The following is a 64,396-nucleotide window of genomic DNA, read 5'->3' on the forward strand; positions in this document are numbered from 1 at the left end:
TCAGAGCATGGCAGGACCCTGGCTGGTGTGGGACACTGCAGGCGTGGAGCCTGGAGGAGAAGCAGAGAAGGGTCTGGAGCCCAGCCCCAGCCCTGGCCACTGCCTCAGGCCCCTAGGCTTACCGCTGCAGTTACAGGAGAGGCAGGGGCAGCTGGCGGGCCACACTCCATTGCCGGGACAAGACAGGGGTGCTAAAGAGGTAAGACCCTCACGCTTATTGCAAGGACAAGCAGCTGCCACCTTGCAGCTCTGCCTCTCAGGCGGACACGACCTGGGCCGGCCCTGCCGTGCCCTGCCCTGTCTTGTCCTGCCCTGGTACAGCCTGGCCTGGCCCCACCCTTGACTGCCCTTAGCTTCCTTCATGCCTGTAACAGGTCCTGCCCTGCCCTGTGCAGCCTGGCCTGGCCCCACCCTTATCTGCCCTTGGCTTCCCTCACTCCTGTCCCAGGCCCTGCTGCACACAAGTTCCCAGAGCCAAGCTTGGCCCTTCTCAGCTCACAGATCCGCAACAGGCCACCAGTTTAGGAAAGGCAGGGCATAGAGTACATGGGGGCAGGGCCTGACCTCCCAAGGTTCCCAGCCCACAACCCACAGCCTGTCTCCAAGGACGAGGGGCTGAGGGTGCAGAACCCTGACCCCCAAGCCAGGCTGTTCCCTTCTCTGCCTGTCCCTGGGGACCCCTCTTTGGGGACTCCCCGAGACCACCCTCTTGCCAGTTGCCCTTCTGAGGGTCAGCCGGTGACATCGCTGGTAAATCTGGGGACTCCGAAGACAGCATTCCTGCCCAGGAGGCATCAGAGGTGAACCGAGAGCCACCCCTCAGACCACGGTCCCTGCTGCCAGCTGTGCCTGAGGATGGTGCCCAGCACACAGCTGTGTGGGTCCTGGTGCCTGCTGGACACCTGCTCAGGGCCAGCCACACTGGGAGGTGCCGGGATGGGTCGGCTTCCGCATCGCTCACATTGCGCTCTCTGCCTGTAGGTGGAGCTCTAAACTCCTCTCAGGGTTAGGCTGCAGCTCTGCCGTCCCAAATACAAGCAGGGCATCTGCTGGAAAAACCGTTGCTCCCAGGGCTCCTGGCGCATCAGGCAGGTCCTGGGGGCTCGAGAACCCACCAAGGGATCAGCCAGAGCCTGCTACAGGACACTCCCACAGGCACCTGGGGACCAAGGTCAAGGGGGCAGCCCAGTTCCTGATGCTGCACACCACCTGGCATACACTCCCGGAACCGAACCAGGACCGGAGCCACAGCAAGGGGCCAGACACCCATCTTAGCCACAGGGAGGGCTCAGCCAGGGTCACAGTGCACAGCAAGGAGACTGCTCAGGCTGGGCTTGGTGGGGGGTCGGGCTTTGACTCAACATCAGCTCCACTCAGGGTCACCAGCAGAAAAGTCTGAGCTGTGTTCCAGAAAGTTCTAGAAAGCTCTCCAGGGCTGTGTATGGGGGAGGCCCCATGTCTTCTTAGGCCATGGACTGATGTCTGGGTGGTCTGGCTGCAGGGTTCACTGCGTCCTTCTTCCGCACACATTAAAAAGAAAAGACCCATATTTAGCCGTACCTTAGTCTCGTAATTTGGGCTTTCATCACGGTTTTTTGTAGTCCATGCTGTTTGTCCTGTGTTTGAGCTCAGCTCAGTGGGACCCACAGAGCCACCCACCCTGGAGCTGGTAGCCAGAGGACAGAGTGGCAGGAGGCTGTCCCCACGGAGCAGGACAGAGTGGCAGGAGGCTGTCCCCACGGAGCAGAAACAGGGAGTGGGGCCAGGCGAGGCCTTCCCAGCAGGCCTGAGTGTGGCATCATACAGCACCAGGGCTGCAGTCCTGATCCTGGGGCGGGCCCCTCTCCCTGGCTGGACCCGCTCCCTACTTCTCAGGGCTGCTGCAGTGACAAGACACCCAGGAGCCACCCAGCACAGACCTGGGCCCCAAGCGTGCATGAGCGCCAGAGGCCCAGGCTCAGAGCAGGATCCATGGACTCCAGGGACTCAAGGCCCCAGAGGTCTAGGGGCCTGAGAGAGGTTGAGGCAGAGCAGGGCCTAAGAGAGTGGGCTGCCAAAAGGAGAAGTGGGCCTGTGAGCTCAGGCTCCTGGTTAAGGGCCTGGTGCAGCCCCAGCCGTCACAGCCACTTGGTCAATAACCAGTGGATGGAAGATTTCTCTCTCTCTCTGTAACTCCGTCTCTCCAACAAATCAATCTTTTTCTTAAATGTCAGATTCTGCACCATTTTGGATTTCTCACTCTCGGGTTGCAGGTGCCCCCCCAAAGTCCAAAACCTAGGGAGGGTTTAGGCTAGCAGGTAAGAGGCTCCCAGGCCAGATCGGAGCAGGCAGCTGCGGCTACTGGGGGTCAGTAGACACAGCCCATGGGGCCGGGTCCCTGCCTCCCAGTCAAAAGACCCAGACTGAACTCCTGGCTCCCAGCTTAGGCCTGGATAAGCCCCAGTCATTGTGGGAATTTAGGGAGTGTTAGGCGTGACAGAATATATGTCCAACAGGCCCCAGGGACAGGTGGGCTCACTGGGAAGGAGACAAGCCTGGACAGCATCGTGGAAGAAGAGGTACCTAAGCTGTCAGTGGATGAGGGTGGGCGAGGTGTGCCTGGCAGGGGAGCAGTGGGTTTGGTTTCAGCGAGCAAGCAAGCGGTCGGTTCTCATGGCTGGCAGACAGCAGGTAGCTGGGATCCCTCCATGCGCCCATGGGTAAAGATGACTCAGTGAGGCTCCGCTGGGTGGGCAACTGACAGGTGCCCAGGCGGGGTGGCCCTGCAGTGGCCGCTGACCCTCCACAGGCACCAGAGGCTCCGGGAGCCCTAGGTGTGTGGTGCTGAGCTCCACGCCTGCACTAGATGGCTTTCCTCAGCCTCCGCCCATCACGGCCACAGGTAGCCTGCCAGCTCCAATGGACAGTAATGCTCACGCATGAGCTGGCCTAAGCGAGGAGAAGAGAAGATGGGATGGGAGGATTCCCTCTGCCCTGGCTCTCCCTGTCTCACCTCTGCTTTCTTCTCTGCTGCTGGTTCTTTCCCAAGCCACACCAGGCCGCTCCAGGCTCCCCCATGAGTTGCCTGCCGAGGCCCCAGGGGTGAGATGGGTGGTGGTTGGAGAAGGCTGGGGGTGCTGTTATTGGGCAAGGGGGTGCTGGACAGTGGACCTCATACAGATGCCCTCTCTCCCCTGCCCCCCTTCCCCAGCCCCCCTTCCCCAGCCCACACTGCAGGGAGTGCGGTTCCCTACATAACCGTCCTTCTTCTCTCTCTCTTCCTCCTGTCCCAGGGACCACTGGGTCTGGACGGCAAGCCTGTAAGTAACGAAGGGCAGTTCTAGATGAGCCTGGGGAGCCAGGGGAGGGGCCGCTGGGAACCCCGCCTGGCATGGAGAGATGTGGTGGCCGTCAGACCGTGAGGTCTCAACACCTGAGTCCCTGCACACCCTCACCCCATGGGCGAGATGCCCAGGAAAGCACCAGCACAGATCCACAAGTAACTGGGTGTGGCTGGAGGGTGGCAAGCTGGCACCTGGGCTGGAAGGGGCTGACACCCTGAGACAGAGGGTGCTCATGCAAATGGGGTCTCTGCTCATCGACGGCCTTGTTGATTTCTTGTGGTCATCTGGACACGATGGGTGTTGGGCAACAAACCCCTGTGCCATGGGAGGGGTGACTTGACTAATACATGTGCCCTTCCCTCCGAGACAATCTCAGGGGACCCCCAAGACCCCCCCTTGCCCTCGCAGTAAGCACCAGGCTGTGGAGCTCGGCTGCCCTCCCACACGCCCCCCGCCCTCTGAGCCGTGCCACATCCAGCCTTGCGCACCTCACTCACTCACTCACTCACTCATGCCTCTGCTTTCTCTCCTTCCTTCTCAGGGACTTCCAGGCCCCAAAGGGGAAAAGGTGAGTGCCGGGGAAAACAGAGGATGCCAGGAACGTAGCACCAGGTGCTGACGGGAGGGCTCTGTTTCCCCATCTGTCAAGTGGGGTTCCTAGTGCTGCACCTGCTAAATCAGCTACCAGGCTCATGCCAGAATTCCATGGGCACCAACACACACCGAGATCTGAGGCAAGATATACCTAGAAAAACAGATCATCCAGTAGTGAGTCATGACAAGGAGGTGCTAGAAGAACATGGGGACCACAACGGTGACTGCTACTGCCCAGCACCCCTCGTTACAGACCCTCACAAGAAAGGCCACCCTGGTATCAGTCTCTGAAACTCAGGGCGGCCCCTGGAGGGCTGTGGCCCTCAAGTGTCTTACAAGACACAAAGAGACCTATGTGCTCCGCGGTGGGGTCAAGGGGAGAGGGGACCAGGGTAGCCACTGGGTGGCAGGACCAACTGCAGGCTCCCAGGATGTGGCTGGGCCACCCTGGAATTTGGAAAGGGGGACATGAGAACCACAGGAGGAGACTCTGTGATGGAACCACGTAAAGGTCAGTGCAGGTCAGGGCTGCGGGCCATCATCAGTGCCCAGGGAGCTATAGGACACTGCAGGGCTTCGTCTGCATTTCAGCTGCACCACCGACTAGGCGGCCTCGGCCTAGTCAGGGTCCCCATCCATACATCAAAGCCAATCTCTGAGTCCAGGAAAGATGGCAGGAATTCACAGCCAAGACACCCTCCGTTGATGACGAGGCCACAGCTGCCTGCTGGTTCCGGGTTTCACACAAATCATTTGAGCCAGGGCCCTTGAGCAGGACAAATGGGCATCCTGGTGTCTGGCAAAATGCAAGAGCCACAGCTTCAGAAACGATTTGAAATAAGATCATCGTCATCACCCCTTACTGTTAGAAGGTTCAGAAGTGCAAGCGTTCAGGGAGCAGCTGTTTGTTCACAGGCACCGTCTCCCCGGGCTGGCCATGGACAAGGGAACCTCCATTGCAGGCCCGGATCTGTGGGAGATGTGACCTTGGATGGTGGGTCACTCGGTGTCCCATTTCTCAGAAACGAAACTAAAGTGCAGCTTGCCCGTTATTTCTGCTAGTGTGAGGTTGGGCCATGTATGGAAGGCGCTGGGTGCATAGGTGAAAGGCAGCAGGCAGCTCAATGCTTACCGCCTTCGTGTGTTTTGTTCCCAGGGAGTGCCAGGAGACTTCGGCCCTCGGGTAAGGACTGGGCATTGTCCCCTTGCTAACCCATGGTATGTGTTCCATGCAAGTCTGAGAAATACATCCCCCAGGTCTTGTGGATCCCGGCTAGCAGGGGGCCAAGGCAGGGGCTCTGGGGTCACACAGCAGCTGCAGGAGCACCCATCTCACCGCGGTTGCGAGCAGGAACTGGGTGCAGGCTGAGTTCCCCGGGGACAGAGGTGGAGGGCAGGGCCACACAGAGCTAGGAAGACTTCCGGGTCTGCTGAGAAAGGTCCTCCTGGGTCAGCCTGCTGTCAGGGCATGGAGGCAGGGTCTATGGGAGCTGCTCATCCTTGGGATACCTGCTCCTGGAGAGACTGGAATCCTCCAGCCTGTGGGTTCCCTGGGATCTGCAATGATCGCTCACAGTCCCCAGCTGACAGGGACTCCCACATGCTTGCAAGCCAAGACTCCAGGGCCAGAAACCCCGGTGACAAGACCCTCCTGTGCTCAGCAGGGCAGCGCCTACATGCGGCTCCCCGCGTTGGCTGGGGCTTCTTGCAGCATAGCTGCTTCCACCAGCAGCAGGGCAAGGGGCAGGAAGTGGGACTGTCTGAGGAGGGGCAAAGGAGACCCCAGCTCTTGACGGGAGCAGGGGGGCAGCAAGGTCAGAGGGGGAAGTTTAAGGCCATCTTGAGAGTCAGCTACCTTTCCAGGGTGGGCTCAGTGGCTCCGGAAATATTCCTGGGGTTTTAAGTCCCCCACCTGCCCCGCTAACCACTCCATTGTCTACTGACCAGATGGTTTTCCCATGGCTCAGTCCAGGCTTTGTACGCGGCGACCACCACGTGTACAATCTCCGTGTCCTCAAGGTAGATGGCACAAGCGTGCAGCCCAAGCCTGCTGGTGTGTCGTGTGCCATGCTCACTGTCCCCACCCCTGCATCACCAGGGTCAGACCTCAGCCACCCAGGCCCTGGAGGGGTGGGGGTGGGCACCTCCCCTGGTCTCTGCTCCCGTGCAAGTCGCTTCATCTGCCTGGAGCAGAGACCAGGTTGGTGCTCCCCAGTTGCAGCCCCAGAGCTGTGAGAGGAGCGCTGAGGGCGAGGAGGGGTCCCCGAGCGTGCCTGGGCCAACACAGAGGGAAACAGGCGTGGCTACCCTTTCAGCAGCACAGCGAGGGACCATGCCATGCTGTCCCCCCATCTTTCCTTCCACCAGGACCCTGGCCGTGCCAACCCCATCAGGGGATCCAGAGGGTGGACATGGAGAGCCTCCATTAGTATTTGTAATTGGGAAAACAGGATGGTTTTGCCAGAGACACAAGTTATTTTAAAGCAGGAGGGAGTCTGTGGCCACCAGAGGAGGTTCAGCCTCACCAAGTCCCACACCCCTTCCCCCCAACCTCCACATCTGGAAAATGGGACAGTAACAGCCCCTGTCAGCTTGTCAGAGGCCCAAGTAAGAGCCTCTCCTGGGAATCCTCTCCAGTGCTGGGCCCACAGCGTTTAGTCGCAAGTAGGTGGGCAGCTGCTGGCATTGTGACCAGGCATACCCACTTCCTGAGCCCTGTGCTCATGCTGGGTGGGTCCCTCTGGGGCAGCCAGGAGGGGCCAGTCACATGGTGCCCTGCCCTTCTCCCAGGTGGGGCCCCTGAGGTCTGACCTGGCACTAACACCACTCCAAGGCTTGGGGATTTGACGTTGTACAGGAAGGGCTGTGACCCTGCCCTCCCATTTTATAGCTCTGTTGAGAGATGGTTGTAGTCTCCCCTGCCGTTTCCCTAGGCAACGCCCCGAGGGGACCTGTATCCAGTGGTGATGCTGTGCCTCGTTGTGGCACAGTCCCACAAAGGAGACCAACCTGACTCGGTATCGGGTACCCCTGGCTTCCCGCACCCTCTTGTGACTGTTCTGTGCAGTGGCGTGTACACCAGGGTGAGCACCTCTCAGAGCCCCCCGAGGAAGGCTGCGATGGCCTCCTGCCCACCTGCCGCCTGCTGAGCCCAGCGCCCGGGCGATCACCACCCTGCTCTCCATCTCTCTAACTTTGTCACTCACGGTTGTGTGACATTGTGTGCCTGGGTGTGACCTCTCAGGGTGCCTGCCCACCCTTGCATGTGTCCGTGTCTTGTCCTCTGTTCCTTGCTGGGGAGTGATTGGTTAGCCCATCCCAGCTAACCATTCGCCTCTGGGTGGTTTCTAGTTGGAAGTGCTGACTAACGCGGCAGCAGTGAACACGCAGGCTCAGGCTACTGTGGGGACCAACACACCTCTGCATTGGGTGCCCGGGGTGTCCCTCCCTGGAAGGGAGCAGGAGCTGAGCACCTGGGAAGGTCTCCCAGGGGACACCCCAGGCTCCCTTCTAGAAACAAGAGCGCCAGAGTGCGCCATCTCTCATGCCAACACTGGATCAGCTCCAGGGCCCTATCAGCTCTCAAGGCTGCCCGCAGCAAACAGGGACTCAGCAGCCACAGAACCCTGCCCTCCAAGAGCTGCCCGTGTCAGGGGCAGGGAGCTCTCTGCGGGCTGGGAGCCTTTGCCCTAACCTCAGGGTCATGCCAGCCCCTTCTCTTTCAGGGAGACCAAGGACAAGCTGGAGCTGCTGGGCCTCCGGGTCCCCCTGGACCTCCCGGGGCCCGGGGCCCTCCTGGCGACACTGGGAGAGACGGTCCCCAGGGAGAACAAGGTCCAGCGGTAAGAAAAGGCGTGGCACTGGACAGCCGCCCCCCAAGACCAGCTGCTGTGCTCACCCAAACCCTGACCCCAGAGCCAGTCCCCAACCTCAGCCCCAAGTCACATCCTGTCCTTGACACCAAACCCAAACCCAACCCTAACGTTAACACTAACCCTGACCAGACCCTTGCCCCAGCCAAACCTGAGCTCGAACATAACCAGGCCCCTAAGCCTATCCAAACCTTGGTCCTGAGATCACATTGCAAATCCAGACTTAACAGACCCTAACCGTGATCCCTGCAGGCTTGGACCCCCCACTCAAAAGCCAACTTTAACCCCAAGTAGACTCTCAGACCCCAACCCTGAGTTAGGTTACAGTCTCCGTCCCAAGCCTGACCCTGAGACTCCTCGGTGGGCTCTTGCTTTGCGGCTGATGAGTGGCCCCAGCCTTTCCCTACCCTCCCTAGCCTCAGTCATCCTAACCCAAACCCAGTAGCCAGACCCCCGTCCCCAGCCCTGCCTGGCCCAAGCCACAGTGTGGGACCCCCCCCCAACATTCAGGACACTGACTCCAGGGCCCCTCTGGGGGGCAGGTGGTGGTCCAGCCCCTCCCTGGCCATTGGTGGGTGTGTAGCTCTCCAAGCCTCAGCTGTCTGACCTGCACAGGAGGGGCTGGGGAAGGTACGGGAGCTCGTGTCCATGGGCCCTCACATCCTCATCACTGCCTTCTGTGCCCCATCTGGGTCCCAAAGGAGAGCCTGGCCAGAACGGTGACACTGTCAGTACCCAGGGCACCTCCCACACACACCCCCAGACCTGGCTGCCAGCGGGGAATGGCTGGGCTGCGGCTCCCCCCCCACCCGGAGGAATGCCACACACCCCCCAAAGCCAGGAGCCTGCAGCCCACTGGGCAACTCCACAGCCACTAGAGCTGGGCAGCCAGCTGCTTCTCTAGGCTTGGAGTTAACCTTTACAGCCAAACTGACAAGTCAGACAGGCCCAGTGCCAAGTTCAGCGCTTTCTCTTCTCTTGTTCCAGGGCCCCAAGGGACCCCCAGGGCCTAAGGTGAGTGCCCCTCATTCCCTACCCCTTCCCCAGGCCTGGGCAGTAGAGTCAGGCTCAGATCCCACAAGCTAGTGGCAACATCTCCTGGCTCCTTCCCTCCTGGAGCAGCCCCAGGGCCTTCCCACAGGAGCTGGGGGCGGGGGGAGGGGGGGTTGAAGGAGAGCCTGGGGAGGGAGCAGCACCCAGAGGTGCTCCTGGGAGCAAGGATGCATTGGCTCCTCACCCCTGGCCTGCTCCCGCCACCTCCCACCTCCCTGCTTGCAAGGCCAGTGACGTGCGCAGGGTCACAGCTCAGGAGGGGAGTCCCAGCTGCCTGGCCTACGCCCACAGGCACCTTCTGAGGGGCTCCAGAACCTTTGGCTCATGGCAGCCGGGATTCCCCTTGCCCATGAGGAGCAAATGGCCCCTTTTGTACCCCCAGGGTGATCCCAGGACTCCTGAGAGCAAGATCAGGAAGTGCCCACCTGGCAGAGTCCTGAGGGCAGGGCCAGGGTCCCCAGCTGTGGGATACAGGGAAGGTGTGTTTCTCTTCCCCAGACCCCAGGCCTCACGATGGGTGGCTGCCCTGTCCTAACGCAACGTCATGCCTTCTGGCATTCTCCCACTCCTCAAGCACTAGGAATATGTGCCCACTTCCAGGCCTGGCGCTATGGCTCTCGAAGTGTGGCCCTAAGGCCAGCAGCAACAGCATCACAGGCGCTTACGAGAAATACAGATTCCAGGGCCCACCCAGGACTCTGAAAGCAGGGCCTAAGGACCCCTGACGGGCACTGACATGCACTCAGGCTTGGGCACCAGTCACCAAACTGGTGACAAATCATCCTCACCCTGCCACCCGGCCAGGCCCTTCCCTCTGCCCCATGCCATGCCCAACAACACTGCAGGTCCCCCACCACCACCCCTCCTCGGGGCCCCTGCTGCAGCAAGCCTCTGCCTGACCCCCTCCATCCCGTGTCCTCCTGTAGATGCTTTCCGAATGAATGAGTACACTCGCCTTTACCTGTCCATCCATTCTTGCTGAGGCTTGCCCAAAGCTGGCATTAAGCTGATAGGAGCAGGGGACAGAGGCCACTCTGACTCTGCTGTGTCCAGTACTGACAGGGACCCAGGGTGCTGGGGTGTGCTAAAGCGGAAGGACCACAAACACTTGGAGGCCTCCCGGTGTGTCTGCGATTCACCTGTTCTCTTCTCAGGGGGATGACGGGACGCCAAGTCAGCCTGGGCTCCCCGGACCCCCAGGGCCTAAGGTAGGTATGGGTACCTCTGCCAGAGACCCCTCAACCTCCTCTCTGGGCCTGGTGAAGCCCCTCACCATGGCAGGGTCTGACGTCTGGTACGGTAGGAAGGCGCGGGGCCCACTCACTAACAGCCCTGGCATATCATCCATTGTCCCATAGGGTGACCCCACTGTCTGCCCCGTGCCCTAGTCAGGGACTAAATATCATCTTATCTCTCGCCCTTATCCCCTGCTCCTGGAGACAGCTTGCCAAACCCCTACAGCCTTCCCCCTAATGTCTACCCAAACTCAAGACCAAGCTTGGAAGGTGAACACTGGGCTGGGAGTAGCCTGGAAGCCACAGCCAGCTCCGTCGGTGGGCTCAGCTGTGCTGGGCAGGTCCGCAGCCCCAGCCTGCCCAGGTGCTCACAGCAGATGTTTCCATTACAGGGTGAGCCAGGGAGCGTGGGACCCCGAGGAGAAAGCGGTGTGGACGGTGCTCCGGGACCAAAGGTGACGTTGGAGCACGTAGCTCCAGCACCAGCGAGGCATGGTCAGCCCATCTCCCCGGCAGGAGGGGAGAAATCATGTCCTTGTGAATTTGCCCCTTTGGGTGGGCTCTTCCTCGATGCACAGTTGGAAGCTGGCAAAGGACGGGAGGTGGTGCGTGTGGGTGGGTGACCAGGCCTGGGCTCGGCCCAATCTCTGGCTAACTGGCCCTCCATCCCAGGCCCTGCCACTGGCCAGCCGGTCCTGGAGGACTGTCCTCAGCGCTCCACCCTGAACCCCTCTGGGAATGGAGGGGTACTGGCGGTGAACATGTAACCCTCACTGCACCCATGTGTCTCCACAGGGGGAGCCCGGCCATGGAGGCGCCGCCGGAGCCACAGGGCCCCGGGTAAGCAGCACTTCCGGCCACCACCACCCCGCCCCCGTGGGCCCCAGGGAGACAGAATGCCAGGGGCTGCAACAGTCCCCACAAAGTCCCAAAGGGACCCAGAGAGCTACAGGAAGTGGGAGTCTTCTTGAAGGAGTTTTTCTTTGACATTCCTAATATGTGCTTGGGACAAAATGGTCTGCTACTACTGTATAAAATCAGAGTTCCCGCCCTCCCCAGGGATGTATACACCCTTCTAGACTTTTCTTTGTGTATTCAAGCCTGGGTCAGGTGTTAGGACTCTACCCATGGCGGGCGACCTTGACCTTTTTCCCAGCCCCCCCTCCCCAGCCCAGCTTGTACTGTCACAAGAACGCAGCTACCCCGGCCAGGCCCAGGCCTTTGCAAGCAGCCCCTGTCACTGGGGAAATGACCACGCAGGTTCCTGGGCGTTGGGCTGTGTTCTGGTCATGGATCCTGGATATGAATAGCAGCAGCCAAGGCTCAGGGCGGGAGCTCCGTGTTCATGACCTTCCCCCTGGTCTCCCAGCCAAAGCAGCCTGGCCTGGACGTGCAGGGAGGGACAGCAGCAGCGCGCATGCCTGCAGGCATGGGCACCTGCAGAGGTGGGCCCAGGTGTGGGCCTGTGTCCAGCAGGGAGTGGAGACGAGGACATGTGGCGTGGAGGTCAGCGGGGGAAGCACAGTTGCCTCTCAGAGGAGGGAAGGAGCCCACCCATCCCCTCATGGGATGGCACCCTATCAGACACAGCCCCTGTGCGGTGTGGGGGGCTCACGCACACAGAGGCCCCCTCACAGCCCTCTCCTGTACCTCACCCTTCCTTCTGCCTCAGGGTCCGCCAGGCCTCAAGGGCGAGCAGGGAGATACAGTGGTGATTGACTACGATGGCCGCATCCTGGATTCCCTGAAGGTATCGTAAGCCAGGACAGGGGACGGGAGGCACCCTCAGCAACCCTCTCCTGGAGGAGTCCCCTCCACTTCCTGTGCATCTGTGCACAATGGGCCGGAAGACTTAACACAATAGCAAGTGCACAGCACACCCAATGGGGACGTCAGTGCTGGGACCCGCACGGTGCCGACGCAGCTGCGGTGAACCTGCTCATATGGTCCTGAGCTCCCTGGAGGCCAAGGCAAAAAGGGAGCTCCCCAGCAGGGCAGGAGGCTGGGCATTTCCTGGCATTTAGGCCCACGGGTGCCCCTGGGAGCCTTCCCCTTAAGGAGCTGTGGCTGGAGGGCTGGACCTTCTAACCCTGCTGTGGGAACAGCAAGGCCGGCCCCCGGAGGACTTGCGTGGCCTCTGAGGCCTTGTCTAGTGACTGGCACACCTGGCACCCACCAGCCAAGGAGGTGCCAGCTGCTCACAGCTCCCTGGGGGAGATAAGAGACACATGTCAGTATCCAGACCAGCCTTGGCACCTGAGCTTCAACTACAGTTGTCTCCCGCAGGCCTCGGGGAAGTACAAGCTGGTGGTAACTATGGCCTGCCCCGGCTGCATGGTGTGGCATGGCATGGCACGGAGTGGTGTGGTGTGGGTGGCCCTGAGGGTGGGCACACATGGAGGAGGGTGGTTCAGACAGGCAGGCAGGCAGGGGATGCATCTTAGATGCCAGCTTGGGATGACAGCTCAGTGTGACGGGCAGGCAGGTCCTGAGCAAAGGGAGATCTATGGATCACAGTGAAAGAGGAACAGCACAGGCCAGTGGGCAGGGAGAGCGGCACAGGCCGGGGGTGGCAGGGAGCTCGCCAGAGAGGGCGGCACATGCCCGTGCCTGCACGAGGCTGAGCAGCACAGGAAAAAAAGCCACCTGGAAGGCCAGGCTGGGTGCACCTGTGAGAGGGGCATGAGCTTGGGGGATGTGGAGGGATGGGCCAACAGGCCGGCCTCAGCTGCACCTGTGAGAGCAGGGTCGGCAGGCGGCAGACAACAAAGCCAGAGGGCAGACAGGCCAGGCAGGTGTGGCAGCTGGCCACGGCTGGAGAGGCAGCTATTGGCTGGCCTTGAGCGTCTGCAAGGATTGAAGCTTCAGGAGACAGCAGGGAGCCCGCAGCAGGATCTTGAGCAAGCGTGTTGGGAAGGATGCGTACGTGAGGAAGACTGGATTCCAAAGGGAGGGGTCTCTGGGCTCTCCAGCTGGGGCACAAAACCAGGTGCCCCTCGTGAGGAGCCAGAGCCTCCCCTCCCCCAGGTGATGGGGACCATGAAAGCAACGTGCAGTGTGACCCAACCCAATTGAGTGGGATGTGGTGCTGGGGACACTTAACCCTGCTACAGCCGAGTTCCACAGGGCTTGGCCCCGGGGGACAAGGTCCTGTCCTAAGCACTAACGAGCCAACTTCTGCACACAGGGGCCTCCAGGGCCACAGGGGCCTCCAGGACCCCCAGGGATACCCGGAGCCAAGGTCAGTTACAGACTCCTGCCTCCAGGACACCACCCCCCCACCCTTGCCCCTCCTCCAGGGGACCCTCAGCTTCCCTCTTGCAGTCCTAGCCTTACTCCTGGGGATTCAGAGAAAGGGGTCTCCCTTCCTAACCCAGCAGAGCACCCCTCCTCCCAGGCCCCGCTACTCCCTGGGAGGTCCCCTTCATGCATTTAAGCTGTGACATCACAGCAGCCCCACCCACACCCAGAACCATTCCTGCGGTTGCACCTGCTAGTTTATGCATGCCTGCTTGTCTCAGGGTAAAGTCAGGCGAGGCTCGGGCCTGCCACCATTGCTCCTGGGTTCTGATGCCTAGAGCAAGTTCATGAGTACATTGAGCTTCAGCTTCCACTTCTGTCACATCTGGGGCTTACAGAACACAGCCACAGGCCACATCTCCCAGGAGGGGCACAGGAATCAAGGAGAGGAGACCCAGACCTGTGGCGTGGCCCTGGGAAGCCAGCTGCAAAGCAGTGGGCATGGCAGCCAGGGAAGCCGGGAAAGCCATCCCTCGGGCCATCAGACACAGGAAGGGCACAAGCACTGGTGATCCTCTGTTCCTTTCCAGGGCGAGCTCGGCCTGCCCGGTGCTCCCGGAGTCGATGGAGAGAAGGTCTGTGGGCTTTCCAGCTTGTGGGCAGTGCAGAGCGTGGTATCAGACAGCCTGAGTGTGTGCATGGGTGCCTGGGTGTTTGTGTGTGAGTCTGTGTGTGCCTGTGTATACCTGGGTGTGCCTGGGTGTGTTTGTGTGTGAACCTGTGTGTGCTTGCATATACCTGCGTGTGCCCGAGTGTGTTTGTGTGTGTGTGCCTGGGTGTGAGCCTGGGTGTGTGCCTGTGTTTGTGTGTGAGCCTGTGTGTGCCCATGTATGACCATCACTCTTGGCGTCTCCGGGTGTCTTGTCACTGCTGGTCCCCAGGATGGGCATCATGGGCTTAGTGAGAGAAGGCAGCACTTGGAAGGGTATTTGGGGACTGAGATGTGAGCAAAGGGGTGTCTCCATGAGTGCCCCTGAAGGTCTGTCCCTGGCCCCCCAACCCCAGCCCCTGCACCCTGCATGCAGTGCCTGTGCTGGGCACACACACAGGCACACACCATTCTCATCTCCCTGCATTCTGCTAAAACTTCCAGCTGCCTTGTCTGGAGGTGGGGACCCCCCAGGAGTAGCAGGGGTCTGGCCTGGGGCCCCTCCAGGGTGGGGGAAGGGAGGCCTGCTGAGTCCTACTGACTCCTTATTTTTGTGGTTTTCAGGGTCCCAAAGGACCGAAAGGAGACCCAGGAGAGCCTGGGCCAACTGGACCCAAAGGAGAAGCAGGAGACATGGGTTTGTCCGGCCTTCCGGTACGTGCCTGGGCGGGACCCTGACCAGCTTACCTGCTGTTCTAGGGGTCCCAAGGTGAACATGTGCCCCATGTAGGGCAGCTGCTGGGGGCCATGTGAAGAGAGCAGGCCTGCGTGAGGGAGGGCAAGGTGTGCCCATGCTAGGTCCTGCAGTCCCCGCACCCACTGCAGCCATGGCCATCAGCCACCCCCTTCCTGTCACCCACACCCCAGGGCTCACCGTGACAAGGCGGGGAGTAGGCCGAGGGCAGCGGGCACGCTGCGCTCACATCCAGCTGCCTCCTCTTCCATCTCTGCCTGACTCTGGAGCCCTGGATGGGCAGCTTAGCCTCCCTGCACCTCAGCTTCCTAGCCTTCACACCGCAAGGCTGGCAGTGCACTCCCTAAACACTACTCTGCCCACTACGCCAGGCCCGCACTGACCTGGGGAACGCTTGGCGAACTTACCCTGCCAGCACGGGGCAGAGGCGCAGGGGCGGTGGGTGAGCCCAGCCCCGTGAGGGGTATTTTAGGTGGCCAGTGGAAGGGACTGACAGGCCACTGCATCCTGCAGGGTGCTGACGGCCTCAAGGGAGAGAAGGGAGAGTCAGCTTCTGACAGCCTCCAGGAGAGCCTGGTAAGGGGGTACTGAGGGTGCCCTGACCCCGTGGGGACCCCGAGTATTGAGACAGGCCACTGGCCTGACCCAACCCAGGGCGGAGGAATGAGGAGCCCCAGGATGTGGGTCCCCACTGAGCCCACCCAAGAACCCTCTGGCTGAGCTCCTGCCCAGGCTGTGCCTTCCTGGGAGAAATGGGAGTGCCCTACCCCACCCCATACCATCCCCGCCGACCCAGAGTGAGAGTGGTAAGCTGGGTGCCAGCCGGGGTGGGGGTGGCAGACAGTGTGTGACTGACCTATCTCTGGCCCTCCTAGACCCAGATCATAGCGGAGCCAGGGCCACCCGGCCCCCCGGGCCCTCCAGGCCCCATGGTAAGAGTGCTTGGTTTGCAGCAGCCTGGCGACCAGGGGGTGGAGTGGGGAGGGCAGGAGATTCCTTCAGGAGAGCGGCAAAGGAGGGCAGAGCCAGACTAGGCCAACAGGGCCAGGGAGGGCCTGAGGCCCAGCGGGCACACCCTGGACCCCCAGTGAGAGCCTCAGGCCCTGGCCCTGGCCCCAAGCCCAGCAGGCCACCTGCCTGACTTGCCTTCTGCTTTTTCCTCCAGGGTCTTCAGGGAGTCCAGGGTCCCAAGGTGAGTGGACAGAAGCCACCTTGGTGGCTGCAGACACAACTAAACAGCTTCAGGCAGCCTTCCCCGGGGGGGACAAGGGAGGGCCCCACACTGGTCTACCACGGCTGAGCTTTGCACATCCATTAGTGCGTGCCCCACCCCCATACCGGGCCTCTTTTCTTGAACTTTGTCCCTCTGGCCAAAGTTCCCAGGCCTCCTTTGCTCTTCCTCTGGCCGCCTAGCCCAGCCCTGTGCCGCCCACTCGCCTTCCCAACCCCCTTCCTTCCTTCCTCCAGGCCACAGCACGCAGCTGGCTGTGGTACATAATGTGTGTTCTCGGCTCTTAAAACGACTGGTGTGGCCCGTCCCCATGCCTGGCCCAGCTCCCTGTCACTCCACGCAGCCCATGTCCCCTGAATTGGGGAGGAAAGGGCATAGCTCTTGCTACTCTCCTGGGCAGTCCATGGTGGAGTTCTGGGTCTGATGGGACCAAGCCAGCAGCCCTATGCTCAGGTGCAGCTTCTGGTTCTGACCAAGGCTGTCCCTGAGCCAGTTTAGAAGCAGTAGGAGCAGCTGTGAGGCATCCAATCCAGGGTTGGGGCCTGGAGACCTGACAGCTGTCCAGCTCTGCCCTTCCTTGGCCTTCGCAGCATGGGGCCGGGCTCCTGGGCTATCTGTGCAGTAGATGTGGCCACAGTCCCCTCCCACGGTGGCTGCAGGGCGTGCTGGGTTGAAAGTGCACACACACAGCTCCTCCCGTGACTCTCACCCCTGAGGGCACGGAGCAAGGCCCACCGCAGCTGGAGTGTGCCCCTCCGCTGGGCTCAGTCGGACTGGCTCTGGGGCTGCGGGCTCCCAGGCCGGCTGTCTGTCTGATTCTCCTCCCCCTTTGTTTCCAGGGCTTGGACGGAGCAAAAGGAGAGAAGGGTGCGTTGGGTGAGAGAGGCCCCAGCGGGCTGCCTGTGAGTGTCACCAGCCTTGCTTGACCCTAGCGGTGGTCCCTCCTGTTCTTTCAATGCATTCTGACCTATTTTTTTTTTTCCACCCAGGGGCCAGCTGGCCCACCAGGCCTCATTGGACTGCCAGGAACCAAAGGAGAGAAGGTAAACCCGGGTACACTCCAATACCACCCCCTGTGACCACACGTCCCGGGTATCTCTCAGCCCTGCGCCCCACTGAGCAGGGAACAGACTCTGCGGATGCCCTGCGTTCAGGCCTGCAGGGTGGGCGTGTCTCCTGGTCTCCATGTCCGTGGCCAGCCCACGGGATCCAGCTTCCCAGCAGCTGTGCTACCAGGTCCCGTCCACCATCCCGCTCCATCTCACCCCCTCTGTGTCTCTCCCCAGGGCAGGCCCGGCGAGCCAGGACTAGATGTAAGTGCCTCATTCATTGTTCATTGCGAGTGTATCTCCTGCCTTGGTACATTCATACAGCAGGAGCCTGAGCTGGCTGCCTCCAGGATGGTCCCATTCCCAGGCCTGGATGCTGCCCGAGTCCTCAGTGCCAACCCGAGTGCTAAGCCAGGAGGAGGCACTTTATGGATGAGGGTACATGGGCGGAGGATGGTGGCAATGAATGAACGCTGGGTGAATGGCAGCGCCTAGGTGACTGATACACACATGAATGGGTGGTCAGATGGATGGATAGACAATGGAAGGATGGACGGATGATACATTGCAGCACAGAATGGACAGATGGGCAATGGATGGATAGTGGATGGATGATACATTAGAGCAGGGAGGAACCCTGGTAAGAGACACTTCAGCCATCAGTGTTGTGGGAAGGAGATATTGAAACCAGCTTAAAGTTACCTACGCCTGAACAATCTGACAGCTGAGCACATGGACCCAGAGCACGCCTACATCCACATGACTCAGCCTTTCATCCTCTCCCGTGTCTGCTCTGTATGTGTTCACTGCATTTCTGAGCTCCTTCGAGGGTGAGGCCTGCCCGGCAGCCCACAGGAAGCCAGCATTGGGCTCCCTCTTCTGTCCCAGAGCGCATCTCACCAGCCTGACTCGGGTCCATGCTGACCCTGCACCTGACCTTAGGAGATGCAGTGCCCTGATTGGCCAGGGTTGATCAGCTCTAGGGTTCTGGGTGAAACCACTGGGAATGGTGGGGACTAGGGGGAGGAATGAGGCAGCTGCTGTGAGGGCAACAGGGGGAGATTCAAGACAGAGAATCCACCTTGGGGAACAGCTGGAGCAAAGAGGAGAAAGAAGCCCATCAGGGTTCCTGGCTTCAGGGGCCACTGGTAAAAAGAGCCAGGCAGGAGACAACGCGAAGCCTAGCTCGGGCTCCAGACCCAGGGCGGCAGGTGGGATGGAGCTGAAGACTCCATGCCATCTGAACGTGTCATCTGGCTCACGCACATGCCCACCCGGTTCCCTGGACAGCCCAAGGTCCCTTTTGTCCACCGGGTTTAACTGAAGTTGGGACCCTGCCCAGAGGCTACCCCTCCTTCTTGATCAAAGAGCCCTTTTGCCAGGCTGTCCCTGCCATCACAGCAACACGCCCACCACCTGTCCCACTACTCAGGGGGCAGGGCACAGCAAGTCCACTGTCCTGTCACCAGCATCCGGCCCACAGCCCTGTCCTGATTAGTGCATGCTTAGTTGGGTTGGCTCAGTGCGTGGACAGACAAGCTGATGGACAGGTGGGCGTACAAGAAATTGAGCAGAGAGGTGAATATTTGGCAGAGCAGTCAAGACACCCATGTCCCTTCTCAGTGTACATGGTTCAGGTCCCAGCTGCAGCTCCTGACTCCTGACTCCAGCTTCCCGCTAGTGCAACCCCCGGGAGGCAGTGGTGCTGGCTCAAGTGCTAGGGTCCCTGTCACCTTCACTGCAGAAGACCTAGTGTGGCTGCATTCCCAGCCCGTGCCCAGCAGATGCTTGGCAAGGAACACGCTGTCTGCCACTTAAACAGCATAGTAAGTTAATCAGTACAAAGCCCAAGTCATAAATACCTATGGTTCCCTGGGTCTCTGTGCCCAGCCAAGCCAGGGCCACTGCCATGATAGTGACGGGAGAGAAAGTGCCAGGGCCACTTCAGGCAGGAGTGACAGGAGAGAAAGCCCTTGGCTAAAGGTCTGCCCGAGGCTTTCCCCAGCAGTGTCTGCCCCGGAGGAGGCAGGGTTGGTGCCCTGGTGCCAGCATCCCGGGGTGTCAGCCTGGGTCCTACAGCTGGGGCCCAGCCAGCCTGTCCTGGTACCACGCGCTGAAGGAGAAGGGGCAGAAACTTCCCCCAAGCTTTGGGCTCACAGTGAACCCTGAATCCCTTGCCAGGGCTTTCCTGGACCCCGCGGAGAGAAAGGTGATCGGAGTGAGCGTGGAGAGAAGGTGAGGTGGGAGGGGGAGCGAGGAGGCCAAAGCAGGGGAGGGAGGAGGCCAGGGGAGTGCTGGTTGTCGGGGAGGCTGAGGGCGAAGCTATGGGCGTCATGGCGGCTGGCCTGGCGCTTCTGTGTGCACCTGACCCACACAGCCGTTCTACCTTCTCCCTTCCTGTGCAGGGGGAGCGAGGAATCCCAGGCCGGAAAGGAGTGAAGGGTCAGAAGGGTGAGCCAGGACCACCAGGCCTGGACCAGCCGTGTCCCGTGGTACGTGTCAGAGCACAGTAGAATTCCGCATGCCGGTCTATGGGTGCCAGCCACTGTCAGCCTGGCGCTTCCCTGTCCACAGAGCTCAGGTGCAAGTACAAGAGGCCATACCAGCCCCCAGCCAGGGCACCCACATCAGACCCTGCCATGGTGCCCATGCCAGCCCCTGCCAGGGTGCCCATTCTAGCCCCCAGCCAGGGTACTCATGCCAGCCCCCATGCTGATCCCCAGCAAGGCCACCCACACCAGACCCTGCCAGGGCGCCCGATGCCAACCAGGGTGCCCACACCAGCCCTCTTCCAGGGTACCCAATGCTGACCAGGGTGCCCATGCCAGCCCCATGCCAGGGTGCCTATGCTGATCTCCAGCCAGGGCACCCACACCAGACCCTGGCAGGGTGCTCACACCAGACTGCCAGGGTGCCCGTGTGGCTGCTGTTCAGGTCCCTTCCCCTCCTCCATGAGCGTGGCTTTCTGGAAATAGATGCCCTGCCCAGGGTTGAGCCATGTCAAAGTCATGGCTTCCTTTTCTTGTTTTTAAGATTTATTTATTTATTTATTTTAGTGGAGAGGCAGATTTACAGAGAAAAGGAGAGACAGAGAGAAAGATCTTCCAAAAAGCTTGTTCACTCCCCAGTTGGCCAGGAGCTTCCTCCAGGTCTCCCACACACGGGTGCAGGGTTCCAAGGCTTTGAACCATCCTCCACTGCTTACCCACGCCACAAGCAGGGAGCTGGACAAGAAGTGGAACAGCCAGGCCATGGAATGACATTCATATGGGATGCTGGAACTGGCAGGTGGAGGATTAGGCTGTTGAGCCACAGTGCCAGCCCAAGTCATGGCTTCTTAGTTCCTGGGCAGTCGAGAGGACTCCCACCTGGCCATCCTGGGCGAAAAGTAGACAGGAGCCAGGCTAGAAGTGAACCTTGCTTTGGCCAGGGTGAGTGACATTAGAGTGCCCAGGGAGGGGGACCAGGCCCTGGGGAGGGGCAGCCAGATGGCCACAGGCAATCTGCTATGGAGGCAGGATCCAGGTCAGCAAGGGTCCTGCCCCCACCTTCCGGGCTTGGGACCAGACAGGGCTGCAGTCAGTGGATAAGAGGGAGTGCCCTGCCCTGCTGTCCTCTCCTTCCCGAAGGACCCGGGACATCCCCCATCCCCACACTCTCACTGTGTGCCCTGAGCCCAAACCCCTACACCCGGCTGTCCTCCTCCTGAGGGCCCTGCCTGCCTTCCAAGCCCCCCAGGCCTGGCCCAGCCCTTTTTCCCAGACAGCAGGAAGGGTTTCCATGTCAGGTTCCCTTAGGGAGCTCCGAGAAAGACAGAAAAACAGCACCCATGCCCACATGCCCATGCCCAGTCCTGCAGCCCTCTGCCCCTCAGCCCCTTTCTTCACAGTGGGTTTGGGGGAGTGCCTGAGAAACAGGGGTGTGCACACACACACACACACACACGTGCACAGGGTCACGAGCAGCCAGGGGTGTGCCCACCTGCAGCTCCAGGCCCTGCCCGAGATTTCCCTGCAAGCCACCATGCCTTTGTCTTCAAAACAGGAGCATCCTGGCTGCGGAGGCAAGCGTGGGGTGCCAAGCCCAAGGGCCCCAGCGTGGGGCAATGGGCCCTGCCCTGTGGTAGGCAGCCTGGCCTGCTGTGTGCCCAGCGTGCCCTGCTGCCTATGTCACACCTCTGCCCCTTGTTTGTGCCTCCCCATCCATTCTGCCCTTCCCTCCCGAGCCCTGGGCTGTGTCTTTTGCATGTTCCTGGGGGCCCCGGGGAGTGCTCGGTGTGTCTGAGGTCTGTGCATGGGTGCTTCTGGGGACAGAATGAAGTGCTTGCAGTCCCCCTGGGCCCCCAGGGGCTGTCCGTTTTGTCCCCATGATCTCACCACCCTCCCGGCCCCCTGCTTGCCTCCCACGGTTCGGTGAGCATTGTTGGAGCCTCCAGACAGCCCCAGCACGGTGCCCAGCATCAACCCTGGCAACCTGGGCCTGCCCTGCCTCATCTCAGATCCAGTCTGCAGGGCCGGGGTTAGGGTCGTGGTAGGGGGTTCTGCTGGCTTGTCCATGAAACACTCATAGAGACACTTCCGCTCAAGGCCTGAGTGCTCTACTGGGTTCCCAAGGTGAGGGGTCAGAGCTAATGGCACAGCCACCAGACGCGAAGCCACACAGCTCCTCTGCAGGGCCAGGATGGGCCCTCCTGACCAGCCGGCATCTGGCCGTGACTTCATGGTGGCCCTGGCTTGTGAGCACCACACTGGTGTCCTGGTTCAGTGCAGTAGCAACACATTGAGGACTGGGACAGTGTCGGGCCACTGTGTGCCCCTGAATCTGCTGCCCAAATGGATAGTGAGGTGTCCGGCAGGCTCCCAGCAGCACCTGGGTGGCCCTTCTCATATGTGGGGAGTGCGGAGGGGGGATGTGAGGGTGTTGGGTGCTGACTTCATGTCCAGCTCAGTCACAGCAACCTTCTTCCTTTCCAGGGTCCCGATGGGCTGCCTGTGCCTGGCTGCTGGCATAAGGTACATGCCGGGAAATGTCCCCTCGGGTGGCTTAGAGGTATGGGGAGACAGAATCAGCACCCTGGGCATCTATGGCTCCCAGCACATAGATGCCCCATCACCACCCTGGCTTGTCACTCCCCTTGCATGGCCCAAGCTGGGCCAGTGAACCGAAGGGACTGCACCTGCTCTCTTGGTCTCCTGGGCCTCAGTCAGAGTCCAGCACAGCCAGTGCCAAGCCACCAGATGTCCCTGGGACTTTGTCCAAACTGTCCCACTGAGCGGGGCCTGACAGGACAGGGCTGGGGCCCAGGCAGGATGGCGACCCTTAATCACCTGAAGTCTTTCCCTCCTTTTCCAGTGATTTCCAGAGCCAGTCCAGTTCACAGCTTGTACAGACCTGTGTGGACATTTTGAATTTCTGTAAAAACAAAACAGTAATATATTGTTCTTTCATGGGATGCACCACCTGTGGCCTTGTAACATTCGCAAGCGTCCAAACCAGCCCAGAACCAACAACCAGAGGGGACCAGTGAGCCTGGTGCAAGGGCTGTCCACAGGGACACACACAGGACACTGCTTCCCTGCAAAGGAGACAAAGGTGGCAGTGCCTGGCTCAGCTGAGGCTGGAAAAACACCGGACTAATTAGCAGAGAGCCTCACCACCTTCCAGGACCACAGCCATGCAATGGCCCTCAAGCCATACAGAGTACCAGGAGGCCCAGCACTCAGACGCCCTGCCCTGGCCCCCGGACCTCTATCCCCACGGACGAAATGCCCGTTGCTCTTGTTCCCACCTACCCCGGCTGGGCTCAGGAAGCTAGCTTGCCACAGGGACACAGATTGTCTGGCCTGACACAGCAGCCAAGCTCCAGGACCACTGTGATGCAGAGCCAACTGCTGAAGCCCTGTTGATCCCCAGGCACGATGGACGGAGGGTCCCAGGTTGGGCCTGGCTGCTACTCCCTGCCACATCACCCAGAGCTGGGGCTGACAGCTGGGACGGTAGGGTCCGAGGGGAAGGCCCTCCAGTCAGAGCTGGTCCCAAGCGTCCTGCCCAGCGCTCTGGTCTGCTAGACAGAAACTGTCATCCTGTCAAGTGACACAGAGGAAGCCAGCTTCGGGGCCACCTCCCAGCTAGCCGGGGCAGGGACCTACAACTGCCCCTGGCAGGCGTCCCAGCAGCTAGCTCCTCCCTTTCTGCGTCGACAGATAACGCTGCATTGTAATAAACCACCACTGTGTGACTAGCTGTGCCTGTCCTTGCAGCCTGCCCTGGGTACCGGGTACTGGGCACCGTGGACTGGGCTACTAGTCTGGCCCTTACTGGGCGGGAACAGAAAAGAAGACACTCCCAGAGCCATTAAGAGCAGGGGACGGTTAGAGTGCGGAGTTCAGAAGGCACAGACTCGAGGCCTGGTCCTGCCACTCTAGCCAAGTCCTCTGGCCCTCGGTAGCTTCTGTCACCATGTCCCCATATGCCCCTCTGTTGTGGTGACCAGAGCGTGCTACTTAACCGGTCACCCCAAAACCTGATGTCAGGGCTAATTCTCTCTCACAGCCTTGGGGCCACAGGCTCAGTGGGGGTGCTTCTCATTCAAGCTCTCTCCATCTGGGGACCAATATTGGCTGTCGTTTGGGACCTCAAGTGGCCAGAGAACCTGCCTGGGGTCCCTGCCCAGGACCTGGCTTCCTCACAGCATGAACTCCAGCGGCCAGTGGGCCAAGCCTCTGACTTCGTACGGGACTCGTCCTGATGTGGGGGAGGCAGCCTGATCCCGGCTTCCTGATTTCCATCTGCATTGAAGGAGGACATTCCGGGGGGCCTAGATCTGGCTGTGGTTGTTCAGAAATGCCACGTGCTGCTGCCTCACCTGTAAAGCGGGAGGGCCGCCCTTACGCTCACACTGATTGGCTGAGGTCCGCTGCGGGGATAAGGACAAACCTGGGACCAGGAAGGCATCCAGGAACAGCAAGGTCACGGTCCCGCAAAGCATCCCCACACTTCTCATCCCAGCTGGTCTTGTGGCAGGGACAAAACCCAGCCCATCCCAGGCGGCACTGACATAATACACATAGACACATAGAGCAGACCCTGACATGTGGCATTCTTGCCACACATAGGAGGCCTAGCCACACTGGCTCATGTGGGAAGAATACAAGGGTACCTGGGCCTGGCACGATAGCATAGTGGTTAAAGAATACAAGGATACAACAGGAAGCTCACAAAAGACAGAATTACCAGTGTAAGTTTATTTGGATACAAAAAACTTTTTTCCATTCTATCTGCAAAATGCATATGATGAAATGGGTACTTGGATTTCAAGATCTTTTTGCATCAGAATAAACGTATTCTTCTTAAAGGTTTATCTATTTTTATTAGGAAGGCAGATTTACAGGGAGAAGAACAGACAGAGAAAGGTCTTTCATCTGCCGGTTCACCCTCCAAATGGTCACCACAGCCAGAGCTGAGCTGGTCCGAAGCCAGGAGCCAGGAGCTTCCTCCAGGTCTTCTATGCAGGCATAGGGTTTCAGGGCTTTGGGGTGTCCTCTGCTGATTCCCAAGGCCATAAGCAGAGAGCGAACTTGGAAGTAGAACAGCCAAGACGTGAACTGACACCCATATGGGATGCCAGCACTGCAGGCGGAGGATTAGCCAGTTGAGCCACTGTGCCAGCCCCTAGACTTACACCTTTTATTATTTTCTAATATGTAAATTTTGTTTTGGATGAGTTTACATTGCTGATCAGGGTGGGAAAAGTGAGTGTGATCATTTTTTTTTTTTCCAAATTTTCTATTTCTTCTTCCTGTTTCTGGGCAGGGGCAAGGGGAAGATGAAGGGAGAAGCCACACTCAGCCTCCCGCCCCAAGTACCCAGGGATGGAGAAGGGCCACGCGATGTCATCCCAGGGTCCTGATGTACACACAGCAAGGGATCTGCTCGGGTGGTTTCACTAGTTCTGAAATGCTGTCGATCTCGCCAAGCCACGGATGGGGAAATCCTTCCTCGTGAGCTGACACAGTCCCCCTTACAGTCTCCATGCGCCCTCACTGTTTGCTGTCACCGTTTGGCTGGGGTAGTTGTCCCATCCGCTCTGTTCTCCTTCCTCTGCTATGGTACCAGTTGTCCTCTGCCGGCCCCAATGGGCTGCCACATCCTCTCTGTGTATCAGGGCCTGCAGTATACTGCTACATTTTTTTCCGCTGAGGAGGACCAGTCCTCCAAGGTGGGCCCAAAAACCCAGGCTAAATCACCCTGGCCCTCCAGACCCCATGCCTTGGGCTCACAGACCCAGCACCCACTGCACAGGTGGACCCAAGGACCCAGGCCCCGCCAGAAGCCCCACCCCCAGGGATTATGGAACTGGCACCAACCACGCAGCAGGCCCAAGGAACTTACACCTTTTTTTTTGTTGTTGTTGCTAATTTATTTTTATCACAAAGTCAGATATATAGAGAGGAAGAGAGAGAGAGAGAGAGAAAGATATTCCATCCAATGATTCACTCCCCAAGTAGCCACAACAGCTGGAGCTACGCCAATCTGAAAGCAGGAGCCAGGAGCCTCTTCTGGGTCTCCCACGCGGGTGCAGGGTCCCAAGGCTTTGGGCTGTCCTTGACTGCTTTCCTAGGCCACAAGCAGGGAGCTGGATGGGAAGTGGAACCGCCAGGATTAGAACCGGCGCATTCTAATTATGAGATCCCAGTGCGTTCAAGGTGAGGACTTTAGCCACTAGGCCACCACACCAGGCCCGAACTTATACCTTTTAAATTTTTTTGCTTCAGTTAGTTGAGAAGCAGAAAGAGACCAAGATGGACACACAGAACTCCCACCCTCTGGTTCACTCCCCAAACGGCCACAATGGCCAAGGTTGGACTACATTCAAGCTAGGAGCCAGCAGTTCACTCTCTGTCATAATTAGGGGACAGGGTCCATTGCTGCCTCCTGGGTCTGCATCAGCAGGAAGCTGCGGATAGGAGCCACAGCTGGGGATGAGCCAGGTACTCCCCTGTAGGACACGGGCATCCTAGTTGCTAAGCTAAGCAACTGCCCTCACACGCACGTATGAATTGAGCTCTCTGTAAGTTTTTCGAGGCACCATCATACATCAAGGACCCTCTTCCTCCTCCCTCAGGAGCTGCAGCTAAATGTCAGGCCGCACTGCTGGGCAAATGTCTCAGACAGCAGGCACTGGAGGTAGGGAAAGAGAAAGAGCGGGGCCTTGGTGCCAGGGTGGTCACTGGGTGTCCAGCCCCCTCACCAACCCTGGGAAGGACAGTGTCTGTGTGTTAGGTGTCACCCTGTCCATTCATGTGTGGCGGGTGCTCACGTGGCTGGAGACACACAGCCAGGACAGGCGCTACAGATCAGCCCACTCTCGCTGGACCCTCATCTGCCCGGATGTCGACAGGGCGTGGTGTCCGCTAAGCAGCCCATGATGCTGATGGATGGGCAGTTGGCAAGTGGGGGCTGGGGGGCAAAACCACATGCTCTTCCATCCCCCAGATCCCGGAGAGGCGGGGCTCCCCTTCCTTGATCTTGGGAAGATCAAGCTACTCTCAGCCTGTTGCTGCTCCCGTGTGATGTCACTCCTGGGTTAGGTTCCTGAGGACCATGTGGCCATCATGGGAGAGTAAGGGGCTTGCTCCAGGTTGCAGCTGAGGGTGGGAGAGAAGCACCATCACCCTCTGCCCCCAAGAGCCTCAAGGACAAGGTGTGGGTGGGTTGGGGGAATAGGAGGCCCTTAGTGAAAAGAAGAGAAATTGCTTTAAACCGCCCCTCCAGAAGAGATGTGAAAAGAAAACCCACTGCACATGCCCACGCCATCACAGGACAGCGTGAAAGCTGGGACCACTGGCCCTCCCACGCCTGCGCCTCCTCATCCCATGGCATGCACTGCTCTAAGCTGTCATAGCAATGATGATGGCACTGCTGGCTTCCCATTGGCAGGGGCAGGGATGACAGCCTTGGAAACACACAGGACAGTGGGCGTGGAGGAGTTAGCACAGGAAGGAAGGAAGCAGCTGACTAGCAGCCGCAACAGGGACCAGTTCTGAGGGGTACACCTGCAGCAGCAGCCCCTTCTCAGGGTGCCCGTGGCCATATGCTTGACAAGGGAGCAGCGGCAGGCCAGTCAGAGGCTATGCAGTGCGGTACAGAGCACCAGCCAAAAGGTTCTCCCAGATCTGAGGGGCTCACAGCGCTACCCACTGCCCTGAGTCTACCCTCCACATTACCCCGTATGCCACACTACCCAGTATGCAGAGAAGCACCATGCCCTGGGTCTGAACCGTGGCTCAGCCACTTCCTTCCAAACCCTGACCTCTTGGCTTGGAGTGTTTCTTGGAAGCCCAGGCAGAAGATGGCGGAGCCAGAGGCAGGAAGAAAGCGAGGCTTCCTGGAGTTGTGGTCCCAGATGTATGTCCTCATAGAAAAGCCTGCTGTGGTCTCCAACTGTGTCACCGCCTGCTGCCGGACAGCCCAGGTGCATACACCATGTAAGCCAGGCCTGGCTCGGCCTTGTCTCCCACGTCTTCAAAACAGGCAGGGCACTGAGCCGAGCAAATTTCCTGGAGCCATCCTGGGGACCCCTGATGCTACAGCAGAGGCTCGAAGCCAGGGCAGCAGAGAGGAGACCCCACAGAGGGGGCACGCGGGGCACCCGTCCAGCAGTGAAGCTTGCGCACACGGGCCTCAGAAAAGGGTAGGCCTCTGCTCATTAGGGAATCAAGAAAAATGATGGGCCGGGCACAGTGGCCTAGTGCCTAAAGTCCTCACCTTGAACGCGCCAGCATCCCATATGGGCACCAGTTCTAATCCCAGCAGCCCCGCTTCCCATCCAGCTCCCACCTTGTGGCCTGGGAAAGCAGTGGAGGACGGGCCAAAGCCTTGGGGACCCTGCACCTACGTGGGAGACCTAAAGGAAGCTTCTGGCTCCTGGCTTCAGATCAGCTCAGCTCCGGCCGTTGTGGCCACTTAGGGATTGAACCAGTGGATGGAAGATCCTCCTCTCTGTCTCTCCTCTTCTCTGTATATCTGACTTTGCGATAAAAATAAACCAAATATTTTTGAAAAGTTAACAGGAAATTCATTTTTAAAAAGTGTAAAAGGTTCAATTGTATTTAAAATGAAAGAGGAGAAACTGCACTGGTTTGAGAAAGACAGCAGAGCTGTGTGCGGGCTGGACAGCTGGGCTCGCGCAGAAGGCACTGCGAGCCGGGGCCCGGCTTCCTGATAACGTGCGAGCTATTTCCCCTTCTCTCCCTGTTTCAATCTATGTGTGTGCCTCTCAAATAAATACGTTTTTGTGTGGATGGGTGGTGATAACAGTCACACAGCAAATGCAAATGAACTTACTGCCACAGAATTGTAACTTTAAAACTGGTGAAATGATCAATATACTTTGATGCATGTTTTACTATAATAAAAAGGAAACTCCAAGTGCCTTTTAATAAATGCCCTAACCCACCTCGGGCTGCCTGCATCGAGGTCACAGCCGAGCGGGGACACTATGCTTTCCCATCCAGCTTCCTGCTGAGGCGCACCCCAGGAGGCAGCACAGCCAAGCACTGGGGTCCCTGACGCCCACAGGGGGACCAGGCCCCCCGAGCGCTGGGCTGCTGCTCGAGGCCAGGCCCAGCCTTCACAAGGCATCTAGGGGAAGTGAGTCAGCAAACCAAAGGGATCTGTTTCTGTCACTCTGTCTTCCAAATAAATCAATCTTTTTTAAAAGTTAAAATAATAATAATAATCATGCTCTAAAGTATTTTACAAAGGCTAGGAATCTTGAAGAGGTGGACAAAGGATGCGGGTACACGCAGGCCTCCCCTTCCTCAGCCCGCTCGCACCAGGGCCCCTTACCCTCTTTCTCGGCCTCACCAAGCAGAAAGCCACCGCGGCCACCGCAATGTCCCTGCTCACCCGGCTCCTCGCCTGGGGTCAGCCTGTAGGGGACCAAAGGCCTTGCCCACTCTGGGCCCCAGTTTCCCTGGACCTGGAATGCAGTACTCCGGGCAAACTCCCTGCCCGAACGGTACAGTCTCCCAGTGCTGATGGGTTCACCCTCCACCCCCAGGCTGCACCGGGATGCCCCGGGCTCCCCGGCTCCTTCGGCAAGAGCAGAGCGCCCCGGCCCTGCCATGCAACGGGCAGCAGCCACAGCCTCCCGCCTAAACCCCCCCGCGCTGCTACTCCAAGCCCGAGCCTGGCCGGCTGCCGAGCGGGGGGAGCCCACCCCTTGGCCTCCCCGAGCGGGGACGTGAGCGCACGCGGGGGCCGCCCGGGGCGGGGAGCCGCAGAGCCGGGCGGCAGGGCGGCAGGGCGGAGCCCGCAGGCCGCGCCACGCCAGCGTCATGGCCGCCGAGCGGCGCGCCAAGGCCGACACCCTGGCCCTGCGCCGGCGGCTCCTCAGGTACCGCTGCGGGCAGGGCAGCGCGGGGTGGGGGGCCGCGGACGCGCCACGGCAGCGCCCTGCGCCGGGCCCCGTGGGATGGTGCGTCGCGGTCACGCAGGGGGCTCGTTGCGCAGCGCCGGCCCGGCCGGGGTGGCGCGCGCCCGGGCAGTGCCCTGGTATCCCGGGGAGGGCGACGGGCTGGCAGGCCAGGTGAGGGACCGCGCGTGGGCAGCATCCCGCCCGGGCACGGGACTGGCTCGCCCGCGAAGTGGGGGGGGACAGCAGGGGCCGCAGCCGGGCACACAGCCGCGGGGAGCCTGCCTGCCCGGCGTGGCAGCCACTTCTGCCCAGGGGCCCAGGGGCCATCCGGCACCTTCAGAAGGCAGCACCGCCACGGGGAGTTCAAGAAACCAAAAAAGAAGTGATTTGGAGTTGTACTAACTTCTTGCCGCCGAGGCCTCCTGTACTTTGGAGTCGGGGGGAGGGGCGGAGACTGAACAAAAGTCCAGGCAGGGGCAGCAAGGGCAGCAAGGGACCTGGGTGGTGGACCTGCCTCCTCGCCTGTCGCCCACAGCGCTTCCTGCAGACTCTTTTTCCCTGAGGATCCTATTAAGATGGTCCGAGCCCAGGGACAGTACATGTATGACGAGCAGGGCGCGGAGTACCTGGACTGCATCAACAATGTGGCTCACGGTCGGTATGCTCGCTCAGGCTGGTAGGGCAGGGCAGGAGACTGAGGCTGGGCACCCGGGCCGGAAGTGGGGCTTGTGGAGAAGCCCCTGGGGGAAGCCGAGCTACCACCCACGTGCGTTTAGAGGATCCGGTCCTTGTGATGAAATTCTGGAAGGTTGCAGGCCTTGACTTGCTGACCCAAGCGCGAGTCAGAGATGTCGGTGTGTGGCTCGGGTGCCGCGTGGCCCAGACGATGAGTTGAGAGAGCTGGGTCGGGGCCTGTGGACCCCTTCCGAGGGCGGGCAAGGAAGCTGGGCTTGGAAACAAGTGTACCAGCTGGGGTTGCCGGGAGGCAAAGCAAGGCGGGAACCGGTCGGCAAGATGGAGGTTAATAAAACAGAGGTGAAAGCAGGGGCTCAGGTCCCAGACTGCGTGGTCTGGCCCACATGCACTCTGTGGTCCTGGGTGGGTGAATTCATCATCTGGGCTTTGGTGTGACCCTGTGCAGAGCACCCTCATAGACGTGGTAGGTGCAGGCTGCGAGGTGTCTTAAGAATACGCCTGGCGCTGTCTGCTGCCCATACTTGCTCAGTTGTCCTCCTTGGCCCTGGCAGCCCCCATTCCCACCAGCCCCCTTTCGCGGGTGGAAGCAGACATGGTGCCCGCCGTGCTGTACCCCTCACCCACCCTCCCCCTGTCTCGAGCAGAAGGCATCCGAAAGCCATCTTGCAGGCATGGGGTTTTGAAGCTATCCTTCTTCTGCCAGAAGCTCAGGGATCCCAGAACTGGCATCTCTCCTCCCCCATCTCTGCCTCTTCCTCTGTAACTGGGTGGGTTTGGCTGGGCTCAGTGGGAGTGAGCGGGGGTCCCTGAGAGGGGCTGAGCAGAGTGGGCCATGTGATGGAGGTGGCCCTCTTACAGTGGGGCACTGCCACCCTCTCGTGGTCCAAGCTGCACACGAACAGAACCAGGTGCTCAACACCAACAGCCGGTACCTGCACGACAACATTGTGGATTACGCGCAGCGGCTGGCACAGACCCTGCCGGATGAGCTCTGTGTGTTTTATTTCCTGAATTCTGGGTAAGTGGACTGCGGCCAGCCCCCTAGCCGGAGGGTGAGACCACAGAGAACGGGGTGCTGCCAGGAGGATGCGGGTCAGAGTCGCCCTTGCTGCTCTGGCCCCCAGCACACACTCCGGCTGCAAACCAGACCTGCTGTGGTGGGATCCAGCCCCTGGCAAGCAGCCGACACTCTTCTAGGATCCTTAGTGGGACTAAGTAAGGTGCCTACAGCTGTAGTCCCCACCCTTAGACACTCAGTGAGGTGTGGCAACGTGGAGGGATTCTTTGAAGAATTCCAGGAGAGCCAGAGGAGCTGTGGTCTGGAGGAGGCGTCCGGAGGGTGTTGAGGCCTCCGAGCTCTGGGGGACCTGACCTGTTTAGAAGATGTGGCTGAAGAAACACCGTTTCTTAGGGCTTGGGGCTCAGGAGCTGAGAACGGGGCAGGGTGAGGAGAAAGCAAGAAGTGCTTGTCAGGCTGGGCACTGCCAGCTGTCCTGCACAAAGGTCCACTGGCAGAAGCGGCACGGCCCCTGGGCACACGAAGGAACCCAGCTGAGGGTCCATAAGGCAAGAGGAGAGGGCACGAGCTGACACCGGGCCTTGGCAGCCAGGCTCCCCAAGAGCAGGGGAAAGCCCTGGGAGGCTCTAGTTGGGGAAATGATGTCATCAGGGCAGGCAGCAGCCCAGCGGCCAGGGGGACAGCGGTGACACGGCCCCGTGGCAGGCAGGGGCAGGCAGGGCAGGAACGGAAAGATGGTCAGAGCACACCTGGGAGGGAGTTGTGCTAAGCCGCAGGCAGTGGCATCCGTGTTAGAGAAATGAGCGTGAGCATGAGGCAAGATTTCCCCATAATACAAAGTCAGATTTACAAAGAAGGAGAGACAGAGAGGAAGATCTTCTGTCTGCTGGTTCACTCCACTCCCCAAGTGACCACAATGGCTGGAACTGAGCCGATCTGAAGCCAGGAGCTTCGTCTGTGTCCACCATGCAGATGCAGGGACCCAAGGACCTGGGCTGTCCTCTACTGCTTTCCCAGGCCACAAGCAGGGAGCTGGAAGGGAAATAGAGCAGCCTGGACATGAACCGGCGCCCACAGGGGATCCCAGCACATGCAGGGCGAGGACTTTAGCCACTTGGCTACCGCGCCGGACCTCCATGAACATTTTAGAGTCCTCATGCTTGAGTCAGCCATCCCCTCTCCCCTTTTCCCTTCCCTGGGTAACTTCTGGAAGGTGGGATTTACCATCCACAGTTTGCAGATAAGGAAACAGCAAGGAAATGTGAGTGGAACCAGAACAGCACCCTGTCGGGGGAGAGCGAGGAGCTGGGCGCTGGGGCCACTGGAACCTCAGTAGCAGAGGGCACGAGTTTGAGACCCCAGAGGCCTCTGTGTGGTGCACGTGCTGATCTGTGTGGCTGCCACGTTGTCCGTGCGGCCTCTGCCTGCTGGCCTGGCCTCGCCTGCTCACAGCACTGCCTGACGCCGGCCCTGTCCCCGGAAGCGCTACCTTCCCCTGCCTCCAGGACACTGCACTGGCTGCTTTCCTTCCAGCTTCTCTGGCTGTTCTGTCTGCGTGGCCGTGTCGTTCTCTGTCCCTTGGGCTGCTCTGGGCTTCCTTTGTACTCTGAGCCCCCTTCCTGTGTGATCTCAGCCCATCTCTTCGCCTGTCTCATGGGCTGGGGCCTCCCAGACTGAAGTCATGATCCCAGAACCCCCCAAGCCATGCATTTGACAAACATCTCCAACTTCACATGGTAATGAAGTTATCTTCTGCCAACATGTGGCATGGGTGGGAGCCCAGCGCCTGACCCCAGGCTTTCTCAGGAACCCCGTTAGCACCAGTCTGACCCCATCTCTGGCTTCTCCATTCCCATTCCTGCTCAGAGCCAGCACACCTGCTCTTGCCCGCAGCCACATTCCTCTGCCCCACCTCCCCGTAGCAACACCTCCCAAGCCCTCTGCCCTGGCTCCTGGCTTCAGCTCCGGGTGGCCAGCAGCTGGAAGACCTGCTGTACCTCTCTTTCTCTAACTCTGCCTTCCATATAAATGCAATAAATTTTTTAAACAAAATGTTTAAAAATAAGCCAAATGGGAGCAGGCCATGTTCCTTCCCTATTACTGTTTCTCAGTGTCTTTGCTTGGCACTGGGAGGCCAGGCCCCTTCTCCACCCTGTGGCTGCCCCTGCCCTTGGGCGTGGGTACCCTGAGCCCACCCCCTCCACAGGGCTCACTGCTCTCCCTTTGCCAGAGGACCCCGTGACGGCACCACAGAGGCCAGCAGCTTCCGTTCCCCCAGGGCCTCTCTCCTGGGTTCCATGTGCCGCTTTTCACTGTGGACGCGGCGTGGCGTGTTTTCCTCTGCGCGCACACACACACCCACCCCAGGGTCTCTTCGGGTGTCCAGGTTTCCTCTTCAATGTTTTTTTTTTTTTCCTTGAAAGATGTATTTGAAAGGCAGAATTACAGAGCCAGAGGAAGACAGATCTTCTGTCCTCTGGTTCACTCCCCAAATGGCCACAATGGCAAGGGCTGGGCCAGGGCAGAGCCAGGAGCCAGGAAGTTCACCTGGGTCTCCGACATGGATGGAGAAGCCCAGCCACCTGGTCCATCCTCTGCCCCCTTCCAGGCGTATTAGCAGGGAGCTGGATGGGAAGGGGGACAGCTGGGATTTGAACTGGTGCCCATATGGGATGCTGTTGGGGGTGGTGATAACACAGCAGCAGCCCCCAGGCTTCCTTTGCCCTTCACAGCCTCTAAGCACAGCCACACCTGGGCCTTCCTGGGGTGATGGCAGGGACGAGGGCTTCCACGTGTGAAAGTAGGAGTGACAAAATTGAGCCCCTAACACCCCCTGTCTAAAGTAGGCCCATGTCTGGTCTGTGCTTGGGGACTTTGTACCGGCCGTGGCACTTTCAAAATGGCACCCACTTGCTCTCACTTCCATGGCTTTCATGACTCAGCCCCGAATGTAACCCCAGGAGGGCCAGCACACGGACACTAACTCCTGACTGCTAGAAGGATGGCCCCTGGCCGTCAGGGCTCCTTTAGAAGCCGTCGGATACCCGTGCAACCCGGGTGCACCTTCTCTATCACAGGTCGGAAGCCAACGACCTGGCCCTGAGGCTGGCCCGCCAGTACACGGGACACCAGGACGTGGTGGTGCTGGACCAGTAAGTGCGGCCCAGCAGCCAGCCCATACCTGCACGTGCTTGCTGAGGGCCCGTAAGGCGCTGGTGTCTGGTGCCTCGGGCAGGGAGGAGGAGGAGGAAACATGGCAGCCAGAGATGGCACTCGGCCTGGCACCTCCTGCTGCATGGGGCCACCGCTGAGCCACAGCTTGGAAAGGCAGCGAGCAGAGCATCACAAGAAGGTGAAAGTGGCTCCCATGACAATGTATGTATTGACACTGGCCCCCGGCCGTGGCTCCCGGGAGACCCACACCCAGGCTCGCAGCCTGAATGCTTCTAATATGATCCATCTCAGCAGTGAAGAGAGCTTCAGCTGGAAGCCAGCACCACAGCCAGGGCATGGCCTCGCAGGAAGGCCTGCTGAGCCTTGGGCCTGTGCTTGGCCCTGGCCCAAGGACTCAGGAACTGAGGCTGAATGGTTGACCTCCCTGGTGTGCGGTGGGCAGGAATCGGACCTGGGGCCCCAGGCCTTTACTCGCCACTCTCCTCCACAGCGCCTACCACGGGCACCTGAGCTCCCTGGTTGACATCAGCCCCTACAAGTTCCGGCACCTGGACGGCCAGAAGGAGTGGGTCCATGTGGTATGCACTGCCCAGGTCAGGACCAGGTCTGTGCCCACTCTCCAGCGCAATGACGTTATCCTGTCCCCCCCTACAGGCACCTCTCCCAGACACCTACAGGGGCCTGTACCGGGAAGACCACCCCAACCCGGCCGTGGCCTATGCCAGTGAAGTAGAACATGTGGTCAGCAGTGCGCAGGCGCAGGGCAGGAAGGTAACCACATCTGTGCCACTGTGTCACCTCCCCTTGAGCTAGAGTGAGGTCCTGGGATTGAGGTTAGACTAGTTCACTGTTCAGGGCATGAAGAGGTGTCCAGGGCCGAGGCTAACTAGAGTGGGCCTGAAGGGGCTCTCACGGGAGGAACTGTTCCACTACAGTCATGAAAAGGAAGGAGTTAGACACAGAGAGATCCCCTGAGCTGGGTTCTGCCCAGGGATGGGGAGCCTCCCAGAAGATGGACTGTCAGTGGGCATGGGGAGGGGCTGGAGCCCCAGTGCCATGCTGAAGGTCCCTCCAACAGAGGGGCTGTGTGGCTTTGGGTTTGGGTGGGAGGAACCTGGTCAGGCCACCCAGGCCATCTCCAGGCAGTGGAGAGGAGGGAGGGAAGACATGGACCCCAGGAGTGGAGCCTATGTGTGAGTCCAGGGCCAGCAGGGGCTGCAGGGCTGGCAGAAGCAGGGTGAGGAAGCTGGCCCACATGTATGGATGCCTGGACAGCCCGGGCAGAAATTGCACCCTGGCCACCCCATGGCAGTTTGTCAACCTGTCAGCTCCTTTCTAAGCGACAGCTTCTGAGCTATGCTAAGGCCCAACATGGTGGGGAAGGCGTGGATATGGACAGAAGGGTCCCTGAAGGGCTTCAGACAGGACAGCGAGGAGCCAGGCTCTGGGGGTGGAGACCCACCCGGTGGCGACTCAGAGAGTTAGGTGGCATCTGCAGGAGGCGGGGTGCTGCTATCCCAGTGGAGGGAATGGAGGGGTGTCTGAGCTGTGACAGAGGTCAGAGCCAGGGGCATGCCCAGTGATTGCAGGAGGGTTCAAGGTTGGGCAGGAAGCCAAGGAATGGTCTCAGGGCATCTAGGCAGGAAGCTGAGTAACACCCCCCACACACACACACACACACAGGTGAGGGGTGCAGCAGTGCTAGGGCCATGGCCCACAGGAGGCCAGCATCGGCGGCAAGGCCACTCTCACCTCCCTGTGTGTCTGGCCTCACTCCCATGCTGCATCTCACCCACAGATCGCGGCCTTCTTTGCCGAGTCTCTGCCCAGCGTAGCAGGACAGATCGTGCCCCCTGCCGGCTACTTCTCCCAGGTGGCAGGGTGAGTGGGGGATACGGGCAAGGGCTGGACTGGACTGGGCTCTGCCAGGGGGAGCCGGGCCTCCTGGGCAGACATCCGTGAAGACAGCCCTTAGGAGAGTCTGCAGTCCAAGCTCCCAGGACTCAGAGCCCGCGCCAGGCTGACTGCTGCTTCCGTCTGTCCAATGCCACAGGCACATCCGCAAGGCCGGAGGGCTGTTTGTCGCCGACGAGATCCAGGTTGGCTTCGGCCGGGTGGGCAAGCACTTCTGGGCCTTCCAGCTGCAGGGGGAGGACTTTGTGCCCGATATCGTCACCATGGGCAAGTCTATTGGCAATGGGCATCCCATTGCCTGTGTGGTCACAACACAAGCCGTGGCAAGGGCTTTTGAGGCCACTGGCGTCGAGTACTTCAACACGGTGAGTGAGGGTACTGAGACAGGGAGTGGCTGAGTGATCACAGGCCACAGGCCTGTCCTGTGCTTCCAGCAGATGCTGCCTCGCATGCCCGGCCACGTGAGCACCGTGAGCCAGGAGCACATGTGTGCTGGTGACAGACTTAACAGCCATTACAACAGCACAGCTGCAAGGCGGAGGCACGCCCTGGCCCGGGGTGCAGAACAGGTGTGACCACAGTGAGGGAGGCAGCCCTGGGACAGCAATGACAAGGAGGGGAAGGCGCACGTTGGCCTGGAGGCCCTCGCTGATCCCAAGGCAGTGAGATGAGCTCTGTAGCATCCTTTGGGAGGAACTAAGATGGCCCATATGGAAAAGGAGCTGCCAGCAGGGAGACCAGCCTGGCTGAGACAGGAAGCCTGAGTCTGGCCCAACCCCAGGGAGGTTTAGGAGAGGACAGAGAACATACCACGTCTTCCCACAGAGCCAGTGTCAACTGGGAGGACTTGGCCACATGGATAGGGCACCAAGGGAGGGACTCTGGCTGCTGCCCTCAGCAGGCTGTCACCCCACCCAGCCAATGTGTCATGCTGTCGGGAGACACCTGGTCCCATGCAGAAGTTGGGAGAACACAGAGGACACCCAGGGGTGGGCAGAGCACTGAGCCTTGTGTGAGGTGAGGCCGGCGCAGTACACAGGAGTCAGCAGTGCAGAGGGCAAGGGGCGGTGTGTTCGGGAAGGATGAGCTGCATCATCAAGATGGATCCTGATCCTTCTGTCCCTGTAGGGTCCTCTTGGGTTTCATCAGTTACTTGGTGATTTATTTATTTGGGAGGCCAACCTTGTAGCACAGTTGGCTGAGCCTCTGCCTGCACCACTATAACCTATTTGAGCACTGGTTTGAGTCTGGGCTGCTCCACTTCCAATCCATCTCCCTGTAACATGCCTGGGAAAGCAATGGAGGACGGTCAAGTGCTTGGGCCCCTGCACGCATGTGGAAGACTCGGATGATGCTCCCGGCTCCTGGCTTCAGCGTGCTCAAGCACTGGTCATCGCAGCCTTCTGGGGCGTGATCCAGCAGATGGGAAGCTCTATCCTGTCCTCTCTCTGTAACTCTGATGTTGAAAAATAAATGTTATTTTTACTTGAATGTCAATGTTAGAAGGGGAAACAGACCTTCCATCCACTGGTTCACTCCTCCGATGGCTGCAGTGGCTAGATCTGGGCTGATCTGAAGTCAGGAGCTTCTTCCAGGGCTCTCGCTTGGGCACAGGGGCCCAAGCCTCCTACACCTCCTCGCCCCACGTGCCCAGTGGGGCACAGGATGGCAGTTACTATGGTCTGGCCTTGCCCTGTCCTAACTTATGAGAAGCAGCTAGTTCCTCATATTTATTAGCCCTGTGTCTTCTCTTCTGTGTCTTTGCCCATTTCAATTTGTTAAAAAAAAATCGAAGGCCTGCAGCAATGGCTCCGTGGCTAAATCCTCGCCTCTTTGGGTCAGTGGTTCTGTGTGTTCCTATCACGTTGTGTGATTATAACAGGTTCTCATAGCTGTCATGAAAGCTAGTTCACCTGTTTTTTGTTTGTTCAAGAGAGATCTATTCCTGGCCCTTAGTCTATCATTTAAATTTCAGAATTCTCTTTAGGCATTTTTTTTTTTCAAAAATCCCTCGCCTTGAATGTGCCAGGATCCCATATGGGTGCCAGTTCTAATCCAGGCGGCCCCGCTTCCCTTCCAGCTCCCTGCTTGTGGCCTGGGAAAGTAGTTGAGCATGATCCAAAGCCATGGGGCCCTGTACCTGTGTGGGAGACCTGGAAGAGCTCCGGGCTCCCGGCTTTGGATTGGTGCAGTACCAGCCTTTGCGGTCACTTGGGGAGTGAATGATCCGACAGATCTCTCTGTCTCTCCTCCTCTCCGTATATCTGACTTTGCAATAAAAATAATCTTAAAAAAAAAAAAACACAAATAAATACTCAAGAGCTCTGAGGTCCTTCTTAAAAATTTGAAAGGTAGATTTATAGAAAAATTCTCCATTTGCTCGTTTATTCACCAGATGGCCACAAGGGATAGAGCTGAGCCAATCCAAAGCCAGGAACCAGGAGCTTCGTCTGGGTCTCCCAAGGACTTGAATCATCCTCTGCTATTTTCCCAGACAGAAGTGGAACAGCCCAGACACAAACCAGCACCCGCATGGTGAAGGTTCAGCATGCTAAGTGGCCATGCCATCTCTCTTATAGTCCCACTTATGAGGGCCATACCCTCATGACTTAGTGCCACCCTTTCCACCATCTTGGCAGGGTGGTGGGGATCCCACTGTGTGCATTTTGGGGAGACATAATGTGGCCAGTTACACACCACTCTTACGGCTTGCACTTCCTCATTTCGGGACCCAGTGGGTGTTTGTGGTTTGCAGATGGTGGTGGGGGGAAGGGAGATGCAGTTTTAGCCACAGGTTTTGAGGCTGGCTTCACTTCATTTCTCTCATCCCCAGTGACACATCATGTGCTTCCGTTTCATTTGTGGGCTCAGGTCTGCCGCCTGGCCCCTGGAGACGCTTGTTCATTCCGTTTCTCTTGGGGGTTGGGGTCTTTTTGTTTACATCATGTCCTTACTGGCAGTTTCTACTTCAGTAAGATTTCATACTCTAACAAGGCCAATGCCTGGAACGCCTCAGGGACAGTCTGCATTAGTTGCGTTTGTTCCCTGTGTGGGGCCAGGCTTCACTCTGTAGAACACTGGACAGTTAAGTCATGTGACGTAGCAGCCTCAGTCAGTTTCCGCTCCCAGCAGGCTTTGTCACTGCTTTCTGGCTGGCTAGCTAGCGCTTTTTCTATAGTTCGTCACTTTTACTCAAAAGGCAGAGCCAGTGGTTTTCCATCTGCTGCTTTTCTTCCCAAATGCCCACAACACCTAAGGCTGCGTCAAGCCGACACCAGGAGTCAGCTCCATCCAGGTCTCCTGTGTGGGTGGCAAGCACCCTAGGCCCCCAAGACGTGGGAGTCCGCCAAATGCCCACCACTGAAATCCACACGAGATGCCAAGTATGGCCATTACAGTGTCTGCTTCTCTACTTTATTGCTAATATATAAACTGCAGAGATGACCCTGAATACCTAAACTGAACAGTCCCTGGGCTAGGCACTGCCAAGAGCTTCGCCATTGCCTTTCACCAGCCTGAGTGTTCAAAGAGCTGATGGTAATTTCTGCCAAGGTTGCTGCTTTCACGGAGGCGTCTGACAGTGGGCAGGTCTTAGCCTGTCATTTCTATGTCATCTTGAAATTGACAGTACAGGTCAATTTCAAAAGGCTTGGGCCAGAGGAAACGGGCACCATGAGCTATGCAGCTCTCTTACGCCACTTACAGGATGGCCTGGAGATAAAACCAGTCCCTGCGGGGACAAGCCAGTGGTTGCCTGGCACCTGTCACTGGGGAGGGGTGCCTTGTGATGCTCAGAGAACCACAGGAGTGGTGGACTGTGAGGGAAGTTCCCACAAACTTGTATTTGTCACATCACACTGAACTTACACTTCAACATACACGGTTTATTGTGTATAAATTACACAATAAACACATTTTGAACCATAAAAGGGGTGGGGGGGGGGTTGCTGCAAAGCACCTTGCACCTGCTTTGTGCCTGCAGGTAGATTCAGATCCCCATTAGGAATGGGGCAGGGGGAGGGGTCAGAGTATTCAGTTGTTTTATTCAGTAAAACCTGTGTGCTACAAGTTTCTCATTTTGAAATGTTGGCACCTCATTCCAAACTAAGATTTTTATTTGAAAAGGAGCTTTACAGCTTGATGTAGAAAGATTTTCCACTTACTGGCTCACTCCCCAGCCAGCCACAACAGCCAGAGCTGGGCAGTCCGAAACCTGGGGCTTCTGCTGCTTTCCCAGGCCGTAGGCAGGAAACTGAAATGGATCTAGAACAGCCAGGACACAAACCAGCAGCCACGTAGGATGTTGGCGCCACAGGGCAGATTAGCCACCAACTTGTACCAGTGCTGTGCCCAGCCTGCAGGCTGGATACAGCTCACAAGCCGCCAGCTTTTCTTGCACCTCCCACCTGCCAGTTGCTCCTCTCAGTAGTTATCACTAGCACCCACCCTGCACAGCACCTCCTGACCTCTGGTGGATGCCCAACCAGGAAGGTCAATACTGACTACCAGGAGCCCCAGGGAACTGGGGACCTGGACTCCTCACTGCAGACCTGCAGTGGCTCTGCTGCCCTTGGCCCCACAAAGACACCCCTGTGGCTCACTTGTTCTTTGTCTACATCTCAGTTTGGGGGCAGCCCAGTGTCCTGTGCCGTGGGGCTGGCTGTCCTAGAAGTCTTGGAGAAGGAGCAGCTCCAGGCCCACGCCACTTGTGTGGGAAGCTTCTTGATGGACCTCCTCAGGCAGCAGCAAGCCAAACATGCCATCATTGGAGATGTCAGGTGAGGCACTTGGCAACCAAGCACCTGCCAGGAAGCTTTTTCCATTTTGCCAAGCTCCATAGCTTGCATAGCAATGGGGGAAGATTATGGCACCCAGCCTTTCCCGTCACACCATGGACCCCTCTCTGTTAACATTTTCCCCAGCCTCCCAAGGATGTCGGTAATGCTATTGCTTTCTGAGCTGTCCCCTTCCCTAGGGGTGCTGGGCTTTTCATTGGCGTGGATCTCATCAAAGATAAGGCCACACGGACACCAGCAACGGAAGAGGCAGACTACTTGGTATCCAGGTACTTTTCCCAACAAGGTTGGCCTCTGGGACAGGAACCCCAAAGTGGGGAGTCACCTCTCCCCTCCCACCCATCCACACTCTGGGTCCCCTGCACGTGAAGGGATCATAGCCCTCAAAGGCAAAGGCTTCTGAAGACGTTGCTGGCAAGCTTGGCTGGGGCTCAGACCTGGACAGCCAATACTGGTTTCAGAGCCACAGAAGCTCCATGCTGGGAGCTGTCCTGTGTGGTAGAGGAGCCCACCTTCCCCAGCTGGGGCTTGCTCGGCTTGGTATTCACGTTTCAAAGGCAGAGCTGCAGCTCTAGTTCACTCCAACAGCAGCTGAGGCCAGGAAGTCCACACAGCAGCCGTTCCCTGCTGCCTCCCATTGCACAGCAGGAAAACTAGAACTGCAAACTGCTGGCCGTGTTGTATCCTTTCAGCACAGGCCACTGACTCCCACCTCCAGCGCAAAGCCCTTATTTAGATTCCCTGTCACCTCCCCAGCTCAGCTGGCCCTCCAGGGAACAGGAAGACTCATTTCACAATGCCATGAAATCTTTGCTCCAGCTCAGGGAGTCACCCAGGGTAGAGTGGACCTGGCTCCAAAGTCCAAACCTTGTTCTGACACTGCTCTCCTTGGCAGTAACAGAGCAAGATGGGGGAGACAGAAGGGACTAAGTTAACAGCCAATACTACTAAAAATGATTCTTGGGTACAAAGGAGATTAGTGTTATCAGGGTTCTTTGAACTGGCCATTAAAAGGACTGCCCCGAGACAGCCCAGGGGCAGGACTAGGTGTTATAGATCACACTCCACTACTGGCCGTGGTGTTGCTTCCAGAGCACTGCAGCCCAGTGAAGCCTCCGGCCAGGTGTACAGGGAGGGAAGGGCACTGACAGGCCGTGGTCCTACTGACAGGCTCAAGGAGAACCACATACTGTTGAGCACAGATGGCCCTGGAAAGAATGTCTTGAAGTTCAAGCCCCCGATGTGCTTTAGCTTGGATAACGCGCAGCACCTGGTAGCAAAGCTGGATGCCATCCTGACAGGTGAGTTGGGAGCCGGAGCAGCTGACGTGCCCTCTAGTAGCTAGTCGCAGAGCATGTGCCTGGGGGGTAGCCAAAGACCCAGCAGCCAAGCAGGCAGCAGCAAGGCATTCCTGAGCCAAGCACCACCTGGCCTGCTTGAGCAATCCACTGCTGACACACAGCTACCGCGGCAGCCAAGGATGGCGTCGGGAGCTGCGTTCTACAGTGTCAACTCAGGTTTTCAGAACAGCTGAAATAAAATCTACGACAAGAGTGATTCCTAATCACCTGGGAAGGTGAGGGCCAGCCCAGAGCCGCCCCAAATCCACTTATGTGGTGGGGGTGTGATGGGGAGGGAGTGTTTGAGAGGAGCTATGGAGAGGGAAGGCAGATGCCACAGACACCATTCTGGGGGTGCCAGGCAGAGCAGAGAACGGCTGGGAAGCCCGATGGCAGCCTCTGTGCTCTCAGGGAATTGTTGCCCATCTCTGAGTAAAAGGCAGGGCATGGCGTGGCTGGGCTGGTGGGCTCAAGCTCCAAGTCAGGTGAGCAGCCTGGATGCTGAAGGCAGAGGAAGGCGACCAAGCCAGATGGCTTCTGCGACCTCTGTTGCAGATATGGAAGAGACGCTGAGAAGCTGCGAGTCGCTGAGGCTCTAGGCAAGCCAGCCTCACCAGGCGGATTCCTCCAGGTGAGCAGCCTTGCTGGAAGCATCCCTCCCCACCTGCTGAGCATCTCAGCCAGCACGGGCATTTCCATTCTGAGCCTTGGCCCTTCCCAGCTTTGCTTCTTCCACACTGGGAGGTTTCAGCTTCACTGGACATTGTCCGCACCCCCACCAGGAAATCTCCCACCACACTCAAGTCTGCATTTTGCCAATGGGACAAAAGGGCAGGAGCAGCCACTTCCTTCCTCGGCAACTCCGAGGAGCGGGTGAAGCAGTGTCCATGTGGGCCGTGTCAAGCCTTCACTACCAGACTTGGGACACTCCAGTCTCCCTGCAAGTAGGCTCTTCGTGCCACCAGTTTTAGGGGAGGGGGTGTCATGTAACGGAACCTGCCCAGGTTCAGCTGGGCCCTGTCACTGGGACAGGGCAATCTCACTTTCACTTACTCTTCCCCCTCCAGCAGCTGCCTTCTAGGAGCCATTTCCTTCTTAAGGGGACTCATGCCCCAGGCAGCGCAATCATCAAAGGAAACCAGCCAAGGATGTGGAGTATGTAGCTGTGCCTGACATGTCATTAGATCAGATATAAACTCAGAATTTCAAAATATAAACTCCAAAAGTTCAAAAAGGTCAGAGTGGCCAGGGCCTTCCAAGCTGCACCCCAAAACCGGGCTTGACAGCTGAAGAGGCTTGCTGTGGGAGGAGACCCCAGTCCCACAGCACCTGGCACCCCCCAACTTTGGGCACACAGCATATCCCACACTCACCCAGGCTTGGGGGTTTTTCAATTTTTATTTCAAAAGCTTGGATAGCTTCAATATCCAGGTCGTGGCAAAATCAGGACACGTGTAAAATACCTTACAATACATTAGATTCCCAAAAGGTACCAAAAAGTACAGTAAAATTAACACTTCCGTTACAGGAAATGTATGACACAAATAATATAAAATTAAAAGGTGAAAAAAAAGGTGACACTGGTTTCCTAAGATACAGTTTACTCTTTACAACCAGGGTCCACAGGGCCAGGCTGCAGAGCGGCAGCGGGAAGCAGACCCTCCAATCTGGTTCTGGGTAACCTGGTAATAAAATCAGCCCGTAATGCCACCCTGGCCTGAGACACCACACGCTGCCTAAAACAACTAGCGCTCTGGAAATAGTAAACGGGAGAGTGATTTCCAGGGGGAAATTTTAAATAAGATGCACATGGGACAGGCCATAGAAAGTTTGCCAAGTTAAATTTGGTACATAATTGCGTTCACTCCGTATCCAAACCCAGCGTGTGCAGGCGTCGGCCGCTCCCGCCGCGCCCTCAGTACGGCTTGTAGTTATTCTGGTGGCCACCGCGTCGCTGGCTCTTCCCGTAATTTGCACTACCCTGACCTAGGGACGAGAACAACGGTAGCAGCTACTACTTACTCCACATTCCTCCTGTGCCAGGCGCCTGCCCCGTGTCCTCACAGGACCCTCACACCTAACGCAGTAGCTAGCACCTTCCCCACCTCTCCGAGGCCAGTTGAGCTCCACCTCCGTAACGGGGAGCTCCAGCGGCCGAACCAGGCCTGTCTGACTCCAAAGTTCCTGCTGCCAAGCGGGCCCTGCACTGTCTGTCCTGCCAGCCCTGGGGGTGAGTGGACGGGCCTCCCTCTCTCCTACTTACTGTAGTCGTAGCCGGGGCCGTAGCCGTAATAGCCATAGGGCGAGTAGTCGTAGCCGCCAAAGCCGGGCCCGTAGCCCTGCTGGTAGCCGTAGCCCTGGTTCCAGTAGTTGCCGTAGCCCTGATTCCAACTCTGACTCTGACCTGTGGGGGGAGCAGGGCACAGGGGCCCATGGACCGTTTAGCACACGCAGGAGCTAGGATGGAGGAGATCCTGCCCTTTGGGTGGCGGGGTTACTATGGCAACTCAGGCAGAAGCCAAGGTGCTGCTGTTGTGGTAGAGGGCGCTCTGGGCCTGGCCCTGCATCTGAGAAACCCAAGCCGCTGGATGCTGACCTCACGTGGGGGCCTAGCTGCTGGCTCACTCACAAATTCCCCGGACTGCCCCCACCCTCCCTGGCAGTCTGGCCCTTAAATACAGATGCAGTTCAGGATTTGGAGTCAGAGGGGCCTGGGATAGAAGGAAGTAAGCGCCTGGCACAGCTTGGCCCTACCCTTCTGCCCACCTGCCCATGGGTGTGCCAAGTCACGGGACACCCACCGAGCAAAGCACATCCAGTCATGTCCCTTCTCCCACCCACAGTGCGAGTACGAATGCTCCCTCTGCCCCGGGGCCCAAGCCAGTGTGTGTGCCCAGGGGGGCGGCAGCACAGCCTCAAGCAGCCTGGACCCAGAGAGCCATTCCTGCGTCTGCCCGCCCGTGCTCGCTGCACAGCACAACCCAAGGCCAGAGGGAGCCCCCAGAAGACAGCTCCATGCAGGCAGGGACAAGGGACACATCTTCGTCCAGGTTCCACTCACCTCCACCTCCACCGCCGCCACCACTGCCTCGGCTGCCCCGGCTGCGGTTCCCGCGGCCCCCAGAGCCATACTGCTGCTGCTGATAAACCTCTTTGGGCTGGGCCACCTTGATTTCACACTAGAGAGCCAAGAGGGCAATGGGTCAGGGATGAGCAAAGGCACAAGTGAGCACACGGGCCTTCAGAGGACATCCGGGCAGGAGACTGCACCCAGCCTGCATGTTCCTGAACACACTTCAAAGCAAGAGACTTTCTGAAGAGAATCCCAGGATCACTGGGGCCGCATTTTAACCCCAGGGCAGCCCCTTCTGGAACAACTAGGAGAGCAGGATAACAAGTTTGGGAGAAATGATGGCCAGCAAGGGCGGGCGCAGATGTGAGGGCCTGGCAGTGCCTTGGCCCTTCAAAGCCAGGGTCCAAGACTTGCAAGCGGGGCCCTTAGAAACTAAGGGCATTTTTTTTTTCTTTTTGCAGAAAAACAGTGGCTCCTACGCTAATATTCTTGAGAAGACATAACCCTGATCTCCCACACTGCTGAAGTGAGCTCTGGGGCGGAGTGGGCTGCCCACCCTTCTCTTTTCTGTTGGGACAGGCCAGAAAGTGTTACCTTAGGACCTTAAGAGTCCATCACCTTTATGAGCAGCCCCACCGGGTGTGGGGTGGCTTGGTGCTCCTTGTTAAGCAAACATGTGTAAGTCTCTGACACACACACTCACAAAAATAAGACAACCAAGCCCAGCACAGCAGCTTAGTGGTAAAGCCCTCGCCTTGCATGCGCCATGTCCCAGCAGCCCCACTTCCCATCCAGTTCCCCGCCTGTGGCGTCAGAAAGGAAGAGGATGGGCCAAAGCCTTGGGACCCTGCCTCTGCGTGGGAGGCCTGGAAGAGGGTCCACACTCCTGTTCGGCTCCTATTAGTGGACAGAGGGTCTTCCTCTATGTCTGACCTTCCAATAAATGAATCTTTAAAATAAATAAACCAACCAGATTTACACACTGTCCATCAACATGCTTGTAATTGACGAAATATCTGTCAAATGCTGCTATCCGTTTCTACCCTACTGCATACAGGTGGGGGTTGTCAAAGAAATGGAAGCCTTGCCCAGCAAACAATCAACTGAAATAATGTGTGGTCCTCCATAAAAATGTTTGAAAATATTGATCAAGATTTTTAACGTGCAAATATTTTGGGCAAACAACCAGAATAAAATCAACTAGACACACAGATTCTCAGACCTCCTGGCAGCAGCTCAGCTAAATGGTGTCCTGCAACGTTCCTACCTGTGTCATATCGCGGAGAGCAGGGCTTCTGCACCACCACTAGCCAGCTCAACAGCCTCACTACAAGCCCTCCTCCCACCTTCCAGAGCCCGCCCTGCCTGCCTCACCTTATCCAGCCCTACCTGCCTCACCTTACCGGGCAGCCACTGCTGCTTACTTGCTGCTTACAGCGCCCGCCTGGCACACCCTGCTAGAGCCACACCCTCAACTCCCAACTGCCACCTGAAGCCTCGCCCCTTGACTCCTAGAGGAACCCTCCACCCCTCACCTCCAGGGGTGGGTCGGCTAACCCATCCTGGCAGCTCTGCCAAGGGTCTTGGCCAGTGGTAAATGCTAACTATAGCAGGGCCAGACCCAGACAGAACAGAAGCAGGCAAAGATTTGGTAACAGAAGGAGAGTTCTAGAGCAGGGAAAGCTTTCACCAGAGGAAGATCACCGAGTTTGAAAAGTTTTAAGAGTTTTCTAAGACCTCAACTTCAGAAGCACCACACACTGTCACCTTCAGCTTTCAACTGGGTATGCCAAAGAGGCCCCTCTCCTGGCCTCCCTGAGGGCCCTGCCAGGACACAGCCATCACCCCTGTGGAACCTAACCCAAGGGCTCTCGGGAAAAGTCCAACCCTTAACTCAAACACCTGCTCTCCAGGCAGGAGGCCAAGCACGACAAACCTGAAGGCACCTTACCTTGCTCCCACTGATGGTATGAAATTTTTTCTCCAGAACCTTCTTCACGGGGTCTTCTTCTTTGAAGGTGATGAAAACAAAACCCCTCCTTTTGTTGGACTTTGGGTCCATTGGCAGCTCGATGGCCTCGATCTGTGAGAAACACGCAGAGCGGCTCACCCTCCCCTCCCAGGCCGAGGCCCTGGTAGGCAGGGGGCCAGAAGAAGAGGGGGGCCCTGTGGGTTCACACTCACCTCCCCAAACTCGCCAAAGTACTCCCTGATCTTCTCCTCGGTCGCTTCGGGGTTCAGACCCCCTACAAAGATCTTCTTCACTGGGTCCTTCTTCATAGCCATGGCCTTCTTGGGATCAATGACACGGCCATCCAGCCTGTGCTCCTTCTGGTCTAGAACCTGTTCCAACAGAAAGAGGTCAGGTCCTACCTGAGCAGCGGACCTGGGACAAGCCCGCTCCAGCAGAGGGCCACAAACTGACCCCAGACTGACTAACACACTTGTCCACCTCTCCCACGCAGTGGGCTGACCTCAATTCTTAACATCAGTCCTCACTCTTCTCGGCCCAAGCTGCGTTGTCAGCCCCCCCCCACCCCAGCCAGGGGTCCCAGTTCCAGGCCCATGTCCTGCATCAAGGAATCTGGACTACAGAAGTGGCAGGATCCAATAACCCGAGCTCTACCCCCTTGGCAGCTCTTCTGCTCAAATTCTCAAGTCTTACTTCCTTGAAAACTCAACACACGCCTCCACAGCCATCCTGTGCCCTTAGTCCCTGCGACAGTGGTGAGCACCGCGCCCAACACTCACATCGAATCAGGCATCAGGACTGCTCCCCGAGGCGCCGGGACACCCCCTCCTCCTTGCCCAGACTGCTGCTACGTCAAGTCCCTGCCCTCTGCACCACAGAGCATGCACACAGCACCCGGCCTACCTTCTCCACACTGGCTGCGTCTTTGAAGAGGATAAACCCAAATCCTCTTGACCGTCCAGTGTTGGGGTCCATCTTTATTGTGCAATCCACGACCTCCCCAAACTTAGTAAAATAGTCTTTTAAATCTTTTTTGCTGGTATCCCAGCTCAGACCGCCAACGAACATTTTCCTAGAATCGCAGGGCGAGATACAGAGCAGCAAACCTCATTAAGTAAGCCTTGATCTTTCTTCTTCAAAGGGACGGCCGGTCCTGGGCTAAGCTTCCACGCAGAGCGGGACCCCAAAGCCCCCACCGCTAGCGCCAAGTGCACGCAGCTCGGCCCTCCGGGGGTGCCGGGGCTCCCCGTTAGCTAGCTCTCCCGCTCGCCCCGGCCCGGCGATCGCGCCCCGCCCGCCGCCCGCCGCCCCGGCTTCCTGGGTTCGGCCCGCAGCTCCGCCCCCGCGGGAGGCGGGAGGGAGGCCGGCCGGGCGCGCGCCAACTCCGCCCCCGCAGCCGCCGCGGCCTGCGCCCCTGCGCCCCTGCGCCCCGCGCCGCCCGGGCCCCAGCGCCCCGCTTCCGGCCGCCCCGGGGCGGCGCCCCCCGTCCACCAGCCCGGGGGGCCCCCGCCGGCCCGCCGCTCCCCTCCCCCCGGCCGCGTGGCGCCAACAAAAGGCGGCCCCGGAACAAAGGCCGCGGGGCCCGGCCGCACCTACCCCGCGTCCTCCTCGTTCTTGCTGGCGTTGATCTGGTCGCCCTCGGCGCCGTTCTGGTTCCCGCTCGGCGGCGCGGCGGGTCCTCCTCCTCCTCCTCCTCCCCCGGTGCCCGCCGCGGCCCCACCGCCACCGCCGCTGCCGCCGCTACCGGTCCCGGGCCCGGCGGGAGACTCGCCCTCCGGGGCGGCCTCGTGTCCGTTCTCCGTGGCGCCCGTCGTCTCCATGGGCTGCTCCTCGCTCGCCTCCGACATGTCGGACCGATCCGCCGCCGGCGGCTCCTGCAACGAGCGAGCCCCCCGCCCCCCGCCACGGCGGCCGCCGCGAGTCAGGCCCGGGCCAGGCTTTCCCGCCCGCGGCCCGCCCGGCCCGGCCTCCCGCCCGCGGCCCAGCCGCTCACCTCGCCGCCGATGACGCCGCGAGGCCCGCTCGTCCCCACCGGCCGGGGAAGACGCCGCGCTCGGGCTCGCGCTGCCGCGGGGGGGGCCTGGCCTGCGCCCGCCGACCGAGCAGCAGCAGCCGCGTTCGCTCGGACGCCGCCGCAGAGAGCCCACCGACGCACGACACGGACCCGGCCCGCGAGGTGCCGCCGCCTGACAATGCCGACTCGTGGCGCCCTTTATAATGCCGGAGCCGGAGCCACCTCCCAATAAGGCGTGCGCCCGTTGGCTACGCCCGCCCGCCACTCAGCCCCTCGGCGCACGCTCATTGGCCGAGGCCGCGCGCGCGCTCTAGAGCCGGGCGGGCTTTGTCCTCGTTTTAGAAGCCGCGCGAGTCCGGGCGCTGCGGAGGGGTCCGGGTGGCGGGGCGGCGCGGCGGCCGAGCTCGGTGGCGGGCAGGCCCGAGCGGGCGCCGGGCTCTTTGTGAGGCGGCCTTCCTCCTCCTCCTGCTCCTCCTCCTCCGCCGCCGCCGCCGTCGTCATCGTGGTGCCCCGAGCCTTGGCAGCCATTATGCCTTCCCCCGCCCCCATTTCCCGAAAGATGAAACCGGGGCTGAGGAAGTCTCAGCCAAGGTCGCCCGGATGAAGGCGGCCCTGCCCGATTGGGCGCGGGGAGCCGGGGAGGCCCCGGGAGGCGAACCCGCCCTTTGTGCCCCGCCGGCCCGCTGCTGCCGAGGGTCCGTCGGGCGCCATGAGGGCCGGCCCCGGCCCGGAGCTCCCCGGGCGGGCTGGCGGGCGGCCGGCACCACCTCGATCCACATCGCCTTTACGCTTTTGTTTACTTTAAAGAAAAAAAAAAGTGTGTGTGCCTTTTGACTCATTTTTGCAGTTTCTTGTTTTCACGAAAATTCTTTTCACACCCATGGAAATCCGTTGGTGGGGGGAGGGGAGCAGGTTCTTGTCTCTAGTACACAAAATGGTCGTACTATTTCCAGGAGCTCCTTCACCGCCGAGCTTCAAAGGCCGGACTAATCCCGCGGTTCTCTTCATCACACGGTGACGCCCACAAACGGGCCAGGAGGGCCAGGACCGGACCTGGGGCGGATCACCGCGGGACTGCGGGGTCGTCCCTACAAACCCCAGGGTGGGTGACACCGAAATGGGAGGCCCAGACCGGTAGGCTAATTTTCATCCAGGCGATGGGATTGTCCTAAGGATGGAAAAATGTCACAATTCCACGTTGCTAATGTTGACTTAAGGTTTCTGTGGAAACATCTGAAGAGTTGGCCTCACCCCTAGAGAGGCAGAAGCCCTCTGCTTCACACCAAGACCCCGTGGAGCCTCTTGGCTCCCCGCCCCCGCACTGGAATCCACGGGGCTGCACGCAGACTTGGGCTGTAGAAATCTGGCAGTAAGTTTCACTGGCATAAACAAACTGCCTTCTCCAACTCCCTCCCGAGGCCTCCCCTCTGTGTCCAAAAAACAGCACAGCTGTCTGGAAAGAAGATCATTGAGGAAGTTAAGTTCAAAGACCTACAGTGTAAGTGCGGTCCTGGGCTAGAGCTACTGAGAGCATAAATTCACTTAATTTTCCACAGCAGCCTTGCAGTGTGCAAGCCAGCCACCGAGGTTGCTTTACTGGGGCTTCCCACATTCCAGGCACGCGAATGTTGAAAATCACGTGGCTGAAATTACGGAAACAAAGCCAGTAAATTCCAACTGCATGGCCAGGGTTGTTGCCAGGGTTATTATTATTTTATTATAACATTTGTTTATTGGAAAGGCAGACGCGCAGAGAAGGAAACGCAAAGAGGTCTTCCATCTGCTGGTTCACTTCCCAAAAGGTGGCAGGGGCGTGTCTCCCATAGCAGCAGGCCTCAAGTATTTGGTCCCTCTCCTTCTGCTTTCCCGGGCAAATGATTAGCAGGGAGCTGGATCAGAAGTGGAGCAGCTGGAAGTCCAACCAGCACCCATGTGGAATCCTGGTGCCACAAGCGGAGGTTTCACTGCTAGTTCATGCTTCCCAAGAGTGTATAATTGCTAAAGTAAAAGGTATTTGTAAGTTTCCGAGTTCTTGGCCTAAGTTAAATTTCATATTAGATTCAGTTATTCTGATGTTCAAATGAAACAATGGCTTACAAAATAAAAGCTAGGGCCCGGCGCAGTGGCACAGTGGTTAAGGTCCTCGCCTTGCACACCCGGGATCCCATATGGGTGCCGGTTCTAATCCCGGCAGCCCCGCTTCCCATCCAGCTCCCTGCCTGTGGCCTGGGAAAGCAGTCCAGGACGGCCCAAAGCTTTGGGACCCTGCACCCGCGTGGGAGACCCAGAAGAGGCTCCTGGCTTCGGATCGGCATAGCATCAGCATCGGCCGTTGCGCTCACTTGGGGAGTGAATCACCGGACAGAAGATCTTCCTCTCTGTCTCTCCTCTCTGTATATCCGCCTTTCCAATAAAAAAAAAAAAAAGAAAAGAAAAGCTAAGAATGTGCCTTGGCATAGCATCACAGCTGCTGCTTGCGAAGCTACTTTCCACAGCAGAGTGCCACTTAGAGTGACAGCTACTCTGCTTCCTTTTTTATTTTTTTAAGGTTTATTTATTTTTATTGGAAAGTCAGATATAAGAAAGGAGAAGAGAAAGATCTTCCATCTACTGGTTCACTTCCCAAGTGGCCACAGTGGCCAGAGCTGAGCCAATCCGAAGCCAGGAGCCAGGAGTTTCCTCTGGGTCTCCCACACAGGTGCAGGATCCCAAGGCTTTGGGCCATCCTTGACTGCCTTCCCAGGCCACAAGCAGGAAGCTAGATGGGAAGTGGAGCAGCCAGAATTAGAACCGATGCCTGTATGGGATCCCGGTGCGTGCAAAGTGAGAACTTTAGCCACTAGGCTACCACACCCATGCCCCAGCTACTCTGCTTCTAACCCAATTTCCCAATGCTGCATCTGGGAGGGCAGGGAGAATACGGGCCAAGCATCGGAGCCCCTGCCACCCGCAGGGGAGACCCTGTTGGAGTTCCAGCTGCTGTCTTCCACCTGGCCCCATTCTGGCAATTGCACCATTTGGGGAATGAAACAGCCTATAGAAGGTCTGCCTCGCTTTCTCTCCCCTTTTTGTCATTCTGACTTTCAAACACTTCTTTCTCTCTTTTTTTAAATTTTGTTTTTGGTGATGTTTACATAATTGATTAGGGCGGGAATGATCAAGGATTAGGAGAAAGTGGGTGAGACCATTGTTTCCAAATTTTCTTTTTCTTCTTCTTGTGTCTGGGGGAAGTGGAGAGATAAGGGAAGAAGCCACACCCAGCCTCCCAACTACCTCAGTACCTGTGGCTAGGGAATGGCCACCGAAGTCATCCCAGGGTCCCGGATGCGCAGCATGAGCTGAGGGATCTGCTCAAGTGGTTTTGATAGTTCTGAAATGCTGTTCCAAGGATCAGGAAAACTCCAAGATCCGTTGGCTGACATTGGTTGACAGTCTCTATTCACCCAGACATTGGCTGTCAACACTTGCCTGGGCGGGGAGGGAGTAGTTGACCAATTTGTTCTGCCCTCCTTCCTCTGCTGATACCAGATGTCCTCTGTAGGTGCCAATGGACTGCCATATCTTCCATGTGCATCTAGGTATGCCATCTATTGCTCCGTCTCATCCACCAAGGAAGCCCAGTTCTGACACATGCACTCTGCAGTCAGCCCACAGATCTTATGATTTTCCCCATGGTTGGAGTTCTGAGTCCAGAGGTTCAGTCGGGGGATCCCCAAGGAAACTTTGTCTGAGGTGATCCCAGACCTGACACTTGGTTTGTGTTTGCCAGTGTGGGGTCCGGCTCAGTCCATCTCCCACATCAACCTATGCGCGCATAAACTACCAAGTTCCAACTGCTGGGTCAGTTCCATAAGCAATCCTATCTCTTACTCAGCCCTCACCAGTGAGGGGTGCAGCCTAATATGAGTGACCCCAATGATCCCCACTAGGTTTGCCCCCTGTCCTGGGTCCTGTGCTTGCCAGTATGTACAACAGACTGGTCCAGGCTGTCCACATCCCATTCAGCTCTCTTACACATCAATGAGTATTAAAACCTAGCTCAACCCAACTAACCCCACTATGCAGCCCACACTCATGCCAGCAGGTGCCACCACTTGTCTAGCCAGGTCTGCACCCAGCCCTGGTCCTCAGGTCCATCAGTGGAAGTTACAGCCCGTCAGAGGGGTGCCCACAGTTTCCCCACTGGACCCGTTCCAGTCCCGTATCTTGCACTGTCCAGGTGGAATTTGCAGTTTAGCTTGACAAGACTTGCCCCCCCAGTCCCAGCACTAGCTCTTCTCTCTCTCTCTCAATCTCGCTCACTCTCTCTCTTTCTTGTTCTCTTTCTCTTTTTAATATTCAATCTCCACTATGAAAGAAGACATACAAAAAACGCTTTTTAGTAGATTTTTAAAATTCAAGAATGATTTTTTTTTTCACATTCTTCTGTGTTTTACCTTCTTGGCTGAGTCTGTATAGCGAAGTTGTGTGGGTTAACTGCGAATATACCCGACCAATGGCCAGTCCCTCCTCCAGCCATTTCGCGCACTCAGCCAGGCCAACACTGGCTGCAACTGGAGGAATCTTCTGAAACACAACATGGATCTTGCCACTGCTTTGTGAAAACCCTGGCTACCCAGTCTTGAGGATAAAGTCCTCACCCTGACTTTGGGTGGATCTAAGTGAAAGAGCCAGTTGGGGATCCCGGGAACACGTGCCCACAGGTGCCAGCCTGCCCTCTGTGTATTCTGGGTGTAGAAGGACCTCATCAAGGCTTGGCTCAGAGAGGACAGAGCTGCTCCAGCTCACTTCCCCAGGGTGCCATGTGTTCTGCCACCTTCTGGATAAGGCTTGTTCACCTGTCATCTTGATTGTAGCTCTCATTTGATTGGTTCTTCTCTGTTTTTTTATTTGTTTAGATTTATTTTATTTTTGTTGGAGAGGCACATTTACACAGAGAGAAAGATCTTCCACTCACTGGCTTGCTCCCTAAGTGGCCACAGTGGACCTTGCCGGAGTCCAGCTCCAGCTGAGTTCGGAACTCGCGAAGGGTGCGTGGATGAGGCGCAAAGAAAGAAAGAGACGGACCACTAGGGACTCTTGACCATCGTGGACGACGCACAAAAGCTGTCCGCTTTATTTATACAAAATCAAACTCTGGCTCAGGCTTTTTACATCACGCTCAAGCGGGGGTTTCTAAAGATAACTCTGCCATTAGTTTCACCTAAGGCTAGGTTGCTATTCACCTGGCATCTGGCTAGAAAAAGGTTTTCAATAGATGGTGCATATCAGTCAGTAGCACATTCCTACCACAATTACTTTACAGCTAGGTCTTGAGACAGTCAAGGAAGGAAGGGGCCTAAAAGATCAAAGAAAGAGGGAAAGAATAGATTCCCACTACACCTGAAGACAGAACACCCTTGATTAGCATAGGATCAAAAGGGGGATTTAACACTCTTGATTAACATATTGCCACAGGATGCAGCCCTAACAGCAATAACAGCTCTTTGGCTAAAAACGGCACCAGCAACATTAGCTTCTAAGTTCCTATTGATATTTAACAGTAACTCCGCAGAGGCAGACAATGCCTAAATAGATTACAGAATACTCAGCGGGGTTGTCCGGTGTCCATGCAAAGGGAGGCAGAGCTGCATTCAGGTGTTGTAGAGGCATCCGCCGGGCCTTGCCACACAGCTGGACATTCCTTGCGGCCTTGCCTGCAATAGAACGATACTCTTCACACCTTCCTGCCTTCCACATCCATCACATGGACCCCAGCAGGACTTTCTTCTGCGTCTTCCACGCAGGTGCAGGAACCCAAGGCTTTGGAATATGCTCTACTGCCTTCTCAGGCTGCAAGCAGGAGCTGGATGGGAAGTGGAGCAGCTGGGATATAAACTGGTCCCCATACAGGATCCCAGCACTTTTTTTTTTTTAAGATTTATTTTTTTTTTTGTTGCAAAGTCAGATATACTGAGAGGAGGAGAGACAGAGAGGAAGATCTTCCGTTCAATGAATCACTCCCCAAGTGAGCGCAATGGCCAGTGCCGTGCCAATCCAAAACCAGGAGCCAGGAAACTCTTCCAGGTCTCCCACACGGGTGCAGGGTCCCAAGGCTCTAGGCCATCCTCGACTGCTTTCCCAGGCCACAAGCAGGGAGCTGGATGGGAAGTGGAGCTGCTGGGATTAGAAGCAGCACCTATATGGGATCCTAGCATGTTCAAGGAGAGAACTTTAGCTGCTAGGCCACAGTGCCAGGCGCAATTCCAGCACTTGTAAGACAAGGATTTAGCGACTGAGCCACCAGACTGGGCCTGGTTGTTTTCTCCCCCATTCACCACACCCCCGCACCCCGATTCTACATCACTACCCAAGCTGCACCTCGCTGATACTCTTCATTCTGGCTGTGGTAACTGTGTTTAAAATGGTTATTTGTTTACAAGGCAAAAGTAATAAATACGAGGAAGGAGAGGAAGGAAGAAGGAAGAGAGGAAGGGAGGGAAGGAGGAAGGAAGGCAGGGAGGGAGGAAGCTCCATGCACTCCTTTACACCCCAAAAAGCTTGAATAGCTAGAGGCTGGGCCAAAAGCAAGAACGTGGAATTGCATCTAGGTCTGTGACACGAATGGTAAGGAGCCGAAAGCTGGGGTCACCTTCTGCTGCCTTCCCAGGCGCGTTAGCAGAGACCCAGGCAGAGAGCTAGGTAGAAACAGCAGCTGAACTCGAACCAGCCCTCCAACATGCAATGCCAGTGACTCAGGTGCCTTACCCTACCGTGCTACAACGCCAAGCCATGAATTTCCTTTTTGTTGTTGTTTGTTTTTCGGTTTTGCTCTATTTTTTAGGATATTAGCTATGTTTCTGAAAGCAGAGTTACTTCCATCTCCAGACGGCTGTAAGAACCGGGGCTGGGACAGGAGCCAGATGCTTTTTTTCCCTCCCTATTTTATTATTAATTTAGAACTTTACTTTTAATATTGCTTGCATAGTTGAGAGGGACGCATGCACGCGTGGGCCTCCTATGAGAATGGGAAGTGTCAGGGAAGGAGACTGGGACACGTAATTTTTTTTTTTTTAGAATTGTCACACTTTTTAAAATTTTTATTTTCTATTTTGAATTACGGTATAATTTAAATTTTGAATTATGGTATAATTCTGTATAGTGGGGATTCCCCTCCCCCCAGTTCCTACCCCCGGATTGATTTTTCCCATAATGTCGCTACTCTGCATAAGGAGTTAAAATCCCATCAGTCTGCTGTTTAAGTGTGCCCCAACATTGCTGGGACAGACAATGTCAGACAGTCCATCATCCCATTGTCTAACACTTTCACTGGGAGTCCATCTTTGTTTTGGAAGTAGGGATGCATGTTACATTATGTCTTTCCCATCTGGATATGGTCGTCTCCATTACTCCATCACTCTACATTCCAATTTGCATTATGGTTTCCTTATATTAGAGAGAACATATGATATTTGTCTTTCTGGGATTGACTTATTTCACTGAGCATAATAGTCTCTAGTTGGGACCATCTATTTACAAATGGTATAATTTCTTTTTTTTTTAATGGCTGAGTAATATTTCATGGAGTAGATGTACCACGGTTTCTTTTTTTTTTTTTTAAGATTTATTTTTATCGGGGCCCGGCACGGTGGCGCAAGTGGTTAAGGTCCTCGCCTTGCACGCCCGGGATCCCATATGGGCGCTGGTTCTAATCCCGGCAGCCCCGCTTCCTTTCCAGCTCCCTGCCTGTGGCCCGGGAAAGCAGTCGAGGATGGCCCAAGGCTTTGGGACCCTGCACCCGCGTGGGAGACCCGGAAGAGGCTCCTGGCTTCGGATCGGCATAGCATCGACCGTTGCGCTCAAGTGGTTAAGGTCCAGCTTTCCAACCTCTAACTGGACCTCTAACTGTCTAATACAATCTTTTTTTTTAAAGATTTATTTTTATTATTTTTTCATTGGAAAGGCAGATATACAGAGAGGAGAGACAGAGAGGAAGATCTTCCGTCCGATGATTCACTCCCCCAAGTGAGCGCAACGGCCGATACTATGCCGATCCGAAGCCAGGAGCCTCTTCCGGGTCTCCCACACGGGTGCAGGGTCCCAAAGCTTTGGGTCGTCCTCGACTGCTTTCCCGGGCCACAGGCAGGGAGCTGGAAGGGAAGCGGGGCTGCCGGGATTAGAACCGGCGCCCATATGGGATCCCGGGCGTGCAAGGCGAGGACCTTAACCACTTGCGCCACCGCGCCGGGCCCCTAATACAATCTTAACAAAAAGAATGAAATTATACCACTTGCAACTAGATGGTCCCAACTCGAGACCATTGTGCTCAGTGACATAAGTCAATCCCCAAAAGACAAATACTGTATGCTCTCTGTAAATTACGGAAACCATCATGCAACTTGTAAGTTCAATAACCCTTTCCATACTGCTTTTCATTTTCACCTTCCAAATACTTTATTTTCTTTTGTCAAATTCATCCCTGGCTCGTGGATCCCACGGAGGCATCATTTACCCAGGAGTCTTTGGTGTTTGCCATCCGTGCATTGGTTATTCAGCGCTACATTTTTTCGATTCCACGATGCTCTGTTTTTTTTTTTCCTCCGTTTTGTTTTTGCTTTAATTTCATACCTATTGTTGACTTTGTTTCGTGACTTCTCATGTATGGGAATGTACAGTGATGGAGCAATAAAGACTACTGTATCCGGATGTGACGATACAACGCAACGTGCATCCCTACTTCCGGATCAAAGATGGGCTCCCAGTGAAAGTGTTGGTCATATCTAGACAATGGGACGCCGGACTGTCTGACACGGTCTGTACCAGCAGTGTCGGGGCACACTCAAATAACAGACTGATGGAATTATAACTCCTTAGGAAGGACTAGACTATTGCAACAATATTGGGAAAATCAGTCCAGGGATGGGAATTTGCGGGGCGGAATCCCAGACCCTATGGAATTGTACCATAAAACTGAAAATTTAAAAAAAAATTTTTTTTTAAATGTTGCACTGAAATTATACACGTGTGCATATTTAATTATACACATGTGCATGTTTAAAAAGTGCAATGAACACAATTCTGCCACACCCTTCTGGCACCAGACCTCAGGGGAATATGTGATCTGACTATAAAACCCCCAAATCCACACAGTCTCCCCAGGAGCGCCCCAGGCTGCATTTGGCAGGCCTGGCTCACAGGTCCCTGCTTGGCTCCCAGTTACAGACCTGTACAGCTTGGAAGCGCTCAGGCTTCCAGATCCCCGGGGCTGGATGCTCACTTGTATAAAGAACTTGAGGCTCCAGGCACTGGGCAGGGATCTGTAGGACCCACTCCTGCCCAGTGGGTGGAGCCAAAGCTGGGGCACCGGGAGATGCCATGTCCTCTAGCGGAGCGTGCCCTGCCAAGGCGGGCTGGGCTGACAAGCTTTGGGTGCTTTGGCACTGGCATTGCAGCCCTGGGAGATTCTGTCTTCCCGGCCCAGCTTCCAATTGTGCAGCAATTCATTTATTCACTCCTCTGCATTGTGGGGGCTTGGACTGCCCCCACTACGCATGCCCATGACCCAGGATGGCGGTGGGTCAGCCTCGACACCCTTTTCTCCCTCACCTTCCCTGTATTCATCTGCCACTTAGCCTCAAAGTGGCACACTGCAGGAATGGAATCAGGGCAGGCTGCGCTGTAGGAACACGGAGCCACCAACACACGGAGGAGAGGGGCTCCAGGTGAGCTGCCCCGCGTGGGGCATCCTGACCTCTTCAGGATCCTGGCAGCTCCACCCTTCCCTCCTGCCATGCCTTCGGCTGGCAGAAGGGAGAACCACAGGGAGGAGCAGGTGTGGGAGGGGTGGGAGGCACAGGCCTGGAAGCAGCACCCAGGACATCCTCACAGCCGGCAGTTGGAGTTCTGCATGTGTGGCCCCGGGCGACAGAGCACAGCTGCTTGCAAAAGGAAGGGCAACGACTGGGAGAGTGAACACAGGCACCGCAAGCTTTTACTCAAGCGTTAATGACGATGAAGGGAGTCCTAGAGCGATGTTTTCCCTCCGCCCTGGGCAAGGGCGGCAGCACCTGAGCTGTGCAGCGCCCCCTGGAGGCCACCTCTGCCCTAGGCGCCCAGTCCCCCTGCCGTGTGACCGGGAAGCGAGAGCCATGCATGACAAGGACAGAACCCAGCCAGGGAGCCATGCATGACAAGGCCACAGAACCCAGCCAGGGAGCCATGCATGACAAGGACAGAACCCAGCCAGGGAGCCATGCATGACAAGGCCACAGAACCCAGCCAGGGAGCCATGCATGACAAGGACAGAACCCAGCCAGGGAGCCATGCATGACAAGGACAGAACTCAGCCAGGGAGCAGGTGGGACAGGGCATGGCTTCTTCGGGCAGGAGAGGCTGGGGCTGCAAAATGGAGACTGGCAGGGGTTCTGGGGCAGAGGGCAAGCTGCAGGCGCTTGCCTCTGCAGGCAGAGCAGACCGACGCAGCATGGGCTCCGCCAAGGAGAACTGGACGCTGCTCCACGTTGACAGTGGACAGCAGGGTTGGTGTTGTGCCAAGCGGGTTAAGCCACCTGCTGCACACCAGCATCCTCTGTGGGCAACTGGCTGAAGTCCCAGCTGTTCCCCTTCTACTCCAGCTCCATGTTAATCCACCTGGAAGAGCAGCAAGAGACAGGCCAAGTGTCTGGGCCCCTGCCGCCCACGTGGGAGACCCACAGAAAGCTTCTGGCTCTTGGTTCCAACAGTTCTGGCCATTTGGAGAGTGAACCAGAAAACGAAGCTCTCTCTCTCCCTTCCCCCCCCACTCCTCTCTTTAACTCTGCCTTTCAGACAAATAAATAAATATATATGTGTATTAGAAAGTCAGATTTTACAGAGACAAGGAACAGCAGAAAGATCTTCCATCTGCTGGTTTACTCCCCAAGTGGCTGCGATGGTCAGAGCTGCACCAATCTGAAGCCAGGAACCAGGAGCTTCTTCCAGGTCTTCCATGTGAGGGCAGGGTCTCAAGGCTTTGGTCCATTCCCAACCGCATTCCCAAGCCACAAGCAGGGAGCTGGGTGGAAAATGGAGCAGCCGGGATACGAACCAGTGCCCACATGGGATGCCGGAGTGTGCAAGGCGATGACTTTAGCCACCAGGTTACCACGCCGGGCCCGAAAAAATAATTCTTCAAAAAAAAAAAAAAAAGGGCTTGCTTTGGCAACACATATACCTAAATTGGACTGATACAGAGACTAGCATGGCCCCTGTGCAAGGATGACGCGCAAATCAGTGAAACGTTTCATATTTTTAAACAAGAAAGAAAAAGATTCATTTCAAAATGAAATCCAATGTAAGATCAAGTCCAAACTCCCAACACATTAAAAAGAAACTGGAAGCTGTGGGAGGGCAGTCTGTGAGGGGCAGCGCCAAGCTGGCCTATCCGAGCGCAGCTTGCCCACCTCCTTCAAGGCGCAGCCTGTGTTCAACCTGGAGGGAAAGACGGAGGAGACCCTCCGAGGACTTCATCTTTCCACGTGACCGCGAGTAGGCATGGCCACAGTCCACCGTGGAGACCCGCCTTTCTCCTGCCAGCCCCGGGGAAAGTGCAGACCACAGGCGGGATCGTCCCCTGCTCGCCCCTGCTCGCCCGCGGAGAGGAAGGAAGGGCGCGGGCTGTGAGCGCAGGGCTCCTCGCAGGGCATCGCGGGGAGCAGCCGCGAAGGGGCTGCTGCAGGACGGAGACCGAGCCTGCAGTCCGCCCCAGGGACAGCAAGCGGCCTTCTGCAGGGAAAAGAGGCCGAAGGCTGCGTCCTTAGCGCGGCCACCCTGAAAACGGCGTGCCATCTCCCCATACCCTCTGGTGAACACACTGTGCTGTCCCCAGATGGCCTGCTCTTTGCCCCTGGTGGCACCTGCTCCTCTGTCAGCGCCAGCCAGTGTGTGTGTGTGAGTGTGTGTGTGTGTGTGTGTGTGTGTGTGTGTGTGTGTGTGTGTGTGTCGCTCAGGCACAGAGCCACGCCAAAGCTCTGACCAAGGACCATGCGATACTGCCTAGTGGCCACACTGAGGAACTGCCAGTCAGTCAGTAGGAGGGTTGGAAAAAAAGTAGTGAAACTGATCCTGATGAGGTTTCACTTGATCCAACCTAACGAAAATATTTGCATTTCAACACATGATCTAACACAAAAAAATAGGCCTGAGGGTGCCTGCACAGCGACATACGCACTAGGCTAGGCCTCCACCCGTGGCGCTGGCGTCCCATCTTGCTGCCGGCTCATGTTCTAGCTGCTCCACTTCTGATCCAGCTTCTGGCCTATAACCTGGGAAAGCAGTCAAGGACTGCCCAAAGCCTTGGGACCCTGCACTCACGTGGGAGACCGGGAAGAGGCTCTAGGCTCCCGGCTTCGGATCAGCTCAGCTCCAGCTATTGAGGCCACTTGGGGAGCGAACCAGTGGACTGAAGATATTTCTCTTTTGTCTCTCCTCTGTGAAAATCTGTCTTCCAAATGAAGATAAATCTTTTTCTAAAGATTTCTTTGTTTTTATTGCAAAGTCAGGCAAAGAGAAGAAGAGACTGAGAGAAAGATCTTCCATCCGTTGATTCACTCCCCAAGGGAGCCAAAGATGAGAAGCAGGGGCTGTCAGGATTAGAACTGGCGCCCATATGGGATCCTGGTGTGTGCAAGGCGAGGACTTAAGCTGCTAGGCTACCATGCTGGGCTGCCAAATAAAAAGAACTCTTTAAAACATCTTTAACAGCTTGCTAGCAGCCTGGCGGTGTGGACCACATTTCCAGCTGCATGCGGGCCTCCCCACCTCTACCGTGCAAGGTCCCGACTCCTGGCTGATCTCAGTCCTGGCCCATCTTCTCAGGGCTCCCCCTCAGAGCCAGACAGCCTGCCCATGCACCCTGCTTCTTCCTTTCATTTGTTTTTGTTCAAAATGTTTCTGTTCATTTATTTAGTAGGCGGAAGAAAGATAGGTCCACTGGGTTGTAGCGTGGAGCCAATGTCACTTTCTTTCTTTCTTTTTATTTTTTTTAAGATTTTATTTTTATTGGAAAGGCGGATATACAGAGAGGAGAGACAGAGAGGAAGATCTTCCGTCCCATGATTCATTCCCCCAAGTGAGCGCAACGGCCGATGCTATGCTGATCTGAAGCCAGGAGCCTCTTCTGGGTCTCCCACGCAGGTGCAGGGTCCCAAAGCTTTGGGCCGTCCTCTACTGCTTTCCCAGGCCACAGGCAGGGAGCTGGAAGGGAAGCGGGGCTACTGGGATAGAACCGGTGCCCATATGGGATCCCGGGCGTGCAAGGCGAGGACCTTAACCACTGTGCCACTGCGCCGGGCCCCTTCTTTTTATTTTTAAATTCTATTTTAAATATGGTTTACATAATTGAGAGCAATGCATGCCCATGTGGGTCTCTGGTTAGGGTAGGTAGAGTCAGGTGCGGACGAAGGTGGATGGGACACTCATTTCAGTATCTTTTTTTCTCCCTGTGTCTGCAGGGGAGGAAGAGGAGGGAGGCACTCCTGGCTGTCAAACTACATCAGAACCTGGGAATGGGGGGCGATCATTTGATGATGCCCTAGAGAGACCCCAACGTGGAGAAGAGTATTCCGAGGGTGTTACTTGAGTGGTTGTGACAGCCCTGAGATGTGGTCTATTTCATTGCTCCACGGTTGAGAACATCTTTCCAGGTCTACTGATTGACCAAGCCCACCTTAGCGCTTCCACAGCCCCAGGAGCATGCTGCAAAGCTTAGTCAGGGGAACTGTCCAACCTGCTCTGCTTTCCTCCTCTGACGAGGCAGGTGCTGTCCCCTGCTGGCCTGGCTGAGCTGGCCATCATGACCGCCGTGTACATCTGAGCATGCTGTCCACTGCACAGGCATCAGCAACTCAAGATGGCCAGTCCTCATACATGCACTCCAAGGTTGGACCACAAGGTTGATCTGAGTCCAGGGATCCAGTCCAGGAGTCCCCTAGGAAACCATGCCTGGGTCATCTCAGATTTGATCTTATGTACACCAGCCATGTAGGGTCAGGTGTGGTCTGCCATGCGTACCAGGCACCGCATGTACTAGTGGATGCAGCTTGGTCAGTTCTGCCTCCAGCCCTGTATCTCACCTGAACTGACTGATGTTGTGGCCCAACCCAGCCAGTACACAACAGACTTGGTCCTCACGCATAACATAGGAGCTGTGGCCTGGTCGGGGCAAATCCCAATAACCCCCACCAGGTCTGCTCCCAGACCCGATTTTTGCACACGTCAGCATTCTGTTGTAGCCTGGCCCAGCCTGCCCTGCACCCAGACCAGCCCATTCCCAGCGCCAGCTCTCCTGCTCATAGTGGAAGTAGCAGCCCAACAAGATAATCCCTGAGGACTCCCAGCCCTGGATCTTGTGCTTGCCAGTCCCTGCATTTGCCAGCAGGTACTATAGGCTGACTCAGCCGAGCCCACCTGTAGTCCCAGTTCTTGTCAGTAAGCAGAGTAGCCTAGCTCAGCCTGGCCTACCCCCAGCCATCATGTGAACGGGTGGGTATTGCAGTCCAACTTGCTTGGCCTGTACTCTGTCCTGACTCTGGCTTGTGCCAGTGTGTGCTTCAGACTCACCCTGCCTGGCCTGTCCCTAGACCTGGCTCACGTGTGTCCACGGATGCTGCAGACCGTGGCACCAGTTCTCATGCTCACCAGGGAGAGGTATGGCGCAGCAGAGAAGTCCCACATTCCTCTACCTGGCCTGTTCCCAGCACAGGTATTACACATGCTGGAGGGTGATTAAACACAGCCTGGCAGGGTCCGCCCGCTGTGTCAGCAGTCACTAGTGGGTGTTACAGCCTAGCCAAGCCAGGCATGGCCCACCTCCTGTCTTGGTTTTTGTACATGCCAGCTGTCAAGTGCTGCAGTCTTGCCTTCCTGGCCTGTCCCCAGCCCCAGTGGGAGCTGCAGTCTAGTAGGGGAGTTACCCTACCAACTTGCTCCTAGCCCTGCTTCTCACATGTTCCGTGGGGGCT

At 57.4% G+C, this 64,396-nt stretch overlaps 3 protein-coding genes and 1 non-coding gene across 5 annotated transcripts in view; 3 read left to right on the forward strand and 1 right to left on the reverse strand.

Annotated features, from left to right (window-relative positions):
- The window catches only part of COL23A1 (collagen type XXIII alpha 1 chain), a 282,364-nt gene extending 260,092 nt beyond the window's left edge, over positions 1-22,272 (forward strand). The window contains exons 6-28 of the mRNA XM_040973788.1: positions 3,273-3,299; positions 3,865-3,891; positions 5,074-5,100; positions 7,643-7,758; positions 8,480-8,516; positions 8,777-8,803; positions 9,997-10,050; positions 10,470-10,532; positions 10,873-10,917; positions 11,750-11,827; positions 13,265-13,318; positions 13,908-13,952; positions 14,591-14,680; positions 15,234-15,296; positions 15,596-15,652; positions 15,886-15,912; positions 16,791-16,853; positions 16,941-16,994; positions 17,238-17,264; positions 19,182-19,235; positions 19,406-19,492; positions 21,974-22,012; positions 22,204-22,272. Coding sequence (XP_040829722.1) covers positions 3,273-3,299; positions 3,865-3,891; positions 5,074-5,100; positions 7,643-7,758; positions 8,480-8,516; positions 8,777-8,803; positions 9,997-10,050; positions 10,470-10,532; positions 10,873-10,917; positions 11,750-11,827; positions 13,265-13,318; positions 13,908-13,952; positions 14,591-14,680; positions 15,234-15,296; positions 15,596-15,652; positions 15,886-15,912; positions 16,791-16,853; positions 16,941-16,994; positions 17,238-17,264; positions 19,182-19,235; positions 19,406-19,492; positions 21,974-22,012; positions 22,204-22,272 — 1,230 coding nt within the window. The remainder of the gene's footprint in view (positions 1-3,272; positions 3,300-3,864; positions 3,892-5,073; positions 5,101-7,642; positions 7,759-8,479; positions 8,517-8,776; positions 8,804-9,996; positions 10,051-10,469; positions 10,533-10,872; positions 10,918-11,749; positions 11,828-13,264; positions 13,319-13,907; positions 13,953-14,590; positions 14,681-15,233; positions 15,297-15,595; positions 15,653-15,885; positions 15,913-16,790; positions 16,854-16,940; positions 16,995-17,237; positions 17,265-19,181; positions 19,236-19,405; positions 19,493-21,973; positions 22,013-22,203) is intronic.
- Positions 22,273-29,334: 7,062 nt separating this feature from the next.
- PHYKPL (5-phosphohydroxy-L-lysine phospho-lyase) lies at positions 29,335-46,169 on the forward strand. Its single transcript, XM_040973447.1, has 13 exons — positions 29,335-29,400; positions 29,957-30,075; positions 30,976-31,135; positions 34,213-34,287; positions 34,800-34,887; positions 34,964-35,080; positions 36,108-36,190; positions 36,363-36,588; positions 40,847-41,001; positions 41,199-41,288; positions 42,190-42,320; positions 42,915-42,990; positions 45,894-46,169. The coding sequence occupies exons 1-12, from the start codon at positions 29,342-29,344 to the stop codon at positions 42,956-42,958; spliced, it is 1,347 nt and encodes a 448-aa protein (XP_040829381.1). The 5' UTR covers positions 29,335-29,341; the 3' UTR covers positions 42,959-42,990; positions 45,894-46,169.
- On the reverse strand, positions 43,739-49,580 carry HNRNPAB (heterogeneous nuclear ribonucleoprotein A/B). 2 transcript variants are annotated; one of them, XM_040974612.1, is made up of 8 exons: positions 49,398-49,580; positions 49,001-49,278; positions 48,308-48,476; positions 47,617-47,775; positions 47,384-47,515; positions 45,421-45,538; positions 44,623-44,763; positions 43,739-44,345 (listed from the first exon to the last, which is right to left on the reverse strand). In XM_040974612.1, exons 2-8 carry the CDS (start codon positions 49,249-49,251, stop codon positions 44,275-44,277), a joined length of 1,041 nt encoding a protein of 346 aa, XP_040830546.1. In that variant the 5' UTR covers positions 49,252-49,278; positions 49,398-49,580; the 3' UTR covers positions 43,739-44,274. The 2 variants fall into 2 exon arrangements, with proteins under 2 accessions (XP_040830546.1, XP_040831294.1); XM_040975360.1 differs by lacking the exon at positions 44,623-44,763.
- An 11,006-nt stretch (positions 49,581-60,586) lies between these two features.
- On the forward strand, positions 60,587-60,688 carry LOC121154526. Its single transcript, XR_005883543.1, has one exon. It is a non-coding gene; the product is annotated as a U6 spliceosomal RNA (small nuclear RNA).
- The last annotated feature ends 3,708 nt before the right edge of the window (positions 60,689-64,396 follow it).

The sequence above is a fragment of the Ochotona curzoniae genome, unplaced genomic scaffold (genome assembly GCF_017591425.1).
Source record: "Ochotona curzoniae isolate NIBS_2020 unplaced genomic scaffold, NIBS_Ocur_1.0 contig_1, whole genome shotgun sequence".
Taxonomy (NCBI): domain Eukaryota; kingdom Metazoa; phylum Chordata; class Mammalia; order Lagomorpha; family Ochotonidae; genus Ochotona; species Ochotona curzoniae.

Excerpts from the sequence above, each read along its gene's own strand:
- PHYKPL (XM_040973447.1), top strand. The coding sequence starts at position 29,342 with ATGGCCGCCGAGCGGCGCGCCAAGGCCGACACCCTGGCCCTGCGCCGG. Across the intron at positions 34,888-34,963 it reads AGAAGGAGTGGGTCCATGTG|GCACCTCTCCCAGACACCTA; the intron begins GTATGCACTGCC and ends CCCCCCCTACAG. Across the intron at positions 36,191-36,362 it reads TACTTCTCCCAGGTGGCAGG|GCACATCCGCAAGGCCGGAG; the intron begins GTGAGTGGGGGA and ends CCAATGCCACAG.
- HNRNPAB (XM_040974612.1), bottom strand. The coding sequence starts at position 49,251 with ATGTCGGAGGCGAGCGAGGAGCAGCCCATGGAGACGACGGGCGCCACG. Across the intron at positions 44,764-45,420 it reads TGGCGGCGGTGGAGGTGGAG|GTCAGAGTCAGAGTTGGAAT; the intron begins GTGAGTGGAACC and ends CTCCCCCCACAG. Across the intron at positions 44,346-44,622 it reads CGGCCCCGGCTACGACTACA|GTCAGGGTAGTGCAAATTAC; the intron begins GTAAGTAGGAGA and ends TCTCGTCCCTAG.